At 46.1% G+C, this 72,089-nt stretch overlaps 3 protein-coding genes across 5 annotated transcripts; 2 read left to right on the top strand and 1 right to left on the bottom strand.

Moving 5' to 3' along the window:
* The first annotated feature begins 4,336 nt into the window (after positions 1–4,336).
* TUFT1 (tuftelin 1) lies at positions 4,337–12,993 on the top strand. Its single transcript, XM_075194018.1, has 13 exons — positions 4,337–4,410; positions 6,810–6,878; positions 7,087–7,194; positions 7,948–8,034; positions 8,659–8,736; positions 8,959–9,033; positions 9,124–9,231; positions 9,316–9,444; positions 10,115–10,209; positions 10,513–10,618; positions 10,758–10,841; positions 11,005–11,105; positions 11,428–12,993. Exons 1-13 carry the CDS (start codon positions 4,363–4,365, stop codon positions 11,492–11,494), a joined length of 1,155 nt encoding a protein of 384 aa, XP_075050119.1. The 5' UTR covers positions 4,337–4,362; the 3' UTR covers positions 11,495–12,993.
* Positions 12,994–19,962: 6,969 nt separating this feature from the next.
* SNX27 (sorting nexin 27) lies at positions 19,963–30,430 on the top strand. Of its 2 annotated transcripts, none has more exons than XM_075194016.1 (13): positions 19,963–20,320; positions 24,352–24,583; positions 24,841–25,033; positions 25,894–25,958; positions 26,043–26,147; positions 26,228–26,306; positions 26,656–26,819; positions 26,908–26,997; positions 27,340–27,489; positions 27,570–27,698; positions 27,839–27,898; positions 27,982–28,030; positions 28,557–30,430. In XM_075194016.1, the coding sequence occupies exons 1-13, from the start codon at positions 20,055–20,057 to the stop codon at positions 28,595–28,597; spliced, it is 1,623 nt and encodes a 540-aa protein (XP_075050117.1). In that variant the 5' UTR covers positions 19,963–20,054; the 3' UTR covers positions 28,598–30,430. The 2 variants fall into 2 exon arrangements, with proteins under 2 accessions (XP_075050117.1, XP_075050116.1); XM_075194015.1 differs by having other exon boundaries at positions 19,965–20,320; positions 27,982–28,044.
* Positions 30,431–39,459: 9,029 nt separating this feature from the next.
* On the bottom strand, positions 39,460–69,870 carry CELF3 (CUGBP Elav-like family member 3). 2 transcript variants are annotated; one of them, XM_075194011.1, is made up of 11 exons: positions 69,802–69,870; positions 68,443–68,571; positions 67,782–67,861; positions 58,610–58,765; positions 58,323–58,482; positions 48,363–48,521; positions 48,209–48,274; positions 47,966–48,064; positions 47,731–47,874; positions 47,381–47,517; positions 39,460–39,953 (listed from the first exon to the last, which is right to left on the bottom strand). In XM_075194011.1, exons 1-10 carry the CDS (start codon positions 69,848–69,850, stop codon positions 47,390–47,392), a joined length of 1,170 nt encoding a protein of 389 aa, XP_075050112.1. In that variant the 5' UTR covers positions 69,851–69,870; the 3' UTR covers positions 39,460–39,953; positions 47,381–47,389. The 2 variants fall into 2 exon arrangements, with proteins under 2 accessions (XP_075050112.1, XP_075050113.1); XM_075194012.1 differs by having other exon boundaries at positions 48,372–48,521.
* Between the last annotated feature and the right edge of the window lie 2,219 nt (positions 69,871–72,089).

The raw sequence follows: 72,089 nt of genomic DNA, 5'->3' as shown, positions 1-72,089 counted from the left end.
TCATCCACCTTGATGACAAACAACTTGTACGATTTCAAGGTACTAAAATAAAGCCGGCAAGGGGATTAAAAACATGGTCACCACTTCACTGCCAGTGGAGCTTCTGATTAGAAGACCATTTGGCCAGGTCCCGCTTAGAGAAAGGGCAGAGACCTTCTCAACGTCCTGACCACTAGCCGACTGAGACAATTCTTGTTTAGAGAAATGGTAAATATTATAAACCAGCCTGGTGAATTTTCACAATGTACGGAATGAAAGCCAGCATGATGACTTAAACCAGGACCTCCGCCATCTCTACCAGTAGAATAATTAGACCGCTGACCCAACTCATACTTTGAGAATGGGACAAGACATTTCTTGATGTCATTAATGTTATAAGTTATCCTAGTGCAACTTTACAAGTACTAAATAGTATTCTGCCTAGGCTTACGAACTCTGCGATCACTGTTGATGAAGCCCTGACGATTAGACCATTGAGCTTATGCTTTAGGTCGAGACGAAGACTCTTAACGTCACACTGTATGAAAGCAAATATAGCACGAGGGTGCAAACCACAGCCTCTCCCATCGCCGCCACTGCTCCAGCTCATGCTTGAGCAAGCTAGGTAGATGTTTCTCAGTGGCATCAATATTATAAATTAGCGTGGGCTCCACCATCACTGCAAGGAAGACACCTGCCTGTGAAACGCGTCAGGTTCTTATTTTCTATGAGCTCAGATGAGACTATTGGACACATTCATTAAGGAATGTAAACGATTTTCTGCCATATCTCTTGCACCAGCTACAGGTCAGTCTGTTCTGATTACTAGTGATGACGGCTGTGTATACAGCTATAAGATGTGTCGGCAGTACACTCTATGGGCCTCAATTATGAAGGGCAAAGGGGTTGAAGCAAACCTCAAAAGCGAAGTAGAAGTGATCACCAGCTGATGGGGGGGAGTTGGAGGGGTCGAGTGCAGCATTTTTGTGCAGCTTATCAAGTTTTCTTTCGTAATTAGGTTCTCTGGGCGTTTAACTTTGAAAAAAAATAAGAGCACAACTGCTGCAGTGTCACATTCAGCCAGCAGGTGGAGACCTTGAGCATTTACACTCCCGCAGGTAGTAAGCTAGATCTCAGGCCTGGTCCTGACTCCTAGGTGACCAATTATTCATCACCCTCTGCTGAACATGAAGGAAAGGTTACATGAGGTGTTACCGGATCTCCGCAACTTGTATTATCACAGCCCTCCTAGACCTCCTGGGGGAGGCCACAAAAGAAAAAGTAGTATGATTTTCCCCCTGACGTGCTGTGGTCAGGATTCTTTAAAGGCTTTGTGAGGAATGTATGTGGGGGGGAGGGTAATTGCCCCCCTTCCCCTGGGGCCTGTCCTGTAATTCAGCCGGAGACACAGACATGACAAGAATCCGGCATTTCTAGTGAGCACAGAGGACGCGTCTCTAAGACCGCCTTCCAATCGTCCTTACTGGACTAAGCGGTTATCGTTCGAGCTTCAGAGATTGGCGGGATCGGGAAATTAGAGACTGTTCCATGTTAATACCGCTTACTGCACATATATAAACATTTCATCTCATCTCCCCCCTATACCAATCCCTTCACTGGCTCCCCTTCCCCTACAGAATCATGTTCAAGCTCCTCACACTTTCAAGGCCCTCTCCAACTCCACTGCTCCCTACATTTCCAACCTCATTTCCATCCACGCTCCATCCCGTCCAAGACTTCTCCCGCGCTGCCCCCCTCCACTGGAACCAGCTCCCCCGCTCCTTCAGAACATCCCCCAACTTGTCCAGCTTCAAACGGGCCTTAAAAACCCACCTCTTCCTTAAAGCCTTCCAGTCTCCCACCTACCGCCCTCCTTCCAGTCTCCCACCTACCGCCATCCCTATCCTGCCCTCCTCGTCATACTCATCTCCCCCCCTCTCCGTCTTTGCCTCCATTCTCCCCCTTTCCTCCTCCTTCCCTTGCGTCTCTGTCCGTCCTACCCTCCCCTTAGATTGTACGCTCCTTCGAGCAGGGCCTCCTCTCCTCCTTAACTCTGCTCTCCAGCTCCTTGTCTCCTCCGTGAGGTCCTCCTGCCCTTCTACCCCTCTATCTACCCCGCTGGGTGCTCTCACCTCTCATCTAGCTGTACATTGAGCTTCCGAGTTACTGTGCTTTTTTGTTAACTGTACTGTGCTGTCTCACCCTGTATCGTGTTTCTGTCTGACCCTGTACGGCGCTACGGATACCTAGTGGCGCCTTATAAATAAAAATTAATAATAATAATAATAATAATAATATAGAGCTCCTACCTCAATCACCCAATGACAGGTACCGAGAATTACATCCAGCATGCAGAATAAGAGAAGTTGTACTGTGCAGTAATCTGTACATAGAGGATAACAACAGGTACTAGGAATTACACCAGCATGCAGAATAAGGAACTTGTACTGTGCCGTTCTCAGTACATTTAGAATAAGAACAGATACTAGGAATTACATCCAGCATGCAGAATAAGAGAAGTGGTACTCTACATCTGTCAGTACACAGAGGATAAGAACAGATATTACGAATTACACCCAGCATGCAGAATAAGATAAGTAGTACTGTGCAGCTGTCATTACATATAGAATAAGAACAGACACTAGGAATTACATCCAGCCTGCAGAATAAGAGAAGTGGTACTGTACATCTGTCAGTACATAGAGGATAAGAACAGATACTAGTAATTACATCCAGCATGCATAATAAGGAAGTTGTACTGTGCCATTCTCAGTAGACATAGGATAATAACAGATACTAGGAATTACATCCAGCATGCAGAATAAGAGAAGTGGTACTGTACATCTGTCAGTACATAGAGGATAAGAACAGATACTAGGAATTACATCCAGCATGCAGAATAAGGAAGTTGTACTGTGCAGTTCTCAGTAGACATATGATAATAACAGATACTAGGAATTACATCCAGCATGCAGAATAAGAGAAGTGGTACTGTACATCTGTCAGTACATAGAGGATAAGAACAGATACTATGAATTACATCCAGCATGCAGAATAAGGAACTTTGTACTGTGCAGTTCTCAGTAGACATAGGATAATAACAGATACTAGGAATTACATCATCATCCAGAATAAGGAAGTTGTACTGTGCAGTTCTCAGTAGACAGAGAATAAGGACAGATACCAGGAATCACACCCTACATATGGAAGAAGACGTAGTACATGGATATTGATCTGTGTGAGCTGAGGACAGGCGTGTCTGTCTCCAGGCTCATCCCTCCGGTATCTGGCATAGTCCTTATTAGGACATACTGTACTGATAGCCTCACCTGGAGACATGACTCATTGCACTAATTCCCTCCTTTGTGTAACACCAATACCTGGATCTCACCTGTTCCTCCTGAATGAAACGACATCTGGTATTGTTTACCACTAAATGCTGCATAATAAATGTCTTAAAATATGAGATAATCCCCTCGTAGAGAGCAAAAGCAACTGCAAAAATACCAAGTACTGAAACACTGTGATCCAGCGTCAATCAGTCCTCACAGTCCAATCATAACTGCAGGGTACAACCTGGGGCTGTTACCTAGGAGCTGGGTGACCTGACACAGTAATCTGTGCTATTTATATAACTTTATACCTGTAATGTAGCTCAATTACCATTTATTCTCCACCAAGGGTTTAATATACCAGGGAGCTTACACTCTAATGATACGAGAGAACATGACTGTAGGAGCTTACAGTAACATTATATAATGAGATACACTGCTCACACAGTGACTGCCCCTAGGAGCTTACACTCTAATGATACAATGAGAGAACATGACTAGGAGCTTACAGTAACATTATATAATGAGATACACTGCTCACACAGTTACTGCCCCCAGGAGCTTACACTCTAATGATACAATGAGAGAACATGACTAGGAGCTTACAGTAACATTATATAATGAGATACACTGCTCACACAGTGACTGCCCCCAGGAGCTTACACTCTAATGATACAATGAGAGAACCTGTCTGTAGGTTACAGTATCATTATATAAGGAGATATACTGTTCCCACCATGTAGTCACACAATGACTGCCCCAGGAGCTTACACTCTAATGATACACTGCTCACACAATGACTGCCCCAGGAGCTTACACTCTAATGATACACTGCTCACACAATGACTGCCCCCAGGAGCTTACACTCTGCAGACAATAGACAGGTGTCACCCAGGCCTGCAGGACACATGGCTGCTATATAATAAACACATGGGAATGGCTGGAGACTGGCTGTGAAGTGGGCGGGGCCGTCCATGTGACGTCACCAGGCTGTTATATGCTGAGACCTCGCCCCCTCCTGGCTCAGTGGTGCCCGGTGCAGAGACAGAGGATGAACAGTCTGTGCACCCTGCAGCAGCTCCAGGCGGAGCCCGAGCCGGTCAGTGACTGGGACATAGTGTAAATATTATTATATATATAGTATCATAGTGCATTGTGTATATATTATTATATAGTATCATAGTGCATATATTATTATATAGTATAGTGCATTTTGTATATAATTATATATATATATATATATATATATATATATATATATATATATATATATATATTATATATATGTATCATAGTACATAGTGTATATATTATTATACATAGTGCATAGTGTATATATTGTTATACATAGTGCATAGTGTATATATTATAAAGTATAGTGCATGGTGTATATATTATTATAAAGTATCATAGTGCATAGTGTATATATTATTATATAGTATAGTGCATTTTGTATATATTATTATATAGTATAGTGCATTTTGTATATATTATTATTATTATATAGTATCATAGTGCATAGTGTATATATTATTATATAAATTATTATATATATAGTATCATAGTGCATTGTGTATATATTATATATATTAATTATTATATATATTGTATCATTTTACATTGTGTATAATTATAAATATTGTATCATAGTGCATTGTTTATATATTTTATATATATACTATATCATAGTGCATTGTGTGTGTATTATTATAAATATTGTATCATAGTGCATTGTTTATATATTTTATATATACTATATCATAGTGCATTGTGTATATATTATTACACATATTGTATCATAGTGCATTGTATATATATTATTATACATATTGTATCATAGTGCATTGTGTATATATTATATATATTAATTATTATATATATTGTATCATTCTACATTGTTTATATATTATTACACATATTGTATTATAGTGCATTGTGTATATATTATTATACACAGAGATTGTGTCATTCTGCATTGTGTTTATGTTATATATGTTTATATATAATCAGGTCAATTTTATATGTTGTTAGTTCTGTTTATGATTGGTGGGTAGTTGTTCTCTGTTAGACAAATATTTGGATATTTGACTCTCCAGATGATAGTTAATGATAATAATAATAATAATAATAATAATAATAATAATAATAAATTAATGACAATGAAGAAATATTATTGGAATTAGTAAGAATTATTCACTATGCTGTTGTTTCTTGGAATTTTATTGTGACACATTTTAATAATTACTTTTCTCTGGTTTTGAAATTGTTTTCTGGAATTTGGATAAAGTGTTGTGGTACGCACTGTCTATGCCTCTGTGTTGGGGGTTGGGGTGGGGGGTTCTGTTTGGGGGTGAGGATAACAAGTGTGTATAGACATAGGGGTACATATAGGGTGTAGTGAATGAGCGGTTTATATGTGGAGCGATGGTGTAAGTGTCGTGTAGGTACAGCTGGCCAGCAGTCTGCTGTACTATCTGGAGAATGTAACACTCCCCGACATAATTGTAGCTGGTAGAAAGTTACGGTCCCAGCCTGGGCTTACCCTCAGAGCTCACAATCTATACAGTGATAGGGAAAGGTGGTGGGTGACACAGCAGCCCGCATCTGGGGAGATCTGCAGACTGAGGTGTGGTGACCGACAGCCTTCTCCATATAATCCCATTTTACTGCAGAATGGGAGCTGCCTGGGATGGGATGTATTACACTGAGGAATGTCTGGATTCCTGGGGGAAAATAGGAGTTTAACCCCTGCACCCCCGGTGCAGTATATAATGTTATACGACTGTGAGGACCTGGATCCATCGTTATACAAACAGTCTAATGCAGCAATACCCCAAGCTTATTTTAATACCCCAAGTCTGGTTGTGGGGGAGGATATGGAGGGTGGGGGTCTGACTGACAATAAACAGATACCAGAAAGACCCAGGGGGGAGGTTGGTAGGGGGAAGGTGAGGACACAGTCATCCTGATCTGTATACGCTAAACAGAGTAATTACATTATTTTATAGGATGATGAGAAACAAACCGTCTATTCCAATGTTAGGAAAATCTGCCTTAAAAGTGTAACATGAGAGGTAGACAGCCCTGCGGGTGTTTGTAGAAGGGAGCGTTTTATGTGATTGTTGATTCCCTGACCACAGAAACACTGGCCGGCTTCCATGTTTATATACAATGTGTACATTATATTAGGCCACTGCTTTGTATTCATTCATGGTAATCTGACTCATTAAACAGCAAAACTGTTTTAAGAAGAGTAGCTTGTCATTGTCATCATCGTGTGGTGAGCAACATCAACCAGTAACCGATTAAAGCGTGAGCTCATTGGGCAAGGGATGAATCGTCCTTCTTTCAGTAGTGATATTAATATAATGACTGTGCTAATAATAGACAGTGTCTCAATGCTTCTTGCTGGGTTTTTTTTTTAGATCGGTGACCTTGTGATGTTGACATTTTTTGGGTGATGTTTGGTTTGTCTGATATCTTTTTTTTTATTCTCAGGACAACATTAAGACCCTGCGACTGACCTTGCGCAATGACCAGTCTCCGGAGAGGACGGATAAAGTGAAGGTGAGGAAGGGGCTGTATATGTGTACACTGTGGGTGATTACAAAGTTACTGTGATGAAACATTTCTGTGTCGTGTGTCACTGTTACACAATCCTCACTCTGACGTGGAGATACAACTAAATTTATCTCCTGTTATCTGTTACACGGATTACAGAGATGAAGACACCCACCACACACATGGTCTCTAATTATTTCTTCTATGTCCTCAGCCTGTGGGACGGGCCTTCGCCCTCATATCCTCCCGACCTCTCAGGTCACGTCGGCCTCTCAACTCTGAACTGATCAAGTCCAAGGATGGGGATGAAGAGATTATTAAGGTACCAGACCTCCCCACCCTGTAAAAGTAATCAACAGGGGAATCTAGATAACCCCTTGCCCTCAAGTTTAACCAAATCTACCTAAAATATTATCTATATGCCCCTAGTTACGGCCTTGCGTATTGGTAATGTGGTGCAGGCGGAGGCTGCTTACTCAGTCATTAGGGCATTTAAATATGATCTATAGGGATTGAGATGACATCATAGGTATTATTGGTGCTTTGCAGTAATTACATGGGTGGGAGCAATGATTCGTGAGATAAAATGTTACACATTCCTGATGACCTACGTGGTTACCTCCTCCCAGGTATTATTGTGCAGTTGCGTACTGTGTATAGCGAGTTTTAGTACAAGGCTAGGCGTGTCTGGATATCCCTACAACGTATACACAGGTGTCTGTTTACAATTGCCTTAAGGGTTTCTCTGTACATTAACACTTGCATATTCCATGTCTCCTAGATGTGTTATACTAGTGTATTACCCGGCTCCAACATATCATACAAAGACTACACATTGAACGATAGGGAGAGTTTCATACATGTACAGAGACCAGGGGCTGGCAAATTTAGCCCAGAGGTCAATACTCGGCTCAGCAACCTATTAAGAACATTTTAAAGGAAAAAAAATTCAGGTGACCCAGCTAAAGGTAGCCGACTATGGCACTGGGCCGGGGGGTCTGGGGAAGGGGGCAGATGTCCCCCCTCATCAACCGGCCCCTGACAGACACTCTATAATGTAATTGTCCTCCCCCAGGTGTACCTGAAAGCGAAAGCGGAGGACAAAGCAAACCACGAGTGGAACGTTAGCCAGCTGAAGAATGAGGTTCGCCACATCCAAGAGGTGAGGAGTCTGGATGGGACGAGAGTGGAAATTGTTGGATCCAAGCATTAGCTGGTCGGAGACTTCAAAGGGAGAGGGCCCTGGAGGGAGGGGTTAGGAAGAGCTTCCACGAGTTAGGGCAGGAAGAGTCATTAAATTGTACGGAATTTAGGTGTGAGGGTACGAGGACTAGAGGACATTGTTCTGGGATAGACAATGAAGCTTGTAAAATCATGCTGGCGCTGGAGAGATTTGGGAATAATAGATTTGTCTCTTCTGCAAAACCTTCTTACCATATCCTAATGCAAGTATTTAATGTCTCTGTAGGTCTCCTCTCGTCTCTTCACATTCCAAATGTATTGTTTACCATACTGTCCTTGAGACCCCATTCCTCCCTTTCACATAGCTCGAGTTACAGTGACCATATAATAGCTAATTAATTATTAATTTCTGAGCTCTATAAATATATTGCGTATGCAGTTCCTGTGCTTCTGCAGAGTCAGGAAGGTTCTCCATCGATCTGTGACTTGGGGTGATGGGATAGTCCGTATTTTTCAGTGACTTATGTAGAGCGGTTGAACGTAGTGCCAGTGTTTAGCATGCGCTGGACGTCTCCCTCATCTCATGGTAGTCTGTTCCTATTAGGCTCGGACCTCCCTAAAACTCCTCAGGAAAGACCTTGATGCCACAAAGCATGGACACGACGGACAGCACTCAGACAAGGTAAACTGGTAGTGGCCTCCAAACATCTCAAAGCTTATTTATGTGGAAAATGGTGCTCTAGATCCTGGATTAGGGAATGAGCACTCGGCTTCCAAAGCTTTAATAAAAGGAGACTGAGGGGGAGGAGATACCTCCATATTACTGGGCTTAGCATGGATCTGCATAGAGCATATTGAGTTTGTATCCAGATATGTCCTGACTTGGTGTTGTCTCATTGTTCAGGTTCTTTTGACAGAAAAGCAGAATGGAGTTGGGCGCATCAACGTACCTTGGTCGGAGTCAAAAGAAGCTGAAGAGGTGAGAAACGGGGGTCTATATGTGCACCATTCAGAAGGGTCCCCTTTATCTCATTGGTGTTCATTCATAATCTGACTATTGTCGTCTCAGGAGTTCCCATTGGATAACGGGAAGAACTTGAGGGAGACTGCTCAGAAGTTGTACGCTAAGCTCCAGGAGACAGAGAAACGCCACCAGTCAGACCGCAAGATGTATGAGGTTAGTTTTCCAATGTGGTCAAATCATCCCAATACATCCAGGAGGTCAACGGGTACAATTTGTGAGACTGTCTTCTGTGTTCAGGAACGATTAAGTCGGTGTCAACAAGAGGCGGAGGAAAGCAGTCAGGCGCGCAAAGAGGCACAGGAAATGGCCGCTGAAAAGCAGGATGAGGTGGAGATGCTACGACGGCTTATGTCCAATATGGAGAAGGTAATAAAATATATATTAGAGCAACAACATTGGTTTATTATGTGACCTAGAACGGATAGTGATCTGCAGTATGATACACTCCGATCGCACTGGGCTGGTAAATCATTAAGTATCACACCCATGGTTTGGGGACAGTAGATTAGGGTCTCTACATGATAATCCTTCTCTGGGTAATGTGATTGGGTTATAAGAGCATTGCTCCAAATCAATAATGTGTTGGTGAGAAATGCTGTTGGTTGTCAGCAAATTTTTACCAATAATTTTACAATGATTGTCAGCCCAGGACAGATACCAAAGTAATTTAGTGAATCAGAAGTCGGCCAAGTTGTGCTGAAACCGCAGAATGTGTAAGGTTTCACTAACCAAGAACAGGAAGGCTGATAATTATTGAAGACCAGAAGGACTTCAGTGGTTGCCAGCCGAAAGCCCAGTCTGCCGGTGACAACTACTGCCAACTGTGCTAACGAGTGCCACGGAAGGTGGCTGGATCTTACCAGGTGCGGTCACTTCCGGTCTCTGCATAAATACATGCATGGAATTATCAGGAGCTGCCAAATAACAACGTGGGGGTCACTGGAAAGCACACAGGCCTTCAATTAGTTCAGGCTCTGGGATGCGGAACAGCCTCTAGCGAAGGCTGAATCACTGACGCACAGATTTTTGTCTGCAGGAGCACCAGGATTTGCTGCAGAGGATGCAAGATAATGAGAAAGAGCTGAAGAATATGAGGGAAGAAAAACGGAAAGACGGACCCCTGCAGGAGAGGTGAGAGCAGGCCATGTGAATGGGAGCGGGTGGTTAAAGGACAAATGGTAATAGGAACCCCTGTAGGAGGGAGGAGAGCCATTCCTGTGAATGGGAGGGCGGGGGATATGTGGTAACATGAACCTCTGCCAGAAGAGGGAGCGTAGATCATGTGAATATGGGGTTAACTATAGGACCAAGAAGTCAAACTGTATTTGAATGATGGCCGATACCAGCCACTGCTTGTACTAGCTACAGAGATTGGTGGGTCTTCCTGGTTTGTCACTACTGCCACTTCAAGGATTGTATTTTTCCCTCTCTAAGGTGTCAGGAGCTGGAAAAAACTGTGTCGGGATTAAAGGAGAAGATTCACCACCTGGACGACATGCTAAAGAGCCAGCAGCGTAAAGTGCGTCAGATGATCGAACAGGTAACTGCAAAGAATTCTGGGATGGTCTTATGCCAGCACGGAGCAGATGACAATCGGTGGCTTTATAACGCTGTATAGATAAGCAGACATTAATATATGTCGGAGAGTCTCGATTGACACTGTTATTTCCATTCTTCAGCTGCAGAATTCCCGGACCACCATGCAGGAGAAGGACTCTATGATTCAGGAGCTGCGGGAGAAAGTGTCGTGGCTTCAGTCAGAGGTGAGAGGAGCCACAAATTCTGATGTTCTATGTCTGTGCTGCCTTGTGCAAGAGAACTGTGGTTCATTTTTGTCCCAGAGAATTGCTGCTGTATCTGTGTTCTAGAATCTCATGTGTAGTCTGCACTGCAGGAGAATGACCTCATTTTCTGTTTATTTTATAGAACCTGGAACTACAGGACAAACTGGAACACTTTCTATCCTCTCAACCAGGACACACCTCCTATCTGCCAAGGAATTATGTCAAACCTACCCTAAAGAATTTGTAAGTTTCATCAGCTGCTTTACCTGGCTGAGAATAATTGAATAATTCTTGTATTCCTCAGCTTGACAATATTTACATAGTTTTTAAGGACCGATAAGCCTTTGATTTTGGTGACCTGTTAGAATAAATATTTTTACTTTATGTGCAGTAGGGAAACATAGTCACATAAAGACAAAAATCTCTGTGCACAAGTGCTAATCATGCATCTTCCTGACATGAATATACTAGTGTTTAATTCAGCAAGCAGAAGTCTTTCTGTAGGTATAGCGTAATTTAACATAGCCTTGTTTTTTTTGTAACATTGGTTTCTGTCCCCCGACAGCAAGCGAGTGTACATCCCCGCAGGATCCGGCAGACCCTTACCACTTATAAAGTTGGTGGAGACATGATCTGTGACCGACATGGGTTGGACCCGGAACCCTGCTCTGTTCTACGTGGGCATCCGCTGAGCTAGGAATGATGAAACTCACACTTTCGTTTACCCGTTGCCTTTCTAAGTCTTCCCCCCCCCCAGTGGAACTACTGAGTCTTTGTGTACTGAGAAGAGTTTATTGGCACTGAACCTTTAAGATCATAGACCTTGTTGGACATTGATATCTTGCACTTGGCTGTGTACTAGGAATCTACAAATCCCGACTGTTCGTTGTTGACTTCTGCTCTTTCCGGATTTCTTCTTCTGTGAATATGAATAATATACAATGATTTATGAGACATTCTGGCTGGCTGGTTTGCCTTTTAATCCTGAGCTCTGCAGCTGTGAGAAGACTTCCTTAAACCAAAGATCTTTATGAGGAACACTGAACCAGGCGATGGCCAACTCTAGGCAGAACCCTGCCAGCTACCTCTTTGTTTATCCCTCTCCTGGGCCTCTCCCCAGCAACTGAGAACAAGGTGCTGACTTCCTCTCCAAAGCTGAGTGGGAGACCAGGGAAGCCCCAGGGAATTCTGTTTTCCAGCTGTCTGTTGGGTGTTATATAACCTATACACGCCTCCTCCCTGGTCTCTGCTGAGCTGAAGGTTATATAATCTTATGGCGTTCCAGGCCCCCCTTTCTAATTACCCAGAGTTGTCGTCAAAATTCTTTCCAATGAGAACGGAATGTTCTGCCTTTTAAATAACCACCATCTAGAAATTCAGGATTCCATCGACCACCGCACTGAGTATGGAGACGGACAGCAGGCAAATTCCATCGACCACCGCACTGAGTATGGAGACGGACAGCAGGCAAATTCCATCGACCACCGCACTGAGTATGGAGACGGACAGCAGGCAAATTCCATCGAGCACCGCACTGAGTATGGAGACGGACAGCAGGCAGTGACCGGATGAACTTAACGTCTTATTATTAAGCTGCTGATTATGGCACAGATCTGGAAGCTGTTTGTGAAATTCTTTTTTTTTTGTCTAAAAGTGAAAAAATAACTCTGTAGAACCCTGTTCCCACAGTTTTCCTTACTTAAGTATGAAGATACTGACATTGCGGGGGTCTTCTGTGCCTTATATACGTATGTCAGCCCTCATTATCTCCTAAGGGCTCCTATTTATATTAATACATGACAAAATCTTGGCAACATGCTGTATATTTAAACCAGACTTGGGCAACCTACGGCTCTCCCGCTCGCCACAGGTTTGTCCAAATCTGACTCGTGTCTCTACAGTGCATAGACACAATTCATAAAGAGACACTTTACAAGTACAATATCGCTATTCATAGATTAAGGGCTTCAAATAACACAAGAGAGAGACACCCTCGTTGTCTCCCTCCATAGCACACCTCCGTGAAAGTTAGCGTGTATTTATTTAGTTTTTTTTTTTGCCTTAACCTGTATCTAAAGTGTTGTAATAGACCTGAAAGTGTAGATAGTGTTGAATAAATTATCATATTTAAGGCGGTCTGCGTGAGATCTCCTGTCTGTACAGTGAATGTGTCTCTGATGTGTGCGCATTTCTGTGGCTGGCGACGTGTACGTACATGATTGTGCTGTGTGGGAGAAGTGTCTGCTGTGAGTTTCGTCTGCAGTACACACCCAGCATAATTGGTGTCACACACCCACCGGCACAACTGGAACCCACCACCCCTGGATTAGTAATATAAAAACTTTGTTTACAATGAGAAAACATGTTATAAACACATGTGTAGGGATATGTATGTAACATGGGGGGAGGGGGGGGAGGAACTTGGGAAAAACAGCTGGTTGTTTTTGTGGTTAGTGGCTGAGAATTTAAATTCACATAATGTACTAAAGATCCTTCAGGACAGGGTGTGATGATGAAAACATTGGGTTGGGTCAAGTTGTCTCATGTGCAAGTACTGTGCTAACGTCTGTCTCCACCTGCTGGTGACCTGTGGTATAGCACCTTATATTACACAAACAACAAACACATCCTGCCCACCCAAAAGTGATACAATGAGAGTCTTCAATGCTCTGCACGCCAGTGGCTATAAGCTATAAATAGATGTCCACTCCTTACAGAGGAATCTGCTGCCTGTATACCACACCTGATGTGCACAATAGTTCATTTTATTTACAGGGGTTTCTTGAACTTTAGACTGATTATCCAGCAATGTCACGAGATAAACAAGTGTACTCGTTAATCAGTGATCTATTTAGAGAGTGAATTGCTGGATAATAACTTGCAATTGTTATGTACAGTTGCTATCCACCACACGATGCAAGATTTATGGCAGGATTGTTGAGCTAAAAGGCAAATTAATTGTATTTATTTTTAAATAGGTCCACTAGATTTCACTTGTCCTGGAACAACAAATGTGGCAGCCTCAGTCTTTAATAGATGCTACTATCCCGAGACAAATTGTACTTTAGTACATAGAGCCCCAGTGCTTTGTTTATGGAGCCACAGGTAATTTTTAGTTATTGCATATGATGCAGCTCTGTTCCAAAACAGAATTTGGTGTGGGAATAAGGGAGAGCGATGCAACACACTGCATGGTAATGATTAATATTACCACGTGAGGGCGCCCCACCTCCGTTCCAAAGCAACCTTGGGGCTCATCCTCCGGAGGATGCAGCAAAGTACGAACCCTAATTTGCATATTAAAATGAAGCCAGAGCAGTCTAAATGATAACTTTTCATTATTCGCATTACCTTTACATGGACAAGAGGGTTTGGTTGATAGTCCAGAATCTTGCTTAAACCCTTGTGTTACCAAGTGTTCTACAGGTAAAAATCCTCCATTGAAATGAGTGGGAAAAACTCTCAGACCAAAGAAAACATTTTAGTGATCCTTCATAGATTGCCCCCTGGTCTATACATATACGCCAGTATTTGCCGTATATGTATAAAAAGGACTCCCTCCTTCACCAGGAACTAGTCACATCACTGAGACACCTCATGGATGACCCTTGTGACTCGTTAGATTGTATGCTCATGAATATTTAGCCCACATGACTAACACCGCTGTATCAAGGTAAAAGTTTAATATTACCAGGAACGGAGCCAGACGGAGGCAGCAGCCAAATGTAGTAATACAATTATGCAAATGTTCTTGCTGTAAACGTCTAAAATGGGTGGATGCTGCTTTATTGGCCAATTTAATAATAAACACAATATAAGTATTTATATTTTACAATGTATACCATATTAATATTTATGGCAGTTTGTGTAAGGGAGGAGAATGACAGCATTTTACCCGGACCACACCTGACTATTATACAGGATGAAGGGTAAAGCATGGGATTCTATCTCAGCCAGTGCTACAACACATTCATGAGGAGGTGTGCATGGAGCTACACTTTTCTCCAAAAAAGACGAAACAAAACCAATCTTAGTTAGGCTGGGTACACACTACAGGTTTTTCAGCAGATTTATTGGCCCAATCACACGATAAACGACTGTTTGGCCCGATCTGGCATTAGTGTGAATACTCCAACGATAATCTTTCCAAAGCTCATCGTATCGTTTGAGTTGATCTTTAAACGGGACTAAAAAAATCTTGTTCAACGATGTCTCTCCAATTCTACACTGTATGCACTCACGACCGGCAGTGTCCATAGATCTTTATGGAGTGTGCAGTCAGGATCTTTTCTGCTAATGGTTATGACATGAAGATCACAGATCTGAAGGTAAATCTTGTAAAACGTTATTAGTGTGTTTAGCCTTAGTCATGAAATGATGTACAGCGTCTCTGACATACTCTGCGAGGTCAATTTGGCTGATTTCTGAAGATGATGTGGTATTGTGTAACCATTCTAAATGATTCCAGTGGATGTCGTCTGGATATTGAAATTATATAAATCACAAATACCAATAATAAGGTAAGTCCAAATTAATCGTGTTCTGCCAAAATGTAACTGAAGGTAGGACACCAAGAACGCAGAGGATCATGGGAGTACCGGGCTTCATAAAAGGCCGAGTCAGGCACTGCTGGATGATGGCAGGTCAGAGCGCTGGCCAGTATACTGGATGATGCCGGGTTAGAGCGCTGGACAGTATATTGGATGATGGTGGGTCAGAGCGCTGGACAGCATACTGGATGATGCCGGGTCAGAGAGCTGGACAGAATACTGGATGATGCCGGGTCAGAGCGCTGGGCAGTATACTGGATGATGCCGGGTCAGAGCGCTGGACAGTATACTGGATGATGCCGGGTCAGAGCGCTGGACAGTATACTGGATGATGGTGGGTCAGAGCGCTGGACAGTATACTGGATGATGGTGGGTCAGAGCGCTGGACAGTATACTGGATGATGGTGGGTCAGAGCGCTGGACAGTATACTGGATGATGCCGGGTCAGAGCGCTGGACAGTATACTGGATGATGCCGGGTCAGAGCGCTGGACAGTATACTGGATGATGCCGGGTCAGAGCGCTGGCCAGGATACTGGATGATGCCGGGTCAGAGCGCTGGACAGTATACTGGATGATGCCGGGTCAGAGCGCTGGGCAGTATACTGGATGATGCCGGGTCAGAGCGCTGGGCAGTATACTGGATGATGCCCGGTCAGAGCGCTGGCCAGTATACTGGATGATGCCGGGTCAGAGCGCTGGACAGTATACTGGATGATGCCGGGTCAGAGCCCTGGGCAGTATACTGGATGATGCCGGGTCAGAGCGCTGGACAGTATACTGGATGATGCCGGGTCAGAGCCCTGGACAGTATACTGGATGATGCCGGGTCAGAGCGCTGGGCAGTATACTGGATGATGCCGGGTCAGAGCGCTGGGCAGTATACTGGATGATGCCGGGTCAGAGCGCTGGACAGTATACTGGATGATGCCGGGTCAGAGCGCTGGACAGTATACTGAATGATGCCGGGTCAGAGCGCTGGACAGCATACTGGATGATGCCGGGTCAGAGCGCTGGACAGCATACTGGATGATGCCGGGTCAGAGCGCTGGACAGCATACTGGATGATGCCGGGTCAGAGCGCTGGACAGCATACTGGATGATGCCGGGTCAGAGCGCTGGACAGCATACTGGATGATGCCGGGTCAGAGCGCTGGCCAGGATACTGGATGATGCCGGGTCAGAGCGCTGGCCAGGATACTGGATGATGCCGGGTCAGAGCGCTGGCCAGTATACTGGATGATGCCGGGTCAGAGCGCTGGCCAGGATACTGGATGATGCCGGGTCAGAGCGCTGGACAGTATACTGGATGATGCCGGGTCAGAGCGCTGGCCAGGATACTGGATGATGCCGGGTCAGAGCGCTGGCCAGGATACTGGATGATGCCGGGTCAGAGCGCTGGCCAGGATACTGGATGATGCCGGGTCAGAGCGCTGGACAGTATACTGGATGATGCCGTGTCAGAGCGCTGGACAGTATACTGGATGATGCCGGGTCAGAGCCCTGGGCAGTATACTGGATGATGCCGGGTCAGAGCCCTGGGCAGTATACTGGATGATGCCGGGTCAGAGCCCTGGGCAGTATACTGGATGATGCCGGGTCAGAGCGCTGGCCAGTATACTGGATGATGCCGGGTCAGAGCGCTGGCCAGGATACTGGATGATGCCGGGTCAGAGCGCTGGACAGCTTACTGGATGATGCCGGGTCAGAGTGCAGGACAGTATACTGGATGATGCCGGGTCAGAGCGCTGGGCAGTATACTGGATGATGCCGGGTCAGAGCGCTGGGCAGTATACTGGATGATGCCGGGTCAGAGCGCTGGGCAGTATACTGGATGATGCCGGGTCAGAGCGCTGGGCAGTATACTGGATGATGCCGGGTCAGAGCGCTGGGCAGTATACTGGATGATGCCGGGTCAGAGCGCTGGACAGTATACTGGATGATGCCGGGTCAGAGCGCTGGGCAGTATACTGGATGATGCCGGGTCAGAGCGCTGGCCAGGATACTGGATGATGCCGGGTCAGAGCGCTGGACAGTATACTGGATGATGCCGTGTCAGAGCGCTGGACAGTATACTGGATGATGGCGGGTCAGAGCCCTGGGCAGTATACTGGATGATGCCGGGTCAGAGCCCTGGGCAGTATACTGGATGATGCCGGGTCAGAGCCCTGGGCAGTATACTGGATGATGCCGGGTCAGAGCCCTGGGCAGTATACTGGATGATGCCGGGTCAGAGCGCTGGCCAGTATACTGGATGATGCCGGGTCAGAGCGCTGGCCAGGATACTGGATGATGCCGGGTCAGAGCGCTGGACAGCTTACTGGATGATGCCGGGTCAGAGTGCAGGACAGTATACTGGATGATGCCGGGTCAGAGCGCTGGGCAGTATACTGGATGATGCCGGGTCAGAGCGCTGGGCAGTATACTGGATGATGCCGGGTCAGAGCGCTGGGCAGTATACTGGATGATGCCGGGTCAGAGCGCTGGGCAGTATACTGGATGATGCCGGGTCAGAGCGCTGGGCAGTATACTGGATGATGCGGGTGTGGCCAGGTCCATCTTCAAATGTGCTCTAATGCCGAGAGGGTCCCCAGTGCTGGGGGATCTTAAAATGTGTTAAAGGGAATGCATATTAATTTAAATGTATATACTTAATGTATGGGTGCTGGTTAGTAACAGTAGTGCAGTGCCGTTAATGGTTGAGGGCCGAGGGCTGGGAATGTAAATGCATTTTTTTATATTGGTCATGTATTAAGGGATTTTGGAGGGAATTTGTTTCTCCAACTCTGTGAGGAACGGGTCCCGTGCTAATTAAGTCTATTCATGTGAGTGACCAACACTTTTTCAGATATCGATATCTTATTTTATGATGCTAATATCCCATTAATAGTAATGGCACAAACGTTCATTGTATGCCACACAGTGGTGCCCTCAATTTGTATTATGTCACATGGTTCAGCCCCAAATTCATATCATGCGTCATAGTTGTGTCCCCGAATCATATCATGACATAGCTGTCATCCCAATTCATAGTATGCCACTGTTATCCCCCCTATTCATAGTATACCAATTAGATGTGCCCCATAATTTGCTGCTCTTACTTACTTTTGGTGACGCTTCTTCCTCCAGAAAACCCGGGAGCTGCTTCAGTAAAGGTCGAAACAGAGCTTCTGCACGTGTACAGCTGTTTTTGGTCGTCATTGGCTGCTTTACTGACGCAGCTTCAGCACCAGACAGAAGTGGTCAGCGTGCCAAGGGTCGCCAACCCCTGTTGTAATGTATCAGTTCATTTGTAAAGATCACTAGTACCACATACTGGAGTTTAATGTCCTTATCAGGACTATTTGTGCTACTAAAACATCACTGATCCTGCTTTGACACCTACCTACCTGCTGTAATTCCTGTGACCTACAGATCAGACCAATCTAATCCGTTATGCGGCTGTTCTGAGGTTGGCACCCAGTACCACCGCTCTGCCCGCTACCTGCGGCTCTGGTCAGTGTGATAGGCCAGGGGGGAACCATCCACAGCACCCTTATCTGGAGGAGGAGGTCAGGGGTACCAGCCTAGGTGCCCAGGAAAGGGGTACACTAGCCAGGTGCCCAGCGAGGAGGTACACTAGCCAGGTGCCCAGCAAGGGGGTACACTAGCCAGGTGCCCAGCGAGGGGGTACACTAGCCAGGTGCCCAGCGAGGGGGTACACTAGCCAGGTGCCCAGCGAGGGGGTACACTAGCCAGGTGCCCAGCGAGGGGGTACACTAGCCAGGTGCCCAGCGAGGGGGTACACTAGCCAGGTGCCCAGCGAGGGGGTACACTAGCCAGGTGCCCAGCGAGGCGGTACACTAGCCAGGTGCCCAGCGAGGCGGTACACTAGCAGCGAGAGTTACCCAGAAGGAACCGGTTCTAGGTGCCGATGGAGCCTAGTGGTGGCAGCAGGCTCCTCCTACTGCGCTTAGAGGGCACATATGGGATAAAGAAAGAGGACGGTGGCAAGACAAGCCGGAGCCGAGCAACAACAGACAGGGCGACATAGGAGGTCCATCCTGTCACTATGCTCGGTCCATGTGGCGCGCCCCAACATGTCCGCCCGGACAGCGGGTGTGGTCACGCCGTAAAAGGGGAGGGGACACCGACCCAGAGCGCTGTACGTCACCAGGCTGCCCACGACATCCCTCCCTGGAGAACACACATGTCCCCTGGGGACAGTTTGGAGCCCATCCCTCTCTCCTTGTACCCTCCACCATATATAATAATCCTGGGTCACACACCTACCCGGGGGCTGCCCCCATGTCCACCTGATCCTGTCAGACACATTCTCCCGCCTCTTTCTCTCTCTCTCTCTCTCTCACACCTGTCACGTGACGTCGCCTCGCGCCCCCTATTTACCGCCCTCGGCGCGGCTCCACCTCCTCCCTGCCTCTGATTGGCTGTCGCCTCCCCCTGTCAGAGCAGCCATTGGTTGGCTCTCTCCGTCGTTCTGGTTGGTCTGAGCGTCTCGCGCTCGGGCTGCGGTTGGCTGAGCGATGCGGGCTCCGCCCCCTCCCGTGTGACAGCCGTACGCACTACATCTCCCGGCATGCCCCGCGGGTGATGCGCCGGTCCCGTGACTCTCGCCCGCCTCGCTCCTCCCGGTCTGTGGAAAGATGGCGGACGAGGACGGGATCCACTCGAGCCAGCGGAACGGGGGCGGGGGCCCAGTCTACACCCCGGTGGGGGGCCCGCGGGTGGTCCGGATAGTGAAGTCTGAGTCCGGCTACGGGTTTAACGTGCGGGGTCAGGTGAGCGAGGGCGGCCAGCTCCGGAGCATCAACGGCGAGTTATACGCCCCGCTCCAGCATGTCAGCGCCGTGCTGCCCGGGGGAGCCGCCGACCGAGCCGGGATCCGCAAGGGGGACCGTATCCTGGAGGTGTGAGTACCCGAGCCCGGGTGTGAGGGGGTGCTGGGGTGTCAGTGACCCGATACCGGGTGTGAGGGGATGCTGGGGTGTCCTGGGGGTGTCAGTCACCCGATACCGGGTGTCCTGGGGGTGTGAGTATCCGAGCCCGGGTGTCAGGGGGTGCTGGGGTGTCCTGGGGGTGTCAGTGACCCGATACCGGGTGTGAGGGGGTGCTGGGGTGTCCTGGGGGTGTCAGTCACCCGATACCGGGTGTCCTGGGGGTGTGAGTACCCGAGCCCGGGGGTGCTGGGGTGTCCTGGGGGTGTCAGTGACCCGAGCCCGGGTGTGAGGGGGTGCTGGGGTGTCAGTGACCCGAGCCCGGGTGTGAGGGGGTGCTGGGGTGTCAGTGACCCGAGCCCGGGTGTGAGGGGGTGCTGGGGTGTCAGTGACCCGATACCGGGTGTCAGGGGGTGCTGGGGTGTCCTGGGGGTGTCAGTGACCCGATACCGGGTGTCAGGGGGTGCTGGGGTGTCCTGGGGGTGTGAGTACCCGTGTGTCAGGTTCCTGGGGTGTCAGTGACCACATAGGGGGTGTCCTTGTGACTGATGGGGTGCTGGGGGTGTCAGTGACCACATAGGGGGTGTCCCTGTGACTGATGGGGTGCTGGGGGTGTCAGTGACCACATAGGGGGTGTCCCTGTGACTGATGGGGTGCTGGGGGTGTCAGTGACCCGACATGGGTTGTCCTTGTGACTGATGGGGGTGTCAGTGACCTGACATGGGGTGTCCTTGTGACTGATGGGGGTGTCAGTGACCCGACATGGGTTGTCCTTGTGACTGATGGGGTGCTGGGGGTGTCAGTGACCAGACATGGGGTGTCCTTGTGACTGATGGGGTGCTGGGGGTGTCAGTGACCAGACATGGGGTGTCCTTGTGACTGATGGGGTGCTGGGGGTGTCAGTGACCACATAGGGGGTGTCCCTCTGACTGATGGGGTGCTGGGGCTGTCAGTGACCCGACATGGGGTGTCCTTGTGACTGATGGGGCTGTCAGTGACCCGACATGGGGTGTTCTTGTGACTGATGGGGGTGTCAGTGACCCGACATGGGGTGTCTCTGTGACTGATGGGGGTGTCAGTGACCCGACATGGGGTGTCTCTGTGACTGATGGGGCTGTCAGTGACCCGACATGGGGTGTCCTTGTGACTGATGGGGGTGTCAGTGACCCGACATGGGGTGTCTCTGTGACTGATGGGGGTGTCAGTGACCCGACATGGGGTGTCTCTGTGACTGATGGGGGTGTAAGTGACCCGACATGGGGTGTCTCTGTGACTGATGGGGGTGTCAGTGACCCGACATGGGGTGTCTCTGTGACTGATGGGGGTGTCAGTGACCCGACATGGGGTGTCTCTGTGACTGATGGGGGTGTCGGTGACCAGACATAGGGTGTCCTTGTGACTGATGGGGGTGTAAGTGACCCGACATGGGGTGTCTCTGTGACTGATGGGGGTGTCAGTGACCCGACATGGGGTGTCTCTGTGACTGATGGGGGTGTCAGTGACCCGACATGGGGTGTCTCTGTGACTGATGGGGGTGTCAGTGACCCGACATGGGGTGTCTCTGTGACTGATGGGGGTGTCAGTGACCCGACATGGGGTGTCTCTGTGACTGATGGGGGTGTCGGTGACCAGACATAGGGTGTCCTTGTGACTGATGGGGGTGTAAGTGACCCGACATGGGGTGTCTCTGTGACTGATGGGGGTGTCAGTGACCCGACATGGGGTGTCTCTGTGACTGATGGGGGTGTCAGTGACCCGACATGGGGTGTCTCTGTGACTGATGGGGGTGTCGGTGACCAGACATAGGGTGTCCTTGTGACTGATGGGGGTGTAAGTGACCCGACATGGGGTGTCTCTGTGACTGATGGGGGTGTCAGTGACCCGACATGGGGTGTCTCTGTGACTGATGGGGGTGTAAGTGACCCGACATGGGGTGTCTCTGTGACTGATGGGGCTGTCAGTGACCCGACATGGGGTGTCTCTGTGACTGATGGGGGTGTCAGTGACCCGACATGGGGTGTCTCTGTGACTGATGGGGGTGTCGGTGACCAGACATAGGGTGTCCTTGTGACTGATGGGGGTGTAAGTGACCCGACATGGGGTGTCTCTGTGACTGATGGGGGTGTCAGTGACCCGACATGGGGTGTCTCTGTGACTGATGGGGGTGTCAGTGACCCGACATGGGGTGTCTCTGTGACTGATGGGGGTGTCGGTGACCAGACATAGGGTGTCCTTGTGACTGATGGGGGTGTAAGTGACCCGACATGGGGTGTCTCTGTGACTGATGGGGGTGTCAGTGACCCTATATTCCACCCTGGAGGAATCACAGGACATGCTGGCGCTGTAAACGATGTGACAGTACAGGCCTGTACTTTGCACCCTGTGGGCGTCTATTAGTTCCCTTTAATTAATTAACTGTCCAGTCACCTGCTGAGTCCTTTCATCAGGGACCCCAAAGCCCCCAACATAATATGTACTACTGTCCTCTGACCCTACCTCAAAATCTGGACTAGAAAGTGATCTGTTCCATCTCCCCCTGCTACATCTATCACCCTGCTCTTACTACCCGTGTGTTCCTGTTGTGTGTGTGTAATGCCTTATCCTGTGGCATGTTCTGTGTGGATACCCCTCATTCTGGACATGCTGGTACTTGTAGTTCCCCAGCAGACAGACAGCCTCTGGTAGACCTGGTCTCTGCACCTTGTGATTTGTAGGTTGTATTAATGGTTAACTCTTTACACAACTGCAGGATGGCTGCTCCCTGCCCCGATGCTGGGTGACTTCAGCCTATAAATATCACAGGATGTGTCGGGGAATGGCCGAAGAGATTTCGGCACGGACTCTGGGTGTAGTTCCTGTTTAATGTTTTTCCTTTTCCTGCATATTGATAATGGAGTTCCCTATTTCACCAGAGCTAATCCGAATTTCTTGCTCTCTATTCATGTTATTGAGCAACTTGGGGAGTGTGAAGTATACCGAGGTGGGGTCCTTAGTGCAGCCCCATAGCCCGTCGGATGCGTTTTGCAAGACGTCCTGATTGTGGGCTGGGTGACCTCTCGGACAGAGGAAGGAAGTGTGTGACTGAGCTGCAACAATCTGGCTTTATTGCAGCTCAGTCTTGTAAGACTCAGGCAAAAAGTGGGACTGGGAGGATCACACACTATGAAAGTTGGGACTGTTGTACGTTGTCTACGCAGTCCACCTGTCCATATGAGGCGTAGTGGATGAACCATTTGGTAGGGTGGCCTCCTGAGGTAGGCTTATGTTCCATATGTTTGGATCGTAACTATAATAATATGCTTACCTTTCACAGAATAGGTAATAATAACTAAGAATTGCATCTGATGTAGGGAACAAGAAGTTGTACTGTGCATTTATCCATATATACATAGAATAGGAGCAGTTTCTGATTATATATATTTGCAGATTAGTAGTAGAAGTGGTACTGTGCCACGGTTCGTACATAGAGAGGAAGTACTTCTGTTGAGCGTTTGGAATAAGGGCAGTGGTACTGTGCATTTGACCAAAGATACAGACTATGAACAGGAATTAAGAATGATGTGATAGAGGACTAGATAAGAGGCAAGCTGACAATTTTCCATTTGCGAGTATGCAAAACCTCTATTTTGGCCTGACAGTTTGGTTATGTCAACAAAACAAAAACCATTTTGTTGGCTTTAATTTGATGCACCACGTGACTTGGTTTGAGGAAGTTAACATTTCAAGGTCATGGAGGGTTCAAAAAAACTTGTGTTTCTTGATGTTGTAAGTTCGTCCACACCAAATTTAAAGTTGGGAGCTTCGATGGCCTATTGGGTACGCCGAGTAAAATTCACATTTTGGAAATCTAAGGTCAAAAAAGTGAATTGAAAATTGTTTTAATATTGCTGCTGGATGACTGCAACCCTTCTTTGTCCTATAAAGCATTCCTCCCCAATCCATTGAGTCTATTCCTCTCCCGATTCCACCATCCGTAAACAGAAGCTGACCCATGTATCTTGTTCAGGAATGGTGTGAACGTGGAAGGGGCAACTCACAAGCAGGTGGTAGACCTAATTCGAGCAGGAGAGAAAGAGCTGGTCCTCACTGTCCTGTCTGTACCTCCACATGAGGCCGAAAACCTGGACCCAAGTGATGACTCCTCGGGGCAGTCTTTCTACGACTACACAGAGAAACAAGCGGTGCCCATCTCCATCCCCACATATAAACATGTGGAGCAGAACACAGAGAAGTTTGTGGTGAGACTTGATATGGGACCTGTGTACTACAGATGATGGGGGAGGCAGGTAGTCAATGTGTGGAAAGCGTTAATACTGGTGTCTATGTCCTTTCCATTAATGTCAATGGCTGCACATCTTCCATGGCTCCTGAAAAGATCCTACTGGATCATAGACTTGACTGCCTGCCTGGCTCTCAAATCCTATATCATATTGTCTACCTGTAACCGAGCATATCCCATGTTCTCCATTCTTATTGATTGTATGTTCCCCAATAGGTGTATAATGTCTACATGGCCGGCAGGCAGCTCTGCTCCAAACGATACAGAGAGTTTGCCATCCTCAACCAGAACTTGAAACGAGAATTTGCCAACTTCACTTTTCCCCGGCTTCCGGGAAAGTGGCCATTTTCATTATCGGAGCAGCAGTTGGATGCTCGGCGGAGGGGCTTGGAGGAGTACCTAGAGAAAGGCGAGTGGCCAAAGTGGAGGAGTACTTCGAGATAGATGTGAATAGTTAGTGGGTCAAAGTGGACGTATGGTCGTAATGGAGGAGTACCTTTTAGAAGGTGTCGTTGGTTGATGGGTCCAGATAGAGGACTACTTGAAGAAGTTGTGGGTCAAGGTGGAGGAGTACCTGGAAAAGGTGCGAGTGGTCAGGGTGGAAGAGTGCCTGGAGAAGGTGCGAGTGGTTGGTGGGTTAAGGTTGAGGTGTACCTGAAGATGGGTATGAATGGTCAAGGTTCAGGACAGGGTGTCAGTGGTCGTGGGTCAAGTTGGAGGCATATCTCGAGGTTGGTGTGTGGTGGTTGAAGCTGGAGGAGTACCTCAGGATACGTATGAGTGGTCAGTGGGTCAAGCTGGAGGAGTTCCCAGGTAAGGTATGACTGGTCAGTCGGTCAAAATGCAAGAGTACCTCAAGATTGGTGTGTGGTGTGTCAAGGTGGAGCAGTACATGAAGATAGGTGTGAGTGGTCGCTGGATAGAGGACAATGTCAAGGTTTTGGTGGGTAGTGACCTTAAACGATGAGATGGTAGAGTTTTGGTGTAAATGTCACAATCCTTATGTTCTGAGGACAATTACTCATCGGAAACTTTACTTTCCGCTGTAGTTCCTTGCTCTGCACTACTCATAAGTGTCTCTAGTCCTGTGGTGGACCAAATTATAGTACACTGCCGTCCACATACTGTGAGTACGAAGAGTATGTTCCAGGTAGTGATTTAATGAACCCTATTCATGTACGGTGAACGCAGAGCACAACTTGTACCCAAAGGCAGCTGGAGTAGTGGTGAGGTGATGGAGGTATGGTCTGACATCTTATTTCTGTGCAGTGTGTTCCATACGAGTCATCGGGGAGAGCGACATCATGCAGGAGTTTTTGTCAGAGTCTGATGAGGTAAGGCCGTAAACCCCTCTCCCCCGTGGCCTTTGGCATGTAACTAACATGACAACATGTAATTGACGACCCCGCTTACCGCAGAACTACAACGGGGTGTCTGATGTGGAACTACGCGTGGCGTTACCTGACAAGAACACCGCCACCGTTCGGGTGAAAAAGAACAGCACTACAGACCAGGTGTACCAGGTACTGGGACAGTCTTCTTAATGGGGGTCCTCCGTCCAGCCACCCTGCTGTGCCCTCTCACGTTGATTTCTCACCCACAGGCCCTTGCTGCCAAGATCGGGATGGATGGAATCACAGCAAACTACTTTGCATTGTTTGAGGTCATTAATCATTCCTTCGGTCAGTACCAGAAGATTTATTATAGATCTGTAATATATATTCCTAGGTTAGCTCATCCGATCCATTATACTACACCACTCACTCGCTCCAGTCTGTAGTAGTACATAGGGACTTGCTCATTTACATTTGTCTTGTCCGAATGTTCCTTATCCCAGACTAACTGAAGGTGGTGGCACTGTAGACTTCGTGCTGGAGAATGAGCTTTGTCCAGTCTCTGTATGGCACCCAGTTGATGCCACTTGAGTGTCAGACCTTCATGATCACAGATACCCCCACACTACTGTAAATACTTGAGTATGAGTCAAACATGGCAACTTGTCGGTGAACAGGTTGTCCTCTTCTCTTTTAGTCCGGAAGCTAGCACCCAACGAGTTCCCCCACAAGCTGTATGTACAGAACTACACCTCTGCTGTGCCCGGGACCTGCCTCACTGTCCGGAAGTGGCTCTTCACCACGTCTGAGGAGGCTCTGTTGAAGGACAATGACTTGGCGGTCTCTTATTTCTTCCACCAGGTAACTAGCCAGACGTTCAAGTGGATGGGATGGGGCTCTAAAATGAATTTGGCTGTTAGATAATGCCTTGTATGTCTTCTGATTCCAGGCAGTGGATGACGTGAAGAGAGGTTATATAAAGGCAGATGACCAAGCCTACCAGCTACAGAAACTGTGTGAGCAGCGGAAGATGTTGATGGTGAGAACTTTTCTCTTGTCCATTGTTTCCAAGCTTCAGTTTTCACCTCCTCTCCTTGCTCTCGAGCAGTGTCTTGGAGGTTGCTCCTATCCTTGCTCTCGAGCAGTGTCTTGGAGGTTGCTCCTATCCTTGCTCTCGAGCAGTGTCTTGGAGGTTGCTCTTATCCTTGCTCTCGAGCAATGTCTTGGAGGTTGCTCCTATCCTTGCTCTCGAGCAGTGTCTTGGCCGTATCTCCTCTCCTTGCTCTCGAGCAGTGTCTTGGCCGTTGCTCCTTCTGTTGCACCCCTTATGTCTGAATCCGCTGCACTCTTATTTCTTGCCTTTCTTTCTGGTTTCCTGCAGTACCTGAACATGTTACGGAGCTGCGAGGGATACAACGAGATCATGTTCCCACACTGTTCCTGTGATTCCCGTCGGAAGGGCCATGTAATTACAGCTATAAGCATCAAGCATTTCAAACTGCTGGCTTGCACAGAGGAGGGGCAGTTGGAGGTGAGCGCGGGCGCTGTACCTTAGGGCTGATACTTTGTGACGCATACAGTGATTTTTGACTACCCGCTTCACTATTACAGAACCAGGTCATTGCCTTTGAGTGGGACGAGATGCAGAGGTGGGACACGGACGAGGAGGGAATGGCTTTCTGCTTTGAATACGCCCGGGGCGAGAAAAAGCCTCGATGGGTGAAGATCTTCACTCCCTACGTTAGTATGGGCAGCTGTGTGTGTTGGTCTGGTCTCCGAGGGGGGGTGGGATTTGGCGAGTGCTGTGCATTGGTTTTGTAGAAGGGGAAGCGGATCTCGGGCACGTTCACTGTCTGACGTTTTTGCCCCGTCTCTTGCAGTTTAACTACATGCACGAATGCTTCGAGAGGGTGTTCTGTGAGCTGAAGTGGAGGAAAGAGGTAACTATGTTATAATCAGAGTCCTGAGCCCCCACTGTGTGACCTGTACCCCAATAACTGACGACTTCTCAATATGTCTCAAGGTGGAAGAGGAGGCCACAGATAAAGACAACAAGAACTGCACCAATGACAGTACGTGCAGCAAGGTAACACGTCCCCCCGGCTGTGCACCTCCTTCACCCCCTCTGCCACCTCTTACCGGGCACTCGCCGTACCCCTGCTGTGCTACTCACCGTGCCCGTCACTCCCTACCCGTTGCTCCCGGCAGAGCTTCCCCCTCTTTACTGTTCCTGTTCCTCCCCTTACCAGCCACGCCATACGGTGTTCTCCTCATTGCCATGTTCTCCTTCTCGCCCCTTGCTTTCTGTGCCTCGCCCCTTGCTTTCTGTGCCTCGCCCCTTGCTTTCTGTGCCTCGCCCCTTGCTTTCTGTGCCTCGCCCCTTGCTTTCTGTGCCTCGCCCCTTGCTTTTTCTGTTTGTACCCCATCTCTCCTGGCTGTGTTCCTTCGTTCCCCTGCGGCCTGTACTTTGTCCCTCCCAGCTGAGCATTTGCCGCCCCTGTCAAGTAATGTCTTTCTGTCCTGATAATTGCATTGGATGCCCTGTAACGTGCACTGTCTGCCTGTTCCTGTGTGTAACTGTCCCTCTTCTGTCCACAGAACATCTTCCAGATTGTACGACTGCAGCACAAAGATACTAGCACCTAGCGGCGGCCTCCCCGGATCAGAACCTGGCCCTCCCCACTCCTGGCTTGGCGGAGCCCAGTGTCCGCTCGGCAGCATCTCATTGTCACGAAGATAGACTGAATTGTTTAACCTCTTCAGCCCTGGGCTCTGGGTGTTTTGTACAGCATTGCAGGGGTTAATCATTCCACACCAAGCATTAGCTCTGTTACGAGGATCCATTTCAGTGTCATCCAACCATCTCATGAGCGACTGCGTCGTCCGATATTATCAGTCCCGCAATTGCTTTGTAGTTTGACTCCCACCGTTGTGTGTCCCCTCTCGCTCCCCTGAGTCTGCTCTCCTTCCTGCATGTGTACCCCCCTCTAACACTACTACCTGGCCGACACCTCAGACAAAGCTTCTCGCCGGACTCCGTTCTGCCGCGCACTGAATAAGCGCAGGGGGCGGATCTGCGGTTGTATTGTGTCTGTACACACCGCATCGTTCCAGAATCCCGCCCTGCATTCTCCAGATTTTCTACCATTTCCCTTGGGAAGGGGCCTCATACTACAAGTGCACGTACTCCTGTATATACAAAGACCTCTTTCTACTTTTCATATTGATCCTGTATCCGATGAGTAAGTGTCCAAAATCGCTGCTGTGCGCTCGGCTGCCTGTCCCCCTCCCCCTCTCCCCTCTTATTTCAGGGATGAGGTGACTGGGCTGTTTACCCCCTCTCCCCTTGTCAGTATTTGCAGCCAGACAGTTTTCTCGTACAAGGTTTTGTAGGAAATGTGACTCCGGGACACCGTCTTGGGGCGCTAGAAGGCTAAGTGGGGGTAACCGTTAAGCTGTCCTGAGGTGCTGTCGGCTACAGGGTTAATTCTGCAGTACATTTCATAATTCCTGCTGTGGAGGTGAGGGGAACGTAGCGAGGCAATGTCATGATTTTTGGTGAATAGGAAGCGCTATCTTCTACAGAATTGTCTTTATGTGCCAAACTAGAATGCCGAAGGGTTTTACGGTGTCGTAGCTCTTCACCCGGGTTATAATAGTTTGGCTCAGGAGCAGCTTGTAATAAAATAGAAGAAGCTCCAGGAAAGGTTGTGCCCTCTCTGCCTGATCTGAGGGCGTCTTTAAGTCTGTAGAGACGATTACCATGAATGTCCGATCAGAATACTACAGTAGCTGTCTGTAATCGCACTTTAAGATGGTCAATTGGTCAAGTAACGATGACACGTTTGAGTGCCTTCGTGGTTTCTGTATATAAAACCCTGTAACCTATCGTTGACCCACGTTTCCAGGCATTTCATGAGGGTTGTTTGAGACCCGTAAAGTTCCGCACAGAGTTTAGAGATGGGGAGCGTCTGTCTGGAGTGTCCCAAGACGAAATCTCTGCACGTGGTCGTTCGTTTTGGGCATTGCCTCGTTCTCGGACAGGAACGAATCTTCCATCGGTGGCCTCCACCCCCGACATGACAGCAATAACGCAACCTACGGAAACCCAGCCATTAGCCGCAGGCAGCGTGACTAGTGACGCTATAGAACTTTCTCATCTCGCCCCCTCATCCTTCACAGCTGTTTTCCACACTCCCTCGTGTGTGTGTGTGGGGGTTTTTTTTTTGTTTTTTTGTTTTTTTTATTCTTATTTATTTTTTGAGAAACTAACCATTATTAGGTTGTTTGCAAACATCTTTTATGTTTGCGATATAAACAATGTGAAGAGGTTGGAGAGAGAAGAGCGTGTTCACCAGTGTTTTAACTTCATGTTTCGGAGCTAACAACTCTAATGTCGTTCAGTAAAAGTCACCTTAGTGTAATTAATTGTAACATATTCTTTTAAATAAATCAATTTATTGATGAGATAACTGCGGCTTCTGTCACTTCTTTACTGGATGTGAGAACTTTATAAGAGTGAGGTGTGTTGGTAATACCGACTCTCGTATGACGTAGCGGGACTCCTCGGTGCAATGGGTGAAGGCCGATCCACGTTCCAAGTGTAATTAGGAATTGACACAATAGTGCCCTCCGTGCTTCACATGCCATTTAAGGACATATATGTTGAAACATGCTTACTTAAAGCGCATATAAACTAGAATTTCCGAAACGCCCTCTCATTGAATGTAATCTGTCTCCAACATATAATCATCGTCGTCAGCATTTATATAGCTCCATCAATTGTGGAGAGTTGTACAGAGAATATTTGTCATTCACATAAGTCCCTGGTCCATTGGAGCTTACAATCTAAATTCCCTAACACACACAGACTAGGGTTAATTTTGTCAGCAGCCAATTACCCTACCAGTATGTTTTTGGAGTGTGGGAGGAAACCGGAGCACCTGGAGGAAACCCACACAAACATGGAGAGAACATACAAACTCCACACAAATAAGGCCATGATCGGGAAGTCGTGACGTGTGTTCACCGCACACTTCAGGAAGCTATTTTTGGCTAGTGAAAGGTCAACTGCGCTGTCTTATTTGGTGTCATGAAAACAGCTTACTCGGAAAACAGATCTGAGGCAGTAAATCCTTTGAAGATACTCAAACACTTGTTTCCATGTTAGTTTGACTATAACCTTCCATTCTCAACGCGTTTTGCATCCTTTAGTTCTACTTTGCATACTTTAGGGAACCGAATGAAGTAGAAAGGAATCTCTAATTGTTATAAACCAACATCCTCAATTTGTAAGTGAAATAAATCTTTTAGTCTATAACACCGAGCCAGTCGGTCGAGCAGTCACCATGTTTCGGCTGTTCGGTCGGAGCGTTTAGGAACTGACTACCTGTCTTGTCAACACTTGTGTCTCACACAGGGCAGTCACGGCTCCCCGTATACACGTCCATTTTTTGTGTCTCAGCCAAATTTTCAGGAGGATTTACCGGCACAAGGAAACTTCTTTATTTGGTTGTTAGGAGACCTATTTTTGGAAGCGGTTGACGTTTATATATCAACATCTGAATCCGGATAAACCAGTTTGTTTGGGTGATTTCTTTACACTCCTGATTATCAGACCAAAATAACTGATTTGTGACCTTTCGGTGCGTAATAATGAACATTACAAGGAACACACCACTGATAATGTCTAGGGGTAATCTGAGACCTACACGCTGGAGGACTGAGAATCTGCTGTTCAGTGTAACCACACATAGTGGATTTTCATAGCAAGTTACGGGGGAGAGGGCACAGTGCCCGGAACAGCCGACGTCTACATTCACAAACTCCAGTCCTGGATATGGCGTAGGGTACTTGTGAGGCAAGGCAGGGCGTATGGTCCTTGGCCAATTAAAGAAAGCACATGTCACTGTAAATACAGTATTTCAGCCCACACGCAGCCCTCACCAGTCTAAAAATAAACCTTTTTTTTAAATTATTAAATCTTATTTTTATTATTGAATTTTTCAAAACAAACAACAAATAGGAAACGAATACTGAAATATTAACATAAAAATAGTTACTTGAGTAAACTAAATGAATAAATGTTTGTCCTAAGGATTTAGAAGTATATAAATATTAACATTAATTGGATATTAAAAATGTAATTACATTAATCGAATAAGGAAGGTTTCGTAAAGTAATAGTACTGATATAAATTGGAACTGGTCATAGGCTGAGGGGTAAATGACCATTGCTAATGTATAATCTATATATTTTATAGATTATAGGAGTATATAGCATATTAACTCCTTACAAAAAAAAAATGAGTAAGAATGGAGAAGATGGAACAAACCCATTATTGTGGGAGGACCTGAGCTTGTTGGGGATTTAGATGACAAATTTAGATAAGATCGTCTGACAATGATTTTATCGAATAGTTGGATTTAACCCATCTGGACCATATATAATGCACGATATGGACAAAAGTATTCTGACACTTGACCATTAGACCAACAGGAACTGTATTTATATTGTATTCAAAAACATATACTTTAATATAAGGTTGGTCCCCCTTTTGCAGTGATAACAGTTTCCACTCTTCTTGGAAGACTTTCCACAAGATGTTGGAGTGTTTATGTGGGAATTTGTGCCCATTCATTCTGTAGAGCATTAATGAGGTCAGACACTGATGTTGAATGAGAAGACCTGGCGCACAATCTCCGTTCCAGTCCATCCCAAAGGTGTTCGATGGGGTTGAGGTCAGGGCTGTGTGCGGGCCAGTCAAGTTCTTACACATCAAACCATGTCTTTGTAGTCCTTGCTTTGTGCACTGGGGCACAGTCATGTTGGAATAGAAAAGGGCCTTCACCAAACTGTTTTCAAAATTGGAAACATAGCATTGTCCAAAATGACTTGGTATGCTGAAGTATTAAGATTGTCCGTCACTGGAGATAAGGGACCTAGCCCAAATCCTGAAAAACAGCCCCAAACCATTATCCCTCCTCCACCAAACTTGACAGTTGGCATAATGCAGTCAGGCAGGTGACGTTATCCCGGCATCCGCCAAACCCAGACTCGCCCGTCTGACTGCCAAACAGAGCGTGATTCATCACTCCACAGAACACGTCCCACTGCTCCACAGTCCAGTGTCCGTGTGCTTTACACCACTCCATCCGACGCTTGGCATTGGTCTTGGAGATATGAGGCTGCATGCAGCTGCTCGGCCATGGAAACCCATTTCATTAAGCTACCGTCGCACAGTTTTTGTGCTTACATTAATGCCAGAGGAAGATCAGAACTCTTCAGCTATTGAATCAACAGAGTGTTGGCGACTTTTACACACCATGCGCCTTGGTAGTCGTTGACCCTGCTCTGTGATTTTACGTGGTCTTCCGCTTCGTGGCTGAGTTGTTGTTGTTCCTAAACGCTTCCACGTTCTAATAATATCACTTACAGCCGACCGTGGAATATCCAGCAGGGATGAAATATCACAAACCGTCTTATTGCAAAGGTGGCATCCTATCACAGTACCACACATCCTATCACAGTACCACACATCCTATCACAGTACCACGCTGTACCACACAGTACCACACATCCTATCACAGTACCACGCTGTACCACACATCCTATCACAGTACCACGCTGTACCACACAGTACCACACATCCTATCACAGTACCACGCTGTACCACGCTGTACCACACATCCTATCACAGTACCACGCTGTACCACACAGTATCACACATCCTATCACAGTACCACACATCCTATCACAGTACCACACATCCTATCACAGTACCACACATCCTATCACAGTACCGCACATCCTATCACAGTACCGCACATCCTATCACAGTACCGCACATCCTATCACAGTACCGCACATCCTATCACAGCACCACACATCCTATCACAGTACCACACATCCTATCACAGTACCGCACATCCTATCACAGTACCGCACATCCTATCACAGTATCACACATCCTATCACAGTATCACACATCCTATCACAGTACCGCACATCCTATCACAGTACCACGCATCCTATCACAGTACCACGCATCCTATCACAGTACCACGCATCCTATCACAGTACCACGCATCCTATCACAGTACCACGCATCCTATCACAGTACCACACATCCTATCACAGTACCGCACATCCTATCACAGTACCACGCATCCTATCACAGTACCACGCATCCTATCACAGTACCGCGCATCCTATCACAGTACCGCACATCCTATCACAGTATCACACATCCTATCACAGTACCACACATCCTATCACAGTACCGCACATCCTATCACAGTACCACACATCCTATCACAGTACCGCGCATCCTATCACAGTACTACACATCCTATCACAGTACCGCACATCCTATCACAGTACCACACATCCTATCACAGTACCACACATCCTATCACAGTACCACACATCCTATCACAGTACCACACATCCTATCACAGTACCACGCATCCTATCACAGTACCACACATCCTATCACAGTACCACACACATCCTATCACAGTGCCACGCTTGGTGTCACTGAGCTCTTCAGAACGACCCATTTTGTATCACAAATGTTTGCAAATGGAGACTGCATGGCTAGGTGCTGGATGTTATACACCTCTGGCAACGGGTCTGATTATAACCCCTCGTTTCAATAATTAACAGCTGTGGCCAAATACCTGTGTCCATACAGTGTATATAAATACTTCTGGTGGTATTTCTGGAATGGTAAAGATATCTTTCATGGCCTATTGTAATAAACACTAGTTTTAGTAGTAAAATCTCCTTCTGTAGGTGAAGAGGTCCCAGATCAGCCGTCTGTGTTCTGGAGTCTACAAGCAGACGGCCCATATCGGCCCTGGGACAGCCCAGTGCATAGGCGACTGGCAGACTAGTGTCCTAGTTCTAGATGAACCTTTGAAGAAGGAACTTGGTTAGGCCTGTGGCTTATGGTAAATGCCTCCGTGGACAGGGACTAACCCACTGATCACAGTCCAGGTCAGATGCGGTATGAGAACTATAAGCGCTTCTGTAGTTTGGGGGAACTTGCTGCCTTGATTCCTCAGGACCTGGCCTGCACTGCGCGTGGTCTCCACAAGAGGGAACCAGATGCAGAGAAATATTTATACAGACCCCATGGATGACGACATAAATGTGATGTTTGGTGTCACCGATAACCCCTGCGGTCGTGGAGGATGCTCTCGTCTCCACGTTCCGCCCTCCTTGTATTGAGTATACAGGATAAATTGCAATGTGTGTAGGCAGATGGGATTTTGAATGAAAGCTCAGTTGGCATTAAGCAGTCTGAGAGGGGGCGGGGGGCAGTAAGCGGGGTACCAGGGCTGTGTTATACGCTGGACATCGGACTATGATATATGCTGGACATTGGACTGTGTCATGTGTGTGGCATTTCCATGCGGGGATGTCCCCTGTCCTGATGACGGTCTTCTACTGCGGTGCTTGTCCATTCCTCTCCCTCCGGTGCTGCATGCTGGGTCTGCTGACATCTGGTGCTAGATTGAAAAGGTTGCTCAGTGCCCCATACTGTGTGTGAGCACCGGGTATTGTTTCTGCTGTTTTTGCTCTCTGTGAAGATGCCGGGTTTAGTTTTTGGCTCACTCGCGCCCACCCGGAGGTACCGTATGTGCTGTGTGATGGTACATGTTCAAAGTCACTCAGACAACAACAGAAAGTACAACTGTACTTTTATTGTGCAAAAACACTAAAAAATACAGTATTCAATGAATGCCCGGCAGGAATACCCCACTCGCTGTCACTTACCCCCTAGCCCAAGGACTAGCAGTGCACAGCGCACCTGGCCACAGCAGAGCCAGAGTGGTCTTAGATAGGGGTCCTACCAGGGATTGGCAGCTGTCATAAGGGGACTGTTTCCGTGCTGCTCTTTCCCAAATCCACAAGCCCCCCTGCTGGTCTGACTCCGGGCTGTCTAGCTGAACACAGCCCAGAACAATAGGGCCCCACCTAGGGGACCGGGTCTGGATATCAGCGAGATGACTCCCAATTTATCCCCTTCCATTACTGTTTCTGCAAAATCTGTCAGCTGACTTCCTGTGTCCTGGTGGGACGTCATACTGCAGCCCCCCTGCGGGTCATGTGGCCTGAACCTACTCGATAACTACACAGAACCCACTTGGCAACATTTTAAGAATAAACAATCACAATTTTGTTATACAAGTATCATTATACGCCGGGTGTGGTGCTGTGTTATACGCTGAGCGTGGTGCTGTGCTATAGGCCAGGCGTGGTGCTGTGTTATACGCCGGGTGTGGTGCTGTGTTATACGTCGGCATGGCGCCCTGTTATACGCCGGGCGTGGTGCTGTGTTATAAGCCGGGCGTGGTCCTGTTTCATATGCCGGGTATGGAGCTGTGTTATACGCCGGACATTTGGGATGTGTTATACGCTGGACATTTGGGCTGTGTTATACGCTGGACATTTGGGATGTGTTATACGCTGGACATTTGGGCTGTGTTATACGCTGGACATTTGGGATGTGTTACACGCTGGACATTTGGGATGTGTTATATGCTGGACATTTGGGCTGTGTTATACGTCGGATATAGAGCTGTGTTATACACCGGGCATGGCTCTGTGTTATAGGCTGGACATTTGGGCTGTACTGCATTCAGTCTCCTTTACAGATATCTGTCAGTATAGGGGACATAACTACATTGTGATCAGATTGCTCACATATAATAATCTGCCAGCCTTAACCTTCTATACTCCGTTCCCAGAGTCCCTCTTTTTGTCCTGCATTATAGACTTGTTTGGATAAACTCTTCCGGCTCCAAGACGTGTCCAATACGCATCTAATGACGTCCACTTTTATGAAGATTTGTCCTAAGAAATTGCTGCCCCTGAATGTCCCTATTTCCCAAACTGATCAATTGTCCAACATCCAATATTCATTATATAATGTATACTCCACTGTCCTTATGTTCTGGTCTTTGTGAGATAATATGTATTACAGAGGAGCATTTAAAATGCTGGAAATCTGCTATAATAACCGCATTCGTTGCAGACATAATGCTGGAGCTTGTAGTGCACCAAGACCCGCTCGGACAGCACCGTGACGCCCACTTGGAATTTTTTATTAAAGCTCCATTCAGAACGGAGGCAGCCATTTTGTGAGTGAGACCAATACTATATTCCACAAACATTGGTTCAGATCTCAAAATGGCTGCCTGCATTGTTGCCGTGGTAACAGCAGTGAGCTTGTCGCCATTTTGTTTAATAAAGGTCGGTTAGTGACCGCTCTGAGATCAGCGCAGGGAATGTGAGGGGGAATGGGGATCTTATATAAACGTATATCTATATATCAATGTTATATTTATATCCTGCACCATCATCGTCTCTTTCCACAAGAACCAGACCACGCACTATTCATCAAATTTATTTCATTTTAAACAGATTTTTTTTTTTTTTTAAATAATTCAAAATAAACAGCAATAAATAAGAAATAAGTTATCCATTATATAATCACCAAGAATTGGTCTGTTATATCCCACCCCTCACCCTCCCTATTTTATATTAAAATACCCTTTACCCCACTCCCACAAAAAAAAAAATCTAGATTTGACGATAAAATGGCGGAGATTTTTTTTTTTTTTCTCTCATGATGAACAAAATTATTTACACTTCTGGGAGATTTCAGTCACTGTAAACATAAACCTTCTGTCCGAGCCAACGCCAGCCACTGATTGGCCAGCCGCCACCTATGATATGGAGGTTACGACTGTCCCGCTCTGGGGGTAAGATTAACACCCCCAGACTCTACCCACGAGTTATAACAAATTATTTAAAGACTTTTTTTTTTTCTTTTTTTCCTCTGCTAACAACCATTTACTGTCAGGGCGGCTCTGTGTGAAGAGCACACTCCTGCGGCGTGTGGAGAGGGCAATGCTCTGCAGACGGCGGGGGGTTGGATCTCAGTAGAGGCCCAGTTGTATATTGTATAGACAGCGGAGGCAGCCATTTTATAGTATGCTGCCAATCAATTCACCAGGAATGAGGCACAAAGCGGCTCGTGCCTCAGTGAGGTTCCCATTGAATTGATTGGCTGCATTCTTCTATGTAATATTGGTTCAGTTCCCAATACACCGGGAGGGTTGTTCACAAAGAGCAAGATGGTGGCAGTCACGTGACATTTACACATTGTGCCGCTACATATGTTTTCCCTGTAACGCCAGCTGCGCTTTTAGTTACGTATAAGTGTCTTAAAATGGAGGTGCGCGTCTTTAACCATGGTATCTGTGCGGAAAGTGTTACCCATAGCAACCAAGCCTGGTTTACAGACTGTACTAGATATAACGGGCTGTGATTGGTCACTACTGCTCCCACCACCTAATTTTTGGGCACCAGTCTTCCTAAAAGTCCCCATGTGGGCGCATTACCTTTTCTGTCCTGCAGATGGCGCTATTGTCAGCTAAAGTTTCTCCACCCTTGTCCCCCATAAACCCCCAAAGGACCGTACCCGCTTGTCGCCTCCGTGCAGCGGAAGGAGCCATTTTGTGAGCGCCTCCAAGTGAATTAATCGGTTGCATTCTCATGAATATCCGTTCAGCCCGTGAAATGGCCGTCTGTGCTGCGTGTGAGACGCACATCCTGGCATTTCGTTTTGTCCTGACTGGTGGGGGGGGCATGGCTACTTTGTGTTAAGGGGACGTACCTAGAATTTTATATTTTGTTGGAATAGAGGAAAGTGTTTCGTTATGAGACTAAAACTGCTCTACGGTAGTTTCCAATGGAAGCTGCCATCTTGGCGCAGCAGCTCTGTGCACAGACTAAGTTGCAGCCCCCTGCGCACAGATGCAAAACTGCGTCATCCATTAGGCAGCCCAGGTTCCCGCCCAAGGACTTGCGGGTAGTGAGGGGCTCCGATTGCTGTAACCCATCATGCCCAACGCTGCTCTACCTACGCTGTATCCTTTGTGCCAGCCCTGTTGGCAAGTTTGGTACCTGGATAGTCTCTGTGGAGGAGACCTGGGACTTATGCCCCCGGGGATCACCCCATAATTCTACAGATAGTCCCCACTCTGCCTGCTGTATACGACACTAAACACATGTAGATATATATATATCCGCTGGATTCCGTTGTAGAACTATTGGTGTCCTTAAATAACGCCTATAGCCAAGTTTGGCTCCGTCCCTTAAACCGCCCGAACCCCTGAGCGTTACGGTTGGGGGATTTTTGCAAACCATTGCTGGCGATGGTCCGTTCAATGGGTTCTACTAGGGACCAGCTAAATGTAAGGTGTGAGCGTGGGGGGCATAAGGAGATATTGCACTGAATCCCGCGTGCTCCAGCATCTCGCTATTTACATAGCAGCTCTCACTAAATCTCAGCGCAGGGGGAGGAGTTGGCTGCCCGCCATCGGTCGCGCCCTCCCCTCCCCAGATTTCTTAAAATATTCGCTCTACCTGCATAAATGCATTATTGTTTGTTAAACATTTGCAAAAGGGATATGTTTGAAGAAGGGGGGTGGGGGGGGGGGTCATCATTTTACAAGCTTCTCCGAGGAAAGAAATCTAAACACAATATTCTCATTTCCCAGAACCTGTGTCTTTCCGATTACACAAAACTCACTTTGCGGCAGATTTTCCGCCATTAATTTTCTTTTTTTTCCCTTTTTTTTTTCTTTCAATTTTTGCTCAACAATAAAAAATAAATCCAGTGCCCAACGAGAGAGGAAGCGGCACAATATATATACCCTGCCCGCTTCTGTGATGTGTGCAGATCCAGGAACATTCCACTCCTCCACCTCTGGCAGGGGTGGGGATATGAGTTCGGAGGTCCTTGCTGGTTCAGAGTTGGGCGATGGTCAGTGGTTGGCGGTTAACCCTGAAAAAAATGTCCTTTCTTGGTCCAGCAGCAGAAAAAGTTTGGAGTCCTTTATGAGGCGTGGAAAGAAAAGGGGGGGAGGGGGGGCTGGATCCAAGATCCCCTCAAAACCCCCAAATCGGGTGCACCCACTGGAATACAAATGAAAGAGAAATAGATCAGCTATTGGTCAACGTACAAACATGATACAAGGGGCTGTGTAATACCTTTCACCCCCTGCCCGCCCATTGGGGTCTGAATCCTGGGGGAGAGCTTGATCTAATTGCCACCAGGTCCTATATTTTGACTTGACCTTAGGGGTAAACAGGAAACGTGGACGCGTTACCCATAACAACCACCCTTGTCCTAAACAGGTGAGGAAGAGAAGTCAGGATGGCAGCGGTCTGCGGGTACTCAGTGGGCACTACCATCGTTCTGATTTATTGGTTGTATTACCCAGAGTTTATACAGAACCAGGTACGTTAGGAGATGGAGCCACAGGGCAGACGTCTAGAAGACGCTGAGGGCCAGGGGTGGACAGCTGGGTCCATGTACGGTGACCTCTACAGGACTCTTATCGCCATACTCTCCTCATACACTAATTCCTAGGCCCACTGTGTCCTAGTCCAGCTCACAGACCCATCCTGGCAATACTCCACAGAGACACAGCAACAAGTACATAAGTTCATGCCAGTCCCCTTCAGACGAACATTTCATTGCATCCTGATCTCAGACCACAGCCCGGAGGTCAAGCACTTCAGTAGAGAGCAGATATTTTATGGGTGCAGCGCAGGTATGCCGGGCAGTGGAGCTGGGGGAGCACAGGTATGCCGGGCAGTGGAGCTGGGGGAGCACAGGTATGCCGGGCAGTAGAGCTGGGGGAGCACAGGTATGCCGGGCAGTGGAGCTGGGGGAGCACAGGTATGCCGGGCAGTGGAGCTGGGGGAGCACAGGTATGCCGGGCAGTGGAGCTGGGGGAGCACAGGTATGCCGGGCAGTAGAGCTGGGGGAGCACAGGTATGCCCGGCGGTAGAGCTGGGAGAGCACAGGTATGCCGGGCGGTAGAGCTGGGGGAGCACAGGTATGCCGGGCGGTAGAGCTGGGGGAGCACAGGTAGGCCGGGCGGTAGAGCTGGGAGAGCACAGGTATGCCTGGCGGTGGAGCTGGGGGAGCACAGGTATGCCTGGCGGTGGAGCTGGGGGAGCACAGGTATGCCGGGCGGTGGAGCTGGGGGAGCACAGGTATGCCGGGCGGTGGAGCTGGGGGAGCACAGGTATGCCGAGCGGTGGAGCTGGGGGAGCACAGGTAGGCCGGGCGGTGGAGCTGGGGGAGCACAGGTAGGCCGGGCGGTGGAGCTGGGGGAGCACAGGTAGGCCGGGCGGTGGAGCTGGGGGAGCACAGGTATGCCGGGCGGTGGAGCACAGGTAGGCCGGGCGGTGGAGCTGGGGGAGCACAGGTAGGCCGGGCGGTAGAGCTGGGGGAGCACAGGTATGCCGGGCGGTGGAGCTGGGGGAGCACAGGTATGCCGGGCGGTAGAGCTGGGGGAGCACAGGTAGGCCGGGCGGTAGAGCTGGGAGAGCACAGGTATGCCGGGCGGTGGAGCTGGGGGAGCACAGGTATGCCGGGCGGTGGAGATGGGGGAGCACAGGTATGCCGGGCGGTGGAGCTGGGGGAGCACAGGTATGCCGGGCGGTGGAGCTGGGGGAGCACAGGTATGCCGGGCGGTAGAGCTGGGGGAGCACAGGTAGGCCGGGCGGTAGAGCTGGGAGAGCACAGGTAGGCCGGGCAGTGGAGCTGGGGGAGCACAGGTAGGCCGGGCAGTGGAGCTGGGGGAGCACAGGTATGCCGGGCAGTGTAGCTGGGGGAGCACAGGTATGCCGGGCGGTAGTGAGTTAATGTATACACATATAAAGCACAAGAGGATTACATGTCCCAATGTCTCATGCACCGGACGAGGATCAGGGGGAAGGAGATTTGTGGACACGTATATGAATGAGACAAGAAATGTTTCAATGGGGTGGGGGTGGGGGGTGCCTCCTATAACCGTTACTTTATGTCCCGTAGGAACTAGATTGCTGGTATAAGCCTATCACCCCTGTGTGTATTATAATGTACCATGTTCATTGCCCGGACAGACCCCCACCACCATCACCTCGTCCTTCCTCCACTTGGCCAACCAACCCTCTGATGGGGTCTTCATGATGTTGGCTATTTCGGAGATAAACGTTCATCTCTGTAGTAGAGGTTTTGCATTGTTGGGATACAGGTCTTGGGGTCAACGTAACGACCTATGAACCAATATACTTTCTATTCATTACTTTACTGGCACCTTCAATTTAAGGACCTCCAGGAAACCTTTTTATGTATAGTTCAAACTCCTCAACCGGAAGACCCTGGGGTCTCCTCACCCGGAACACCCTGCCACCCCCAAGACCCTCTACCCTTCGTCTGCTGGAAATAACGACCCCCCCGGAGCTGAACAGCCTGGATAAGTTTGAATGCCTACAGCGCTCCGTCTAACGTATGAATAAAGACGATTTACTCTCTACAACAATCGTCAGAGCTGACTAGTTCTGCTGAAGGTCTTGTTCCAGTATGTTATTGATAATGAATATAATTATTATTTAGCCACGTTTGGGGCTCAGTCCTCTTCTAAATTACCACACAGAAGCGGGAGAGGACAACGGCCAACTAGAATGACAGGTTACGCTGAAATCTCTTAGACTGCGGACGCTAAAAAGGGGGCAACAGAGGGAGAGCGATGATAGACAATTGATGATGGAAAACGGATTAAGAGGGAGTGAGTGCACAGTTCACATCTAGCATTGCCAAGTGGATGCATCAGCACAGTGGGGGTCCACGGGGGGGCTGCACATACACAGTTACAGATGAATGGAGGAGACGGGAGGGGGAAAACAGAAGGGAGAGTGTCAAAAAACAAAGTTAAAAGTGATCAGTTTTGTTACATCTGTTATGGTGGAGGACAGGTGACCCCATTTATCAAATGCAGCCCCAAGACGGACAACACCCAATTAATGCAACTCTGCAAGAGCCACCGGCCAGATTACGCGTCCTGGATAATGTCAGAAATGCAAGGTCAACATTATTGCCCTTAATGAGTATTATTTCTTTTACAGAAACCCAACCGTACGCTGTAATCTTCGCCAGCGGAAGAAAATTGCCCTGAAACTTAATTAGGATCTATAATTAGCTTCAATAATTCAGGGATAGCTGACAGTTATTAAATAATGATAAAATCACCCAGATTCTGACGTGATCCACGACATATGTGTACAATGGAGACCAGTCTTGATGTTGACCATATGTTTGAAATTAAACAGCAATAAAGCTTAGAAATTATGTTTAGAATATATAAATGTGTAATTGATGACTGTCATCCTCTTTAGTCGTTATAACCAGGTGTCAGTGATGCTTTTACTATCTATAAAGAGGTTTAGCTCTTGACAGACAAACATATTCGAGGACAAACATTTTTCTAATTAACTAATTTTTATTTTATTTTCATTTTACGCATTTAAAAATTATGTTAATGATAGTTCTCCTGAAATGCAGCAGGTGTAAGTTATTTTGTTTTTAGGTATGTTTTAAAAATGACATAAAACACCCCAAAATGACACCCCTAAGTGGAGGTTCCCTATATCCATGGTGCAAAGTTTTGTTGGTCTGTTAAGGATGCATTTTGAAAATGGTGTCACCCGCCTGTTTTACAGTGCCCTTCACAGCCTACAGAGACAGTCAGTTTTGCACGGCACATAAATTCCATAGATTCACAGCACACCATGCATCCTAAACACCACGAGACCCTCCCTTGGAGCTGCTCCTCAGGGGCGGGGCTTGGAGGGGGAAGAGGAGGAGGAAGGGGTAAGGCAGTTAGGGAGGAGTCTCAAATACAACACGGTCATTCCAGTGGATGCAACTTACAAGGGATGGTGCTACGAGTCCCGGGGCAGCCAATGGACGCTAGGTATACATCAAAGCGACAGAGTCGTCTCAAGATTTGATTGGACCCTGGCACGAGGTGGGCGGGTTTCAAGCGGCAGAAAAAGAGAAGCTTTTTTTTTGGTCATGTGGTTAATATATCTTTTTTTTTTTTATTATACCTTATTCTTTTTTATATACCTAGACATTTACCTTTTATTTTATTTTTTTATTTTTTTCTATTTAATATACTTCTAAATTAATATTCTCATATAAACAAAGAATAATCATTATGATACTATAAGTCATTAGTGATAATTATCTCCTAGACGGAACTATTCACTTCTATCTAGCCTAAGGTTTGAAATAGCCGAATAATTAAACTTTATGCTGTATATTGTTACGTGTGTCTGCTATTAATTAATATTATTTCGATTTACTGCTCTTGTGTTTATATCTGAACAGGGGTAACAGGTCTGGAAAACGTATTATATTTGGTTAATATAAGATATGGCCAACTTAAATCACCCCGTGTGATCCGCAGCAGAAATAAGTGTTAAATTCGGGGCTGAGCACATTACTGGGTCCCAGTTTTAATCCTGTAATAAATTGAGCCTTAGTTGCCCCCAGGCTTAGTGCTAACACTTGTCCAAGCTGCAGGTCACCGGGGATAAAAGAACCCAACGCGTTTAACTATCTCAATTATAAAACGCAGGTTGGTCCCTAGTGTTGACACCATAGGTCCCATGGTCCACCGAACCACAGATCACGTGTTCTAAGCTCACAGGCTCTCGATGACATCACTTAATCACATGGTCACGGTTTCCATATTTTGCCAGGGAATAGGGCTCACCTCCTGTTAATAAATAAGCCCCATAGTCCTCACGAGGTCACTGTGAAATGTTCTAGACCCTAGTGAGATCACTGAGTGAAGGTCTAGGTTCATAATTCAGAAACAGATTGGTCTGCAATGTTCTAGGCTAGTAGGAATTGGAGATGTTGCTAAGTCCCTGATGGGATCAGCATGCTACGTTCTAGTTTCATGGTTCCTACGTTCTAGATTCATGGTTCCTAGTGATCTTCACTGGCAGAGTTCTAGGCTTCCACTCCTAAAGATATTATTGGATCACGAGATAAGTTCTAGCAACAAAGTCATGGTACCTAGTAAGATCAAAAGATCACTGGGAAAGGTTTTAGGTTAGGAGTTCCTGGTGGGAACATCATCCTACCTCGTAGGGTTGTGGTACGTAGTAGATCAATAGATGACTGGGAAAGGTTCTAGATTAGGAGTCTCTGGTGGGAACATCATGCTACCTCATAGGGTTGTGGTACCTAGTAGATCAATAGATAACTGGGAAAGGATCTAGGTTAGGAGTCTCTGGTGGGATTATCATGCTACCTCGTAGGGTTGTGGTACGTAGTAGATCAATAGATGACTGGGAAAGGATCTAGGTTAGGAGTCTCTGGTGGGATCGTCATGCTACCTCATAGGTTTGTGGTACCTAGTAGATCAATAGATGGTTGGGAAAGGTTCTAGGTTAGGAGTCTCTGGTGGGATTATCATGCTACCTCGTAGGGTTGTGGTACGTAGTAGATCAATAGATGGTTGGGAAAGGTTCTAGGTTAGGAGAATCTGGTGGGATCATCATGCTACCTCATAGGGTTGTGGTACCTAGTAGATCAATAGATGACTGGGAAAGGTTCTAGATTAGGAGTCTCTGGTGGGAACATCATGCTACCTCATAGGGTTGTGGTACCTAGTAGATCAATAGATAACTGGGAAAGGATCTAGGTTAGGAGTCTCTGGTGGGATTATCATGCTACCTCGTAGGGTTGTGGTACGTAGTAGATCAATAGATGACTGGGAAAGGATCTAGGTTAGGAGTCTCTGGTGGGATCGTCATGCTACCTCATAGGTTTGTGGTACCTAGTAGATCAATAGATGGTTGGGAAAGGTTCTAGGTTAGGAGTCTCTGGTGGGATTATCATGCTACCTCGTAGGGTTGTGGTACGTAGTAGATCAATAGATGGTTGGGAAAGGTTCTAGGTTAGGAGAATCTGGTGGGATCATCATGCTACCTCATAGGTTTGTGGTACCTAGTAGATCAATAGATGGTTGGGAAAGGTTCTAGGTTAGGAGTTCCTGGTGGGATTATCATGCTACCTCGTAGGGTTGTGGTACGTAGTAGATCAATAGATGACTGGGAAAGGTTCTAGATTAGGAGTATCTGGTGGGAACATCATGCTACCTCGTAGGGTTGTGGTACGTAGTAGATCAATAGATGACTGGGAAAGGATCTAGGTTAGGAGTCTCTGGTGGGATCGTCATGCTACCTCATAGGTTTGTGGTACCTAGTAGATCAATAGATGGTTGGGAAAGGTTCTAGGTTAGGAGTCTCTGGTGGGATTATCATGCTACCTCGTAGGGTTGTGGTACATAGTAGATCAATAGATGACTGGGAAAGGTTCTAGATTAGGAGTCTCTGGTGGGAACATCATGCTACCTCATAGGGTTGTGGTACCTAGTAGATCAATAGATGACTGGGAAAGGTTCTAGATTAGGAGTCTCTGGTGGGATTATCATGCTACCTCGTAGGGTTGTGGTACGTAGTAGATCAATAGATGACTGGGAAAGGTTCTAGATTAGGAGTATCTGGTGGGAACATCATGCTACCTCGTAGGGTTGTGGTACCTAGTAGATCAATAGATAACTGGGAAAGGATCTAGGTTAGGAGTCTCTGGTGGGATTATCATGCTACCTCATAGGTTTGTGGTACCTAGTAGATCAATAGATGGTTGGGAAAGGTTCTAGGTTAGGAGTCCCTGGTGGGATCATCATGCTACCTCGTAGGGTTGTGGTACATAGTAGATCAATAGATCACTGGGAAAGGTTCTAGGTTAGGAGTATCTGGTGGGAACATCATCCTACCTCATAGGGTTGTGGTACCTAGTAGATCAATAGATGGTTGGGAAAGGTTCTAGGTTAGGAGTCCCTGGTGGGATCATCATGCTACCTTGTAGGGTTGTGGTACATAGTAGATCAATAGATCACTGGGAAAGGTTCTAGGTTAGGAGTATCTGGTGGGAACATGCTACTTCGTTGGGTTGTGGTACCTAGTATATCAAAAGATGACTGGGAAAGGTTCTAGGCTTCCTACTGAGATCGGTGTCTACTCTTTGTGTTTGTTCACTGCATAAAACTTTTAGATAACTGGATACAAAATAATGATACCGAAAGTAGGATAACTAGTCATGAGAACATGAGGAAATGGACAGTCCAGACAGATAGGACACACACACACAACGTGACATTGAGGAACGCTTACCAGGCACTTTACATTAAGCACCTCAGATCTGAGGACACTCCGACTAGGGGCAGATGTCTAGGTGTCTACTGGTGTTATGGATGGGAGCTTCGTCTTGTTTTGGGTAAGGAGACTGTACACTATATTATAATACTCTCTTCCCCCAAATCTTCTCAGGATTGTGACAATATTTCCCAGATAATGTCTTCTTTTCATTTTCAGAGTATAACAATACAAACAAGACATATCCTGAACCCTCAATCTACTAGGGGGCCTGTGTATGACTACTGTGCTTAAGACAGGGACTAGGCTGGCTCGCCATCTTTGGTACCCACCTGAACCCCTCAGTACGGCCGGTTGGCATCTTTTGGTCGCTTTAGTTGTACTTTCAGCCTCTTCATGCCAATCTGGAAACCGTTCATAGCCTGAATAGCAGCCTGAGCACTGCCGGGATTGTCAAAACTTACAAAGCCTGTAGGTCAATCGTGAGAAAACAGGACAGAGTCAAGAAGAAGCCTAATCTTAGATCATTCTGCTTATAGCTAGTTAGTCGTGTAAGCAGGACTATCTGACATCTTCTCGACCACAGTGACACCTGTCAATCTGTTCACTTTTGCCTCCCATGCTAACCAAGTCATCCACACCAAGGTCCTTTTTCCCCCAGGATAGGTCAGACTTCACTCACCAAAACACTTGCTCTGATTGGTGGCTCTGTCTACGAACACTTTGGCGGAGATTACGTTTCCAAACGGAAGGAACATCTGCAGGATCTCGGAATCTGTGAATTCCTGGGGCAAGTGGTAGATAAATATGTTGCAGCCCTCCGGACCTGGGGAAAATGGGCACATTGACGTCACGTGAGGAACACCTCATATTTGGGGGGGTTCTTTTTTTGAGGGAGGAAGGGGGGCATCACTCACCCTCTCTCTGTTGCTGCTGTTGTGGAGGCTGCTGTGGTAACAAAGGTGGAGGCTGAGTAAACGCCGGGCTCACAAGACCATACGCGGCCGGGTACGCAGCTGTAAGATGGGCCGGAGTATTAGAAAGCGGCCCCAAAACATCTAAACTTTGTTAACAATTTACCCATCCAAAATCCGTTGCCTACACCTAATACTGATAATCCCCAGGCCCTCCGATGTCCCGCCATCCTTAGCCCCACGTACCTGTGTAATGCTGCATGCCAGCGTAGGCTTGTTGTAGGGGGTCCAGCTGGGTAACCGGGCTCTGTGCTGAGGGAGGAAGCAGTAACACGTTTAGATTGTCTGTACCCTGGACACGTGTTGCAGATAGCCACACGTACTGAAATACTATACATACCAGTATTACCTGGGTAGGGGTGTAAGCCGTTGGTGTAGATGGCCTCCGAGCTAGGCTGTACACTGCTCTGTGTGGGCACTGCGCTGTACCCATTAACTCCTAGTGTGGCAGGGATGGCGGATACTGGAGTGGCAGCGAGTGTGGGGGGAGTACTGGTACCTGCACAAAGCATATGTAACACCGTGAGCCCAAATAACCTTCTGTCACTAGTCTAATAATATGTAATAATGTGACAAAATACCGTTACATAATACTCTCCTACCAGGAAACTGCTCTTTACACTCTGAAATCCCTACTCTCTCCTGATCTCTGTCCACTCTGAGATCCCTACTCTATCCTGATCTCTGTATACTCTAAAATCCCTACTCTCTCCTGATCTCTTTACAGTCAGAAATCCCTACTAACTCCTAAACTCTGTACATTCAGAAATCCCTATTCTCTCTTGATCCCTGTACACTCTGAGATCCCTACTCTCTCCTGATCACTGTACACTCTGAAATCCCTACTTTCCCATTGATCTCTGTACACTCTGAAATCCCTACTCTCTCCTGATCCCTGTACACTCTGAGATCCCTACTCTCTCCTGATCTCTGTACATTCTGAGATCCCTAATCTCTTCTGATCCCTGTACACTCTGAGATCCCTACTCTCTCTTGATCTCTACACTCTGATATCCCTACATTCTCCTGATTCCTGTACGCTCTGTGATCCCTACTCTCTCTTGATCTCTGTACACTCTGAGATCCCTACTCTCTCCTGACTCCTGTATACTCTGAAATCCATACTCTTTCCTAATCTCTGTACACTCTGAGATCCCTACACTCTCCTGATCCCTGTACACTCTGAGATCCCTACTCTCTCCTGATCTCTGTACACTCTGCGATCCCTACTCTCTCATGATCTCTCTACATTCTGAGATCCCTACTCTCTCCTGATTCCTGTACGCTCTGAAATCCCTACTCTCTCTTGATCTCTGTACACTCTGAGATCCCTACTCTCTCCTGATTCCTGTATGCTCTGAGATCCCTACTCTCTTGATCTCTGTACACTCTGCGATCCCTACTCTCTCATGATCTCTCTACATTCTGAGATCCCTACTCTCTCCTGATTCCTGTATGCTCTGAGATCCCTACTCTCTTGATCTCTGTACACTCTGAGATCCCTACTCTCTCCTGATTCCTATATACTCTGAAATCCCTAGTCTCTCCTTATCTCTGTACACTCTGAGATCCCTACTCTCTCATGATTCCGATACACTCGGAGATTCCTACTCTCGCCTAATCTCTGTACACTCTAGATCCCTACTCTCTCCTGATCTCTGTACTCTTACAATCCTTCTGTCTCCTGATCCCTGTACACTCTGAGATCCCTACTCTCTCCTGATCTCTGTACACTCTGACATCCCTACTCTCCCCTGATCCATGTACACTCTGAGATCCCTACTCTCTCCTGATCCCTATACACTCTGAGATCCCTACTCTCTCCTGATCCCTGTAAACTATGAAATCCCTACTGTCTCCTAACTCCTGTATACTCTGAAATCCTTACTCTTTCCTAATCTCTGTACACTCTGAGACCCCTACTCTCTCCTAAACCATGTACACTCTGAGATCCCTACTCTCTCCTGATCTCTGTACATTCTGAGATCCCTACTCTCTCCGGATCCCATCCCTGTACACTCTGAGATCCTTACTCTCTTTTGATCTCTCTACACTCTGAGATCCCTACACTCTCCTGATTCCTGAACGCTCTGAGATCCCTACTCTCTCTTGATCTCTGTACACTCTGAGATCCCTACTCTCTCCTGACTCCTGTATACTCTGAAATCCCTAGTCTCTCCTGATCTCTGTACATTCTGAGATCGCGACTCTCTCTTAAACTCTGTGATCCCTACTCTCCTGATTCCTGTACGCTCTGAGATCTCTACTCTCTCTTGATCTCTGTACACTCTGAGATCCCTACTCTCTCTTGATCTCTGTACACTCTGAGATCCCTGCTCTCCTGATTCCTGTACGCTCTGAGATCCCAACTCTCTCTTGATCTCTGTACACTCTGAGATCCCTACTCTCTCCTGATCCCTGTACACTCTGAGATCCCTACTCTCTCCGGATCTCTGTACATTCTGAGATCCCTACACTCTCCTGACCCCTGTACGCTCTGAGATCCCTACTCTTTTTGATCTCTGTACACTCTGAGATAACTACACTCTCCTGAATCCTGTACGCTCTGAGATCCCTACTCTCTCTTGATCACTGTACACTCTGAGATCCCTACTCTGTCCTGATTCCTATATGCTCTGAGATCCCTTCTCTCTCTTGATCTCTGTACATTCTGAGATCCCTACTCACTCATGATTCCGATACACTCAGAGATCCCTACTCTTGCCTAATCTCTGCACACTCTAGATCCCTACTCTCTCCTGATCTCTGTACACTCTGACATCTCTTCTGTCTCCTGATCCCTGTACACTCTGAGATCCCTACTCTCTCCTGATCTCTGTACACTCTGACATCCCTACTCTCCCCTGATCCATGTACACTCTTAGATCCCTACTCTCTCCTGATCCCTGTAAACTATGAAATCCCTACTGTCTCCTGACTCCTGTATACTCTGAAATCCCTACTCTTTCCTAATCTCTGTAAACTTTAAGATTCCTACTCTCTCCTAAACCCTGTACACTCTGAGATCCCTACTCTCTCTTGATGTCTCTACACTCTGAGATCCCTACACTCTCCTGATTCCTGTACACTCTGAGATCCCTACTCTCTCTTGATCTCTGTACACTCTGAGATCCCTACTCTCTCCTTACTCCTGTATACTCTGAAATCCCTAGTCTCTCCTTATCTCTGTACACTCTGAGATCCCTACTCTCTCTTGATCTCTGTATACTCTGAGATCCCTACTCTCTCCTGATCCCTGTATGCTCTGAGATCCCTACTCTCTCTTGATCTCTGTACACTCTGAGATCCCTACTCTCTCCTGATTCCTATATAGTCTGAAATCCCTAGTCTCTCCTTATCTATATACACTCTGAGATCCCTACTCTCTCATGATTCCGATACATTCAGAGATCCCTACACTCGCCTAATATCTGTACACTCTAGATCCCTACTCTCTCCTGATCTCTGTACACTCTCACATCCCTTCTGTCTCCTGATCTCTCTACACTCTGAGATCTCTGCTCTCTCCTAATCCCTGTACACTCTGAGATCCCTACTGTCTCCTGATCCCTGTACACTCTAAAATCCCTACTCTCTCCTGATCTCTGTACACTCTGATATCCCTTCTGTCTCCTGATCTCTCTATACTCTGAGATCTCTGCTCTCTCCTGATCCCTGTACACTCTGAGATCCCTACTGTCTCCTGATCCCTGTACACTCTAAAATCCCTACTCTCTCCTGATCTCTGTACACTCTGAGATCCCTACTCTCTCCTGATCTCTGTATACTCTGAGATCCCTACTCTCTCCTAAACCCTGTACACTCTGAAATCCCTACTGTCTCCTGACTCCTGTATACTCTGAGATCCCTACTCTCTCCTGATCTCTGTACATTCTGAGATTTTTAATCTCTCCTGATCCCTGTACACTCTAAGATCCCTACTCTCTCTTGATCTCTCTACACTCTGAGATCCCTACACTCTCCTGATTCCTGTACGCTCTGAGATCCCTACTCTCTCTTGATCTCTGTACACTCTGAGATCCTTACTCTCTCCTGACTCCTGTATACTCTGAAATCCCTAGTCTCTCCTTATCTCTGTACACTCTGAGATACCTACTCTCTCTTGATCTCTGTACACTCTGAGATCCCTACGCTCTCCTGATTCCTGTACGCTCTGAGATCCCTACTCTCTCTTGATCTCTGTACACTCTGAGATCCCTACTCTCTCCTGATTCCTATATACTCTGAAATCCCTAGTCTCTCCTTATCTATATACACTCTGAGATCCCTACTCTCTCATGATTCCGATACACTCGGAGATCCCTACACTCGTCTAATCTCTGAACAATTTAGATCCCTACTCTCTCCTGATCTCTGTACACTCTGACATCCCTTCTGTCTCCTGATCCCTGTACACTCTGAGATCCCTACTCTCTCCTGATCTCTGTACACTGTGACATCCCTACTCTCTCGTGATCTCTGTACACTGTGACATCCCTACTCTATTCTGATCTCTCTACACTCTGAGATCCCTACTGTCTCCTGATCCCTGTACACTCTGAGATCCCTACTCTCTCCTGATCCCTGTGCACTCCGAGATCTCTACTCTCTCCTGATCCCTGCACACTATGAAATCCCTACTGTCTCCTGATCCCTGTACACTCTGAGATCAATACTCTCTCCTGATCCCTGTACACTCTAAAATCCCTACTCTCTACTGATCTCTGTACACTCTGAGATCCCTACTCTCTCCTGATCTCTGTACACTCTGAGATCCCTACTCTCTCCTAAACCCTGTACACTCTGAAATCCCTACTGTCTCCTGACTCCTGTATACTCTGAGATCCCTACTCTCTCCTGATCTCTGTACATTCTGAGATTTTTAATCTCTCCTGATCCCTGTACACTCTGAGATCCCTACTCTCTCTTGATCTCTCTACACTCTGAGATCCCTACACTCTCCTGATTCCTGTACGCTCTGAGATCCCTACTCTCTCTTGATCTCTGTACACTCTGAGATCCCTACTCTCTCCTGACTCCTATATACCCTGAAATCCCTAGTCTCTCCTTATCTATATACACTCTGAGATCCCTACTCTCTCATGATTCTGAAACACTCGGAGATCCCTACACTCGCCTAATCTCTGTACACTGTGACATCCCTACTCTCTTCTGATCTCTCTACACTCTGAGATCTCTGCTCTCTCCTGATCCCTGTACACTCTGAGATCCCTACTCTCTCCTGATCCCTATACACTCTGAGATCCCTACTCTCTCCTGATCCCTGTGCACACCGAGATCCCTACTCTCTCCTGATCCCTGCACACTATGAAATCCCTACTGTCTCCTGATCCCTGTACACTCTGAGATCAATACTCTCTCCTGATCCCTGTACACTCTAAAATCCCTACTCTCTCCTGATCTCTGTACACTCTGAGATCCCTACTCTCTCCTGATCTCTGTATACTCTGAGATCCCTACTCTCTCCTAAACCCTGTACACTCTGAAATCCCTACTATCTCCTGACTCCTGTATACTCTGAGATCCGTAATCTCTCCTGATCTCTGTACATTATGAGATCCCTAATCTCTCCTGATCCCTGTACACTCTGAGATCCTTTCTCTCTCTTGATGTCTCTACACTCTGAGATCCCTACACTCTCCTGATCCCTGTACGCTCTGAGATCCCTACTCTCTCTTGATATCTGTACACTCTGAGATCCCTACTCTCTCCTGACTCCTGTATACTCTGAAATCCCTAGTCTCTCCTTATCTCTGTACACTCTGAGATCCCTACTCTCTCTTGATCTCTGTACACTCTGAGATCCCTACTCTCTCCTGATTCCTGTACGCTCTGAGATCCCTACTCTCTCTTGATCTCTGTACACTCTGAGATCCCTACTCTCTCCTGATTCCTATATACTCTGAAATCCCTAGTCTCTCCTTATCTATATACACTCTGAGATCCCTACTCTCTCATGATTCCGATACGCTCTGAGATCCCTACTCTTTTTGATCTCTGTACACTCTGAGATCCCTACACTCTCCTGATTCCTGTACGCTCTGAGATCCCTACTCTCTCTTGATCACTGTACACTCTGAGATCCCTACTCTGTCCTGATTCCTATATGCTCTGAGATCCCTTCTCTCTCTTGATCTCTGTACATTCTGAGATCCCTACTCACTCATGATTCCGATACACTCAGAGATCCCTACTCTTGCCTAATCTCTGCACACTCTAGATCCCTACTCTCTCCTGATATCTGTACACTCTGACATCCCTTCTGTCTCCTGATCCCTGTACACTCTGAGATCCCTACTCTCTCCTGATCCCTATACACTCTGAGATCCCTACTCTCTCCTGATCCCTGTGCACACCGAGATCCCTACTCTCTCCTGATCCCTGCACACTATGAAATCCCTACTGTCTCCTGATCCCTGTACACTCTGAGATCAATACTCTCTCCTGATCCCTGTACACTCTAAAATCCCTACTCTCTCCTGATCTCTGTACACTCTGAGATCCCTACTCTCTCCTGATCTCTGTATACTCTGAGATCCCTACTCTCTCCTAAACCCTGTACACTCTGAAATCCCTACTGTCTCCTGACTCCTGTATACTCTGAGATCCGTAATCTCTCCTGATCTCTGTACATTATGAGATCCCTAATCTCTCCTGATCCCTGTACACTCTGAGATCCTTTCTCTCTCTTGATGTCTCTACACTCTGAGATCCCTACACTCTCCTGATCCCTGTACGCTCTGAGATCCCTACTCTCTCTTGATATCTGTACACTCTGAGATCCCTACTCTCTCCTGACTCCTGTATACTCTGAAATCCCTAGTCTCTCCTTATCTCTGTACACTCTGAGATCCCTACTCTCTCTTGATCTCTGTACACTCTAAATCCCTACTCTCTCCTGATTCCTGTACGCTCTGAGATCCCTACTCTCTCTTGATCTCTGTACACTCTGAGATCCCTACTCTCTCCTGATTCCTATATATTCTGAAATCCCTAGTCTCTCCTTATCTATATACACTCTGAGATCCCTACTCTCTCATGATTCCGATACGCTCTGAGATCCCTACTCTTTTTGATCTCTGTACACTCTGAGATCCCTACACTCTCCTGATTCCTGTACGCTCTGAGATCCCTACTCTCTCTTGATCACTGTACACTCTGAGATCCCTACTCTGTCCTGATTCCTATATGCTCTGAGATCCCTTCTCTCTCTTGATCTCTGTACATTCTGAGATCCCTACTCACTCATGATTCCGATACACTCAGAGATCCCTACTCTTGCCTAATCTCTGCACACTCTAGATCCCTACTCTCTCCTGATATCTGTACACTCTGACATCCCTTCTGTCTCCTGATCCCTGTACACTCTGAGATCCCTACTCTCTCTTGATCTCTCCACACTCTGAGATCCCTACACTCTACTGATTCCTGTACGCTCTGAGATCCCTACTCTCTCTTGATCTCTGTACACTCTGAGATCCCTACTCTCTCCTGATTTCTATATATTTTGAAATCACTAGTCTCTCCTTATCTATGTACACTCTGAGATCCCTACTCTCTCCTGATCCCTGTAAACTATGAAATCCCTACTGTCTCCTGACTCCTGTATACTCTGAAATCCCTACTATTTCCTAATCTCTGTAAACTCTGAGATCCCTACTCTCTCCTAAACCCTGTACACTCTGAGATCCCTACTCTCTCTTGATCTCTCTACACTCTGAGATCCCTACATGCTCCTGATTCCTGTACGCTCTGAGATCCCTACTCTCTCTTGATCTCTGTACACTCTGAGATCCCTACTCTCTCCTGACTCCTGTTTACTCTGAAATCCCTAGTCTCTCCTTATCTCTGTACACTCTGAGATCCCTACTCTCTCTTGATCTCTGTACACTCTGAGATCCCTACTCTCTCCTGATTCCTGTATGCTCTGAGATCCCTACTCTCTCTTAATCTCTGTACACTCTGAGATCCCCACTCTCTCCTGGTTCCTATATACTCTGAAATCCCTAGTCTCTCCTTATCTATATACACTCTGAGATCCCTACTCTCTCATGATTCCGATACACTCAGAGATCCCTACACTCGCCTGACTCCTGTACACTCTGAGATCCCTACTCTCTCCTGATCACTGTGCACTCTGAGATCCCTACTCTCTCCTGATCTCTGTACACTCGGTGATCCCTACTCTCTCCTGATCTCTGTACACTCTGAGATCCCTACTCTCTCCTGATCTCTGTACACTCTGAGATCTCTACTCTCTCCTGATTCCTATATACTCTGAAATCCCTAGTCTCTCCTTATCTATATACACTCTGAGATCCCTTATCTCTCATGATTCCGATACACTCGGAGATCCCTACACTCGCCTAATCTCTGTACACTCTAGATCCCTACTCTCTCCTGATCTCTGTACACTCTGACATCCCTTCTGTCTCCTGATCCCTGTACACTCTGAGATCCCTACTCTCTCTTGATCTCTCAACACTCTGAGATCCCTACACTCTCCTGATTCCTGTACGCTCTGAGATCCCTACTCTCTCTTGATCTCTGTACACTTTGAGTTCCCTACTCTCTCCTGATTTCTATATATTTTGAAATCACTAGTCTCTCCTTATCTATGTACACTCTGAGATCCCTACTCTCTCCTGATCCCTGTAAACTATGAAATCCCTACTGTCTCCTGACTCCTGTATACTCTGAAATCCCTACTATTTCCTAATCTCTGTAAACTCTGAGATCCCTACTCTCTCCTAAACCCTGTACACTCTGAGATCCCTACTCTCTCTTGATCTCTCTACACTCTGAGATCCCTACATGCTCCTGATTCCTGTAGGCTCTGAGATCCCTACTCTCTCTTGATCTCTGTACACTCTGAGATCCCTACTCTCTCCTGGCTCCTGTATATTCTGAAATCCCTAGTCTCTCCTTATCTCTGTACACTCTGAGATCCCTACTCTCTCTTGATCTCCGTACACTCTGAGATCCCTACTCTCTCCTGATTCCTGTACGCTCTGAGATCCCTACTCTCTCTTGATCTCTGTACACTCTGAGATCCCACTCTCTCCTGGTTCCTATATACTCTGAAATCCCTAGACTCTCCTTATCTATATACACTCTGAGATCCCTACTCTCTCATGATTCCGACACACTCAGAGATCCCTACACTCGCCTGACTCCTGTACACTCTGAGATCCCTACTCTCTCCTGATCACTGTGCATTCTGAGATCCCTACTCTCTCCTGATCTCTGTACACTCGGTGATCCCTACTCTCTCCTGATCTCTGTACACTCTGAGATCCCTACTCTCTCCTGATCTCTGTACACTCTGAGATCTCTACTCTCTCCTGATCTCTGTACACTCTGAGATCCCTACTCTCTCCTGATCTCTGTACACTCTGAGATCCCTACTCTCTCCTGATCACTGTGCACGCTGAGATCCCTACTCTCTCCTGATCTCTGTACACTCGGTGATCCCTACTCTCTCCTGATCTCTGTACACTGTGAGATCTCTACTCTCTCCTGATCTCTGTACACTCTGAGATCCCTACTCTCTCCTGATCACTGTACACTCTGAGATCCCTACTCTCTCCTGATCTCTATACACTCGGTGATCCCTACTCTCTCCTGATCTCTGTACACTCGGTGATCCCTACTCTCTCCTGATCTCTGGATACTCTGAGATCTCTACTCTCTCCTGATGTCTGTATACTCGGTGATCCCTACTCTCTCCTGATCTCTGTACACTCAGTGATCCCTACTCTCTCCTGATCTCTGTACACTCAGTGATCCCTACTCTCTCCTGATCTCTGTATACTCTGACATCCCTTCTGTCTCCTGATCTCTGTACACTCGGTGATCCCTACTCTCTCCTGATCTCTGTACACTCGGTGATCTCTTCTCTCTCCTGATCTCTGTACACTCGGTGATCCCTACTCTCTCCTGATCTCTGTATACTCTGAGATCCCTACTCTCTCCTGATCTCTGTACACTCGGTGATCCCTTCTCTCTCCTGATCTCTGTACACTCGGTGATCCCTACTCTCTCCTGATCTCTGTACACTCGGTGATCCCTACTCTCTCCTGATCTCTGTACACTCGGTGATCCCTACTCTCTCCTGATCTCTGTACACTCGGTGATCCCTACTCTCTCCTGATCTCTGTACACTCGGTGATCCCTACTCTCTCCTGATCTCTGTACACTCGGTGATCCCTACTCTCTCCTGATCTCTGTACACTCGGTGATCCCTACTCTCTAGTAGATGCTTAGAGCGCGGTGTCACCTGAAGAGGACGTAATGGGGGTTATCGGAGTGATGGGAGCAGTTATGATTCCGTTGGGATTGATTGTCGCCATTTGTTGCATCTGGACGGCGGCCATGGTGGCCATGGGGTTGAGGTAAGCGCTGTGAGCGGCCACCAGGGCGGCCTGCTGCTGCATGAGCTGTGGGGGGCAGAAGGACAGGACAAGTGTTACACGATGACACAGACGTCAGTGATGTCACAGTGATGATGTCACAGTGATGATGTCATGATGTCATACACAGATAAAAAGAGGAGGCTGAACTCACCTGGTCACTTACTGCCTGTGTATAGGCGCTGTACGCCCCAAACTGGAGGGCGATGGGACTGAACATCCCAAGCTGATTGGCCACTTGCTGCATCCTGCGCAGACCCCGCTCCTTCTCTGTGTCTGCAAACTTTACTACCAGACTGGAGGAGGCGCCCTGCAGAGCACAGAGTACACTGTAATACTACACACAGCACAGAGTACACTGTAATACCACACACAGCACAGAGTATACTGTAATACTACACACAGCACAGAGTATACTGTCATATCACACACAGCACAGAGTACACTGTAATACCACACACAGCACAGAGTATACTGTAATACTACACACAGCACAGAGTATACTGTCATACCACACACAGCACAGAGTACACTGTAATACCACACACAGCACAGGGTATACTGTAATACTACACACAGCACAGAGTATACTGTAATACTACACACAGCACAGAGTACACTGTAATACCACACACAGCACAGAGTATACTGTAATACCACACACAGCACAGAGTATACTGTAATACTACACACAGCACAGAGTATACTGTAATACCACACACAGCACAGAGTATACTGTAATACCACACACAGCACAGAGTATACTGTAATACCACACACAGCACAGAGTATACTGTAATACCACACACAGCACAGAGTATACTGTAATACCACACACAGCACAGAGTATACTGTAATACCACACACAGCACAGAGTACACTGTAATACTACACACAGCACAGAGTATACTGTAATACTACACACAGCACAGAGTATACTGTAATACCACACACAGCACAGAGTACACTGTAATACCACACACTGCACAGAGTATACTGTAATACCACACACAGCACAGAGTATACTGTAATACTACACACAGCACAGAGTACACTGTAATACCACACACAGCACAGAGTACACTGTAATACCACACACAGCACAGAGTATACTGTAATACCACACACAGCACAGAGTATACTGTAATACCACACACAGCACAGAGTACACTGTAATACCACACACAGCACAGAGTATACTGTCATACCACACACAGCACAGAGTATACTGTAATACTACACACAGCACAGAGTATACTGTAATACCACACACAGCACAGAGTACACTGTAATACTACACACAGCACAGAGTACACTGTAATACCACACACAGCACAGAGTATACTGTAATACCACACACAGCACAGAGTACACTGTAATACCACACACAGCACAGAGTACACTGTAATACCACACACAGCACAGAGTATACTGTAATACCACACACAGCACAGAGTATACTGTAATACCACACACAGCACAGAGTACACTGTAATACCACACACAGCACAGAGTATACTGTCATATCACACACAGCACAGAGTATACTGTCATACCACACACAGCACAGAGTACACTGTAATACTACACACAGCACAGAGTACACTGTAATACTACACACAGCACAGAGTACACTGTAATACCACACACAGCACAGAGTATACTGTAATACCACACACAGCACAGAGTATACTGTAATACCACACACAGCACAGAGTACACTGTAATACTACACACAGCACAGAGTACACTGTAATACCACACACAGCACAGAGTATACTGTCATACCACACACAGCACAGAGTACACTGTAATACTACACACAGCACAGAGTATACTGTCATACCACACACAGCACAGAGTATACTGTCATACCACACACAGCACAGAGTATACTGTAATACTACACACAGCACAGAGTACACTGTAATACTACACACAGCACAGAGTACACTGTAATACCACACACAGCACAGAGTATACTGTCATACCACACACAGCACAGAGTACACTGTAATACTACACACAGCACAGAGTATACTGTCATACCACACACAGCACAGAGTATACTGTCATACCACACACAGCACAGAGTACACTGTAATACTACACACAGCACAGAGTACACTGTAATACCACACACAGCACAGAGTATACTGTCATACCACACACAGCACAGAGTACACTGTAATACTACACACAGCACAGAGTATACTGTCATACCACACACAGCACAGAGTATACTGTCATACCACACACAGCACAGAGTATACTGTCATACCACACACAGCACAGAGTATACTGTCATACCACACACAGCACAGAGTATACTGTAATACCACACACAGCACAGAGTACACTGTAATACCACACACAGCAGAGAGTATACTGTAATACCACACACAGCACAGAGTACACTGTAATACCACACACAGCACAGAGTACACTGTAATACTACACACAGCACAGAGTATACTGTAATACCACACACAGCACAGAGTATACTGTCATACCACACACAGCACAGAGTACACTGTAATACCACACACAGCACAGAGTATACTGTAATACTACACACAGCACAGAGTATACTGTAATACCACACACAGCACAGAGTACACTGTAATACCACACACAGCACAGAGTACACTGTAATACCACACACAGCACAGAGTATACTGTAATACCACACACAGCACAGAGTATACTGTAATACCACACACAGCACAGAGTATACTGTAATACTACACACAGCACAGAGTATACTGTAATACCACACACAGCACAGAGTACACTGTAATACTACACACAGCACAGAGTATACTGTCATACCACACACAGCACAGAGTACACTGTAATACCACACACAGCACAGAGTATACTGTAATACCACACACAGCACAGAGTACACTGTAATACCACACACAGCACAGAGTATACTGTAATACCACACACAGCACAGAGTATACTGTAATACCACACACAGCACAGAGTACACTGTAATACCACACACAGCACAGAGTACACTGTAATACTACACACAGCACAGAGTATACTGTAATACTACACACAGCACAGAGTATACTGTAATACTACACACAGCACAGAGTATACTGTAATACCACACACAGCACAGAGTATACTGTAATACTACACACAGCACAGAGTATACTGTAATACCACACACAGCACAGAGTATACTGTCATATCACACACAGCACAGAGTACACTGTAATACCACACACAGCACAGAGTATACTGTCATATCACACACAGCACAGAGTACACTGTAATACCACACACAGCACAGAGTACACTGTAATACCACACACAGCACAGAGTACACTGTCATACCACACACAGCACAGAGTATACTGTCATACCACACACAGCACAGAGTATACTGTAATACTACACACAGCACAGAGTATACTGTAATACTACACACAGCACAGAGTATACTGTAATACCACACACAGCACAGAGTATACTGTAATACTACACACAGCACAGAGTATACTGTAATACCACACACAGCACAGAGTATACTGTCATACCACACACAGCACAGAGTATACTGTAATACTACACACAGCACAGAGTATACTGTAATACTACACACAGCACAGAGTATACTGTCATACCACACACAGTACAGAGTACACTGTAATACCACACACAGCACAGAGTATACTGTAATACCACACACAGCACAGAGTATACTGTCATACCACACACAGCACAGAGTATACTGTAATACTACACACAGCACAGAGTATACTGTAATACTACACACAGCACAGAGTATACTGTCATACCACACACAGCACAGAGTACACTGTAATACCACACACAGCACAGAGTATACTGTAATACTACACACAGCACAGAGTATACTGTAATACCACACACAGCACAGAGTATACTGTAATACCACACACAGCACAGAGTATACTGTAATACTACACACTGCACAGAGTATACTGTAATACCACACACAGCACAGAGTATACTGTAATACTACACACAGCACAGAGTATACTGTAATACCACACACAGCACAGAGTACACTGTAATACCACACACAGCACAGAGTATACTGTAATACTACACACAGCACAGAGTATACTGTAATACCACACACAGCACAGAGTATACTGTAATACCACACACAGCACAGAGTATACTGTAATACTACACACAGCACAGAGTATACTGTAATACCACACACAGTGCGGAGTATACTGTAATACTACACACAGCACAGAGTATACTGTAATACCACACACAGCACAGAGTATAATGTCATACTACACACAGCACAGAGTATACTGTAATACCACACACAGCACAGAGTATACTGTAATACTACACACAGCACAGAGTATACTGTCATACCACACACAGCACAGAGTATACTGTCATATCACACACAACACAGAGTATACTGTCATATCCCACACAACACAGAGTATACTGTAATACTACACACAGCACAGAGTATACTGTCATACCACACACAGCACAGAGTATACTGTCATATCACACACAACACAGAGTACACTGTAATACCACACACAGCACAGAGTATACTGTCATATCACACACAACACAAAGTATACTGTAATACTACACACAGCACAGAGTATACTGTCATATCACACACTGCACAGAGTATACTGTCATACCACACACAGCACAGAGTATAATGTCATACTACACACAGCACAGAGTATACTGTAATACCACACACAGCACAGAGTATACTGTAATACTACACACAGCACAGAGTATACTGTCATACCACACACAGCACAGAGTATACTGTCATATCACACACAACACAGAGTATACTGTCATATCCCACACAACACAGAGTATACTGTAATACTACACACAGCACAGAGTATACTGTCATACCACACACAGCACAGAGTATACTGTCATATCACACACAACACAGAGTACACTGTAATACCACACACAGCACAGAGTATACTGTCATATCACACACAACACAAAGTATACTGTAATACTACACACAGCACAGAGTATACTGTCATACCACACACAGCACAGAGTATACTGTCATATCACACACAACACAGAGTATACTGTCATATCACACACAACACAAAGTATACTGTAATACTACACACAGCACAGAGTATACTGTCATACCACACACAGCACAGAGTATACTGTAATACCACACACAGCACAGAGTATACTGTAATACCACACACAGCACAGAGTATACTGTAATACCACACACAGCACAGAGTATACTGTAATACTACACACAGCACAGAGTATACTGTAATACCACACACAGCACAGAGTACACTGTAATACCACACACAGCACAGAGTACACTGTAATACCACACACAGCACAGAGTATACTGTAATACTACACACAGCACAGAGTATACTGTAATACCACACACAGCACAGAGTATACTGTAATACCACACACAGCACAGAGTACACTGTAATACCACACACAGCACAGAGTACACTGTAATACCACACACAGCACAGAGTATACTGTAATACTACACACAGCACAGAGTATACTGTAATACCACACACAGCACAGAGTATACTGTAATACCACACACAGCACAGAGTATACTGTAATACTACACACAGCACAGAGTATACTGTAATACCACACACAGCACAGAGTATACTGTAATACCACACACAGCACAGAGTATACTGTAATACTACACACAGCACAGAGTATACTGTAATACCACACACAGCACAGAGTATACTGTCATATCACACACTGCACAGAGTATACTGTCATACCACACACAGCACAGAGTATACTGTCATACCACACACAGCACAGAGTATACTGTCATATCACACACACAGCACAGAGTATACTGTAATACCACACACAGCACAGAGTACACTGTAATACCACACACAGCACAGAGTATACTGTAATACCACACACAGTGCGGAGTATACTGTAATACTACACACAGCACAGAGTATACTGTAATACCACACACAGCACAGAGTATAATGTCATACTACACACAGCACAGAGTATACTGTAATACCACACACAGCACAGAGTATACTGTAATACTACACACAGCACAGAGTATACTGTCATACCACACACAGCACAGAGTATACTGTCATATCACACACAACACAGAGTATACTGTCATATCCCACACAACACAGAGTATACTGTAATACTACACACAGCACAGAGTATACTGTCATACCACACACAGCACAGAGTATACTGTCATATCACACACAACACAGAGTACACTGTAATACCACACACAGCACAGAGTATACTGTCATATCACACACAACACAAAGTATACTGTAATACTACACACAGCACAGAGTATACTGTCATACCACACACAGCACAGAGTATACTGTCATATCACACACAACACAGAGTATACTGTCATATCACACACAACACAAAGTATACTGTAATACTACACACAGCACAGAGTATACTGTCATACCACACACAGCACAGAGTATACTGTCATATCACACACAACACAGAGTATACTGTAATACTACACACAGCACAAAGTATACTGTAATACTACACACAGCACAGAGTATACTGTCATACCACACACAGCACAGAGTATACTGTCATATCACACACAACACAGAGTATACTGTAATACTACACACAGCACAAAGTATACTGTAATACTACACACAGCACAGAGTATACTGTCATACCACACACAGCACAGAGTATACTGTCATATCACACACAACACAGAGTATACTGTCATATCACACACAACACAAAGTATACTGTAATACTACACACAGCACAGAGTATACTGTCATACCACACACAGCACAGAGTATACTGTCATATCACACACAACACAGAGTATACTGTAATACTACACACAGCACAGAGTATACTGTAATACCACACACAGCACAAAGTATACTGTAATACCACACACAGCACAGAGTATACTGTCATATCACACACAACACAGAGTATACTGTCATACCACACACAGCCCAAAGTATACTGTCATATCACACACAACACATAGTATACTGTCATATCACACACAGCACAGAGTATACTGTAAAACTACATGCAAAACAGAGTATACTGTAATACTACACACTGCACAGAGTATACTGTCATATCACACACAGCACAGAGTATACTGTCATCTAATACACAGCACAGAGTATACTGTCATATCACACACAACTCAGAGTATACTGTCATCTAATACACAGCACAGAGTATACTGTCTTATTACACACAGCACAGAGTATACTGTAAAACTACACACAACACAGAGTATACTGTCATATCACACACAGCACAAAGTATACTGTAATACTACACACATCACAGAGTATACTGTAATACTACACACAGCACAGAGTATACTGTAATACCACACACAGCACAGAGTATACTGTAATACTACACACAGCACAGAGTATACTGTAATACTACACACAGCACAAAGTATACTGTAATTCCACACACAGCACAGGGTATACTGTCATATCACACACAGCACAGAGTATACTGTCATATCACACACAGCACAGAGTATACTGTCATATCACACACTGCACAGAGTATACTGTCATATCACACACTGCACAGAGTATACTGTCATATCACACACAGCACAGAGTATACTGTTATATCACACAGAGCACAGAGTATACTGTCATATCACACACAGCACAGAGTATACTGTCATATCACACACAGCACAGAGTATACTGTCATATCACACACAGCACAGAGTATACTGTTATATCACACACTGCACAGAGTATACTGTCATACCACACACAGCACAGAGTATACTGTCATATCACACACAGCACAGGGTATACTGTCATATCACACACAGCACAGAGTATACTGTCATATCACACACAGCACAGAGTATACTGTCATATCACACAACGCACAGAGTATACTGTAATACCACACACAGCACAGAGTATACTGTTATATCACACAGAGCACAGAGTATACTGTCATATCACACACAGCACAGAGTATACTGTCATATCACACACAGCACAGAGTATACTGTTATATCACACACTGCACAGAGTATACTGTCATACCACACACAGCACAGAGTATACTGTTATATCACACACAGCACATAGTATACTGTTCTATCACACACAGCACAGAGTATACTGTTATATCACACACTGCACAGAGTATACTGTCATACCACACACAGCACAGAGTATACTGTTATATCACACACAGCACATAGTATACTGTCATATCACACACAGCACATAGTATACTGTCATATCACACACTGCACAGAGTATACTGTTATATCACACACAGCACATAGTATACTGTCATATCACACACAGCACAGAGTATACTGTCATATCACTCACAGCACAGAGTATACTGTTATAACACACACAGCATAGAGTATACTGTCATATCACACACAGCACAGAGTATACTGTCATATCACACACAGCACAGAGTATACTGTTATATCACACACTGCACAGAGTATACTGTCATATCACACACAGCACAGAGTATACTGTCATATCACACACTGCACAGAGTATACTGTCATACCATACACAGCACAGAGTATACTGTCATATCACACACTGCACAGAGTATACTGTCATATCACACACAGCACAGAGTATACTGTCATACCATACACAGCACAGAGTATACTGTCATATCACACACTGCACAGAGTATACTGTCATATCACACACAGCACAGAGTATACTGTTATATCACACAGAGCACAGAGTATACTGTCATCTAATACACAGCACAGAGTATACTGTCATATCACACACAACACAGAGTATACTGTAATACTACACACAGCACAAAGTATACTGTCATTCCACACACAGCACAGAGTATACTGTTATATCACACACAGCACAGAGTATACTGTCATACCATACACAGCACAGAGTATACTGTCATATAATACACAGCACAGAGTATGCTGTCATACCATACACTGCAGAGTATACTGTGATATCACACAGCACAGAGTATATTGTCATACCATACACAGTACAGCACTGCACACACACAGTGTACACAGCACTGTACACACACAGTATACACAGCACTATACACACACAGTATAAACAGCACTATAAACACACAGTGTACACAGCACTGTACACACACACTGTACACAGAACTGTACACAGACAGTATACACAGCAATGTACACACACCGTATACACAGCACTGTACACACACAAACAGTGTACACAGCACTGTACACTTACCGGCAGAGTCCGACTCCCGTGCAGCGTATTAATGGCAGCCTGTGCTTCTGTGTGTGTCTGAAACTTCACAAATGCACAACCTAAGTGTGGGAGATACCACATTACTACAACACACCAACAGCACAGTAATACTACACAGCACAGTGATGATATGACTGAGGAACAGGGACTGGTGTGTGTCTGGGGGGTTATATAGGGGTAGAAGCCTTTATAGTATAGTCTGGGGGAGTTATATCCTGCACAACGAATACTACTCAGAAGTGCGCCGAGCACTGGGGGCCAGGCATGAAATGGTGAGTGTGAGTGGACACTGGGACTCTCTGTATCACATTTATCTCTGTACGGAGATTTGTTTTACATTGAGTAACATTCCCTTGAAACGCGTTTCTCTGCCTTAGTGCAATCAGAGAGAGCGAAAGGCGTCAGGTAGACTCGCTCTTCACTAATCAAATAATCATCTAGCTCATTTATCAATGGGCGAAGATACCTATTGAAAAGCATGACGCCCTTCAGCAGAAGTGAGACCTGTTGTCTGACTTGTGGAAGACAGATATACTCTAGTTGCTGGATGGTCACTATCTGCATGTACATGTTAGTGAATAAGCCCCACCGACAGGTGAAGGACGCACACGTCAGTCTGCGCTACAGGTGATAGATTTACCTTTGCTGGTCCCATCCGGCCCCCGCAGGACGGTGCATTCATCAATATTTCCAAAAGGTTCAAACATCCTCCGGACGTCCTCATCCGTCTGTTGTTTGCCCAACATCCCGACAAAAAGCTTCCGGTCCTCTGTATACAGGAGAACGCCGGGGTTATACAGATATATAGTACATAACATGGAGGAGGGTGATATATATAAGACGATGGGTGATATATATATATATAAGATGGGTGATATATATAAGACGGGGGGGGTAATATATATAAGACGATGGGTGATATATATATATATATATATAAGATGGGTGATATATATAAGACGGGGGAGGGTAATATATATAAGACGATGGGTGATATATATATATATAAGATGGGTGATATATATAAGACGGGGGAGGGTAATATATATAAGACGACGGGTGATATATATATATATATATATATATATATATATATATATATATATATATATAAGATGGGTGATATATATAAGACGGGGGGAATAATATATATAAGACGATGGGTGATATATATAAGATGGGTGATATATATAAGACGATGGGTGATATATATATACATATAAGATAGGTGATATATATAAGACGGGGGGGGTAATATATATAAGACGATGGGTGATATATATATAAGACGATGGGTGATATATATATATACATATAAGATAGGTGATATATATAAGACGGGGGGGGTAATATATATAAGACGATGGGTGATATATAGAAGAAGATGGGTTATATATATATATATATATATATATCTATATATATATATATATATATATATATATATATATAGTAACGTAACATAGAGGAGGGCGTGAGGGGCACAAAGAGGGCGATATATAATAATATGGGTGATACATATATAAGAGGATGGGTGATATATAGAAGAAGATGGGTGATATATATAAGAAGAGGGGTGATATATATAAGACGATGGGGTGATATATATAAGACGATGGGGTGATATATATAAGACGATGGGGTGATATATATAAGACGATGGGTGATATATATATAAGACGATGGGGTGATATATATATAAGAAGAGGGGTGATATATATAAGAAGAGGGGTGATATATATAAGACGATGGGGTGATATATATAAGACGATGGGGTGATATATATAAGAAGAGGGGTGATATATATAAGACGATGGGGTGATATATATAAGACGATGGGGTGATATATATAAGAAGAGGGGTGATATATATAAGAAGAGGGGTGATATATATAAGACGATGGGGTGATATATATAAGACGATGGGGTGATATATACAGCTGGAGATGTCTATATGTGTCAGGGGACAGACAAGTGATAATTTGGGGAAGGGTACCTACCTCCTCGACTCTCACTGTCTGCGGGTTTCACCTGAATTGGTCGATTCATCTGGAAAATAAAATCACGTTGTTCAAGTATCCAAGTTTACAATTATATTACGTAATTACAGTATATAAAGTCTATTTCAGTGTCTATATATGAATTTATCCATATTCTTTGATTGGGTCACTTTAACGTATTACAATAGTGGGATACTGATGGTCATATATAGCAGTATACTGTAAGTAGCATTGTAGCCAGATGTCACATCATATTATACACCCATTGTACCGCTGGTTCACATTGTATCACAGCGTTACATTGTATCACAGTGTCAGTGTCTCACAGTGTTACATTGTATCACAGTGTTAGTGTATCACAGTGTCAGTGTCTCACAGTGTTACATTGTATCACAGTGTTAGTGTATCACAGTGTCAGTGTATCACAGTGTTAGTGTATCACAGTGTCAGTGTATCACAGTGTCAGTGTGTCACAGTGTTACATTGTATCACAGTGTCAGTGTATCACAGTGTTAGTGTATCACAGTGTCAGTGTATCACAGTGTCAGTGTATCACAGTGTTAGTGTATCACAGTGTCAGTGTATCACAGTGTTACATTGTATCACAGTGTCAGTGTATCACAGTGTTAGTGTATCACAGTGTCAGTGTATCACAGTGTCAGTGCATCACAGTGTTAGTGTATCACAGTGTCAGTGTATCACAGTGTCAGTGCATCACAGTGTCAGTGCATCACAGTGTCAGTGTATCACAGTGTCAGTGTATCACAGTGTTACATTGTATCACAGTGTCAGTGCATCACAGTGTCAGTGTATCACAGTGTCAGTGCATCACAGTGTCAGTGCATCACAGTGTTACATTGTATCACAGTGTCAGTGCATCACAGTGTCAGTGTATCACAGTGTCAGTGCATCACAGTGTCAGTGTATCACAGTGTCAGTGTATCACAGTGTTACATTGTATCACAGTGTCAGTGCATCACAGTGTCAGTGTATCACAGTGTCAGTGCATCACAGTGTCAGTGCATCACAGTGTCAGTGCATCACAGTGTCAGTGCATCACAGTGTCAGTGCATCACAGTGCATCACAGTGTCAGTGCATCACAGTGTCAGTGCATCACAGTGTCAGTGCATCATAGTGTCAGTGTATCACAGTGTCACATTGTATCACAGTGTCAGTGCATCACAGTGTCAGTGTATCACAGTGTCAGTGTATCACAGTGTCACATTGTATCACAGTGTCAGTGTATCACAGTGTCAGTGCATCACAGTGTCAGTGCATCACAGTGTCAGTGCATCACAGTGTCAGTGTATCACAGTGTTAGTGTATCACAGTGTTAGTGCATCACAGTGTCAGTGTATCACAGTGTTACATTGTATCACAGTGTCAGTGCATCACAGTGTTAGTGTATCACAGTGTCAGTGTATCACAGTGTCAGTGTATCACAGTGTCACATTGTATCACAGTGTCAGTGTATCACAGTGTCAGTGCATCACAGTGTCAGTGCATCACAGTGTCAGTGCATCACAGTGTTAGTGCATCACAGTGTCAGTGTATCACAGTGTTAGTGCATCACACTGGGTATCAGTATAATTTTGCTCTCACATCTGTTCTATTTCTGTCCTAATTAACATTCCAACTACTAATTAACACAAATATCACACAGGAGATGTAAATCCCCCTCACCAGTAACTGCGACACATCACACACCCTTATTACACTCTACAGGGTGATCTGCTCTGAGTTTCACACTTATAATTAGTGTTGCTGTAACCTGGGCTGAATTAATGAACTGATTATTGACTGATCCCCTTCAATACTGGAATGAGGTGAGATGTCCCTGTACACACTGTCAGACCATGTTACATACAGTAACACACTGTCAGACCATGTTACATACAGTAACACACTGTCAGATCATGTTACATACAGTAACACACTGTCAGACCATGTTACATACAGTAACACACTGTCAGACCATGTTACATACAGTAACACACTGTCAGATCATGTTACATACAGTAACACACTGTCAGACCATGTTACATACAGTAACACACTGTCAGATCATGTTACATACAGTAACACACTGTCAGACCATGTTACATACAGTAACACACGGACACAGGAGGTGATGAGGATGTACTGAGAGTAATGTAGGTAGGGAAGGGGTTAGTAGGGTCTCTGGCAGGGAAGGGGTTAGTGGGGTATCAGGTCTCTGGCAGGGAAGGGGTTAGTAGGGTGTCCTGTCTCTGGCAGGGAAGGGGTTAGTAGGGTGTCCTGTCTCTGG

This window comes from Mixophyes fleayi, unplaced genomic scaffold (genome assembly GCF_038048845.1).
Source record: "Mixophyes fleayi isolate aMixFle1 unplaced genomic scaffold, aMixFle1.hap1 Scaffold_147, whole genome shotgun sequence".
NCBI classification, from domain to species: domain Eukaryota; kingdom Metazoa; phylum Chordata; class Amphibia; order Anura; family Limnodynastidae; genus Mixophyes; species Mixophyes fleayi.
This window is presented reverse-complemented; position numbering and strand designations above follow the sequence as displayed.

Excerpts from the sequence above, each read along its gene's own strand:
- TUFT1 (XM_075194018.1), top strand. The coding sequence starts at position 4,363 with ATGAACAGTCTGTGCACCCTGCAGCAGCTCCAGGCGGAGCCCGAGCCG. Across the intron at positions 6,879-7,086 it reads AGAGGACGGATAAAGTGAAG|CCTGTGGGACGGGCCTTCGC; the intron begins GTGAGGAAGGGG and ends CTATGTCCTCAG. Across the intron at positions 7,195-7,947 it reads GGGATGAAGAGATTATTAAG|GTGTACCTGAAAGCGAAAGC; the intron begins GTACCAGACCTC and ends GTCCTCCCCCAG.
- SNX27 (XM_075194015.1), top strand. The coding sequence starts at position 20,055 with ATGGCGGACGAGGACGGGATCCACTCGAGCCAGCGGAACGGGGGCGGG. Across the intron at positions 20,321-24,351 it reads GGGGACCGTATCCTGGAGGT|GAATGGTGTGAACGTGGAAG; the intron begins GTGAGTACCCGA and ends TATCTTGTTCAG. Across the intron at positions 25,034-25,893 it reads GGAGGAGTACCTAGAGAAAG|TGTGTTCCATACGAGTCATC; the intron begins GCGAGTGGCCAA and ends ATTTCTGTGCAG.
- CELF3 (XM_075194011.1), bottom strand. The coding sequence starts at position 69,850 with ATGAATCGACCAATTCAGGTGAAACCCGCAGACAGTGAGAGTCGAGGA. Across the intron at positions 68,572-69,801 it reads AGACAGTGAGAGTCGAGGAG|AGGACCGGAAGCTTTTTGTC; the intron begins GTAGGTACCCTT and ends TCCTGTATACAG. Across the intron at positions 48,065-48,208 it reads TGGCATGCAGCATTACACAG|CTGCGTACCCGGCCGCGTAT; the intron begins GTACGTGGGGCT and ends CCCATCTTACAG.